The 72,089-nt window shown below is 37.8% G+C and overlaps 1 protein-coding gene across 1 annotated transcript; it reads right to left on the reverse strand.

Moving 5' to 3' along the window:
• Positions 1-41,968: 41,968 nt before the first annotated feature.
• Positions 41,969-56,979, reverse strand: LOC122437183 (protein SET-like). Its single transcript, XM_043461853.1, has 2 exons — positions 56,847-56,979; positions 41,969-42,708 (listed from the first exon to the last, which is right to left on the reverse strand). The coding sequence occupies exons 1-2, from the start codon at positions 56,977-56,979 to the stop codon at positions 41,969-41,971; spliced, it is 873 nt and encodes a 290-aa protein (XP_043317788.1).
• Between the last annotated feature and the right edge of the window lie 15,110 nt (positions 56,980-72,089).

Raw genomic sequence — 72,089 nt, forward strand, 5'->3', positions numbered from 1 at the left:
TAAGATGACATGCTGTGAAAAGTTTCCTAATGAATAATTTGTAATCTCAAGGGTCAATTACACCTTTAGAAAAGTTTCTATAGCTCAATCTGTGGAGTGAGGCAGAATTTTAGGAAATACCATACCAAGTTGTCAAAGGAAACAAAGTCTAAAAACTGGAGAGAAACAAGCCAGTCCGAAATGTGACTTGCCTAATGTTAAATTAATGTTAAGGATTAATTAGAAAGATAAATTGCTTAGCAGTATGTTGCTGTTTTTGCTGTTTAGTCACTAAGTTGTGTCCCACCCTTTGTGACCCCATGGACTGCACACCAAGCTTCCCTGCCCTTCACCATCTCCCAGAATTTGCTCAAACTCATGTCCACTGAGTCGGTGATGCCATCCAACCATCTCGTCTTTTGTTGACCCCTTCTCCTCTTGCTTTCAGTCTTTCCTAGCATCAGGGTCTCTTCTAATGACTCAGCTCTTTGCATCAGGTTGCCAAAATATTGGAGCTTCAGCATCAATTCTTGAGATGAATATTCAGAACTGACTTCCTTTAGGATGGCCTGGTTTGATCTCCCTGCTGTCCAAGGGACTCTCAAGAGTCTTCTCCAGCACCACAGTTTGAAAGCATCAGCCTTTTGGCACTCAGCATTCTTTATGGTCCATCTCACTTATCCTTGCATGACTACTGGAAAAACCATAGCTTTGACTATGAAAAGGCTTAATAGTTTGGACTTGTTTAAATTCAATTAACAAATGTGAGTTTTCTATATAAATTTGTATTTTTTTTTAAAACCAAATAACTCTCTTCACAAAGCTGATATACCCAAGTATCACACCATGGGGGCTTCCCTGGTGCCTCAGATGGTAAGGAATCTGCCTGCAATGCAGGAGACTCAGGTTCAGCCCCTGGATTGGGAGGATCCCCTGGAGAAGGGAGTGGCTACATGCGCCAGTATTCTTGCCTGGAGAATCCCATGGAGAGAGGACCCTGGTGGGCTGCAGTCCATGGTGTCACAAACAGTCAGGCACAATTGAAGGGACTAACACCTTACTTTGTTTTGTCACAAAATGATCACTCTCAAGGTCAGAACCACAATGTCTACATTTGTGGGACAGTAACATCTACAGAGAGTTTTTGGTAGCAATTCTGACAACGTGACTCACTGGGAAGATGTGGCTGATATATCCACGTCTATGTTTTGGTGCTCCAGAGAAATTTAGTAATAAAAGCATCCTAGAATTCCTTGTGCTACTGCTTTTAATTTATGCAGCAAAGCAGATTTTGTATTTTAAACAGCTTGAGCCAAAATTCCTCTTGAGGAGAGGACTGTCTTTGGCTATGAACACATCTTGGCTAGGTTTTGAAATTGTGAACACAATATTAACAAAAAACATGATCTAAAGAAAGATAGCACTAAAAGAAGTAACTAAATACTCTGCATAACAGGTTAAAAGAACAACATGGGGAGCAACATGTTGGAACAACATGGGGAACAGCATGGGGGAACGGGACATGTGAGCAGAGCAGAGTAGATGAAGGTAAGATGGTGAGAGAGGGAGGAGGAAATAAACTGCATGACAAAGGGTTAGAGCTGGCAAGGAAACAGAGTAAGGGAGAGAGCAGGAAAGTCTTCTTTTCTGGGAGACAACTTAATCCTTCTCTGCCGACCAAAATTTTTAGTGAAATTTGCTACATGTACACATTTTTGATTCAGAGTTATGTTAAGAGGATACTGTCAGAGCAGTTGCCGGGATGATTCAGAGATGAGAGGAGTGATTCATATACAAAAAGAAATTCATTTATACCTGCAGAAAATATTGAGTTATCTGTCAAGCACTTTTCTAAATTTTGAAGATGCAGTAGTGACTAAAATCAGTGAAAGTCTCTGCCCTTAAGAGGAGATTATATTCTAGTGCAAAGACAGAAAATAAATACATTGATCAATTAGTAAGTTATCTGCTAAGGCTATGAATAAAAATGAAATAGCATGTATAATTGGAGCTGGAAAAGAGGGGGATAGATGTTTAAATTATGTAGGAAGGTGAAGTTTGAGCAAAGGTTTAAAGATATAAGAGTAAGCCACACTAATGGTGAGTGAGAGCATTTTAGGCAAGGAGAACAACTGTGGTCTGTTAGGATGTATTTCTGGGGCAGCAAAAAATCAGTGTGGTTGGAGTGGAGGGAGTGAGATGAAGTCAGAGCAATAATGAGGCCAGATAATGCAACAGCGTTTCTAAGCTACTGTAAGAACTCGGGCTTTTACTCTGAGTGAAACAGGATGCTAGCAAAATGAAAACTACCCTTTTTAGTTGTCCCACTGTCTTTGGATATTCTGTTGTATTATGTTTGTTAGTTTTTTCTCTTTGCTGTTTTCTTTTCTGAGGATTGTATTGATACGGCCTCTAGCTCAGAGTTTCCTCAGCCATGTCCGGTTTGCTAATGAACCCACCAAAAGTATCCTTCATTTCTGTTACAGTATCTTTTTTATCTCTAGCTTTTTTTTTTTTTTATTCTTGAGATTTCCATCTCTCTGTTCACATTATTAATACAAATCTGATCCTGCATGCTGTCTACTTCATCCATTAGAGCCCTTACGAAATTAATCATAACTGTTTTAAATTCCCAGTCTAAGTCCATGTCTGGTTCTGATGCTTGCTCTGTCTCTTCAAACTGTATTTTTTGCCTTTCATATGCCTTGTAATTTTTTGTTGATAGTCGGACATGATGTACTGGCCCACTATAATTGATCTTCAGTAGTGTTGTGGTGAGGAGCAGGGGTAGGAGACCTATGATTAGGTATCAGTCTTTTAGTGAGCCTGTGCCTTTGGAATGTGAACTTCACGTGTTTCTCAGTTTTTTTCCCTCTTCCCCTCTTAGGTGTAGCAGAATGGCGAGAGTGGGCTGGAGCTGGATATTTTCCTTTTCCCATATGAAAGACTAGAATCAGCTGCAGTTGAGCATTTCCCTTGCCCAGTGTCAGTCCAACAGACTAATATAGTTAAAATGATATTATGGTTAACTAGTTCCCCTGAGGTCAAACCTTGTTAAGAAGAGTGTTCTGATGTGTTTTAAAATGGTTACTTTTCTTCTCCTCCTATTAGAAGCACAATGGAATTTTTCTATAATGTTTCTGTGGCATCTGGTCAAACTCCTGTAGGCAAATCTCACAATATTGTGGGGTTCCCCTCAAGACTGGGTCCCTCTGGAGTTTCAACTCTCAGTTTTGCCTACACTAAGCCTCCAGCAAATCATCAATTATAGTTCAGGCTTTTCTACTCAGGCACTAGCTTGCACTGTGGTTTCTATTGGCAAGCCTGTGTTCCTGTAAGCTAGGACTCTCTGTATTTGCTCCCATATAAACTATAGAATTTTTTTTCTATTTCTGTGAAAAATGTTATTGACATTTTGAAAGAAATTGCATTGCATCTTTGCTTTTGCTCATTTGTAGATTGCTTTTGGTAGAATGGACATTTTAACAATATTAATTTTTTCAATCCATAAACATGGAGCATCTTTTCATTTATTTGTGTCTTCTTCAATTTCTTTCATCAGTTTTATTGTTCTCATGTGCAGATCTCCAAAATCATCCCCAAGAAAAAGAATTGCAAAAGGCAAAGTGTTTGTCTGAGGAGGCCTTACAAATAGCTGAGAAATTAAAATGAGCTAAAGCAATAGAGAAAGGGAAACACATACTCAACTGAATGCAGAGTTCCAGAGAATAGCCAGGAGAGATAAGAAAACCTTCCTCAGTGAACAATGCAAAGACATAAAGGAAAACAATAGAATGGGAAAGACTAGAGATCTCTTTAAGAAAATTGGAGTTACCAAGGGAACAATTCATACAAAGATAGGCACAATAAAGGACAAAAAGAGCAAGGGCCTAACAGAAGCAGATGAAATTAAGAAAAGGTGTCAAGAATACACAGAAAAAATGCACCGAAAAGCTCTTAATGACTGAGTTAACCACGTTGATGTGGTCACTCACCTAGAGCCAGACATCTGCAGTGTGAAGTCAAGTGGGCCTTAGGAAGCATCACTATGAACAAAGCTAGTGGAGGTGATGGGATTCCAGTGGAGCTATTTCACATCTTAAAAGATGATGCCATTAAAGTGCTGCACTCATTATGACAGCAAATTTGGAAAACTCAGCAGTGGCCACAGGACCAGAAAAGGTCAGGTTTCATTACAATCCCAAAGAAAAGCAATGTCAAAGAATGCTCAAATTACTCTACAATTGCACTCATTTCACATGCCAGCAAGATTATGCTCAAAATCCTTCAAACAAGGCTTCAGCAGCACACGAACCAAGAACTTTCAGATGTACAAGCTAGATTTAGAAAAGGCAGAGGAACCAGAGATCAAATTGTCAACATCTGTTGGGTCATAGAAAAAGCAAGGGAATTCCAAAATATAAATCTACTTCTTTTTCACTGACTATGCTAAAGCCTTTGATTGTGTGCATCAAAACAAACTGTGGAATATTCTTAAAGAGATGGGGTTGCTAGACCACCTAACCTCCTCCAGAGAAACCTGTATGCAGGTCAAGAAGCAACAGTTAGAACTGGACATGGAACAATGGACTGGCTCAAAATTGGGAAAGGAGTATGTCAAGGCTGTATATTGTCACCCTGCTTATTTAATTTATATAACTTTTGTGTGGAGTACATCATGAAAAATACTGGGCTAGAAAGCATTTCCAGGCTAGAAAATGCCTTGGAAGAATAGCTATGTCAAATCTAGACAGCATTTTAAAAAGCAGAGACATCACTTTGCCAAGAAATGTCCTTAAAGTCAAAGCTATGGCTTTTTCCAGTAGTCATGTATAGATGTGAAAGTTGGACCATAAACAAGGCTGAGTGCTGAAAAATTGACACTTTTGAACTATGGTGCTGGAGAAGACTCTTGAGAGTCCCTTGGACAGCAAGATCAAATCAGTCAATTCTAAAGGAAATGAACCCTGACTATTGGAGGCGGTTGGATGGCATCACCAACTCAATGGACATGAGTTTGTGCAAACTCCAGGAGTTGGTGATGGACAAGGAGGCCTAGCATGCTGCAGTCCATGGGGTTGCAAAGAGTCAGATATAACTGAGTGACTGAATTAAACTGCTTCATTGGAAAGACTGATGCTGAAACTGAAGCTCCAATACTTTGGCCACCTGATGCGAAGAGCTGACTCATTAGAAAAATCCTGATGCTGGTAAAAATTAAGGGCAAGAGGAGAAGGGGGCGACAGAGGGTGAAATGCTTAGATGGCAACACTGACTCAACGGACATGAGTTTGAGCAAACTCAAGTAGATAGTGAAGAACAGGGAAGCCTGGTGTGCTGTATTCCATGAGGTCTCTAAGAATTGAACTCAACTTAGTGACTGAACAACAGATCTCTCACCTTTTGGTTTATTCCTAGGTATTTTATTCTTATGCTGTTATTGTAATGGTATTATCCACAATTATGATGTTTGTCTTAGATATATTTATAGAAGTGAGATCTGTGTATATACTTATAGAAGTGAGATCTGTGTATATTCTGAATTTATTGGATAAAGGTTTGAGAAAGAGAGGACTCAACATAACCATAACTCTCTCTAAGATTTGTACTTCTAGAAAGTAGGCAGTTTGAATTGTCATTAGGTGAGATGTGGAAGAAAGATATAAAGATGGAAGTTTGAGGGAGAAACTTATGAATAGAGTCTTGGGCATGTTAACTTTAATATAACTATTTGGTATTCAAGAGGAGATGTCAAGTACACATTGGATAAATGAGTCTGGAGTTCAGGGAGAGGAAAGAGATAAAGATATAATTTTGGGAACTTGGATATGCATATGATATTCAAAGTTTTGAGAATATGTAAGATCCCAAGGGAGTGTAAATACAGGAAAAAATGCAGGGTAATTCAAGGTTAAGAGATTACAAATTTTGTAAAATCAAAAAGAATGAGAAATAGATACAACAATTTATGACTCTGAGAAAGAAAAGCCTGACAAGAATATTGGAATTCAAGAAAATGAAAATGCGAGGATTGAGCCATTATGACTTTATTTTATCTCTTGACCCTATGAGAATACTACATGAATTAATTGCTAGAGTTTCTTTCTACCTTAACCATTTGAATTCAACCCCAGTGGGATAAATACAAGTTTGTTTGTTTGTTTTTTGCATTAGTTCAGTTCAGTTCAGCCGCTCAGTCATGTCCAACTCTTTCGCACCATGGACTGCAGCACACAGGCCTCCCTGTCCATCACCAGCTCCCGGAGTTTACTCAAACTCATGTCTATTGAGTCGCTGATGCCATCCAACCATCTCATCCTCTGCCATCCCCTTCTCCTCCCACTTTCAATCTTTCCCAGCATCAGGGTCTTTTCAAGTGAGTAAGCTCTTTGCATCAGGTGGCCAAAGTATGGGAGTTTCAGTTTCAGCATCAGTCCTTCCAATGAATATTCAGGACTGATTTCCTTTAGAGTGGACTGGTTGGATCTCCTTGCAGTCCAAGGGACTCTCAAGAGTCTTCTCCAACACCACAGTTCAAAAGCATCAATTCTTTGGCGCTCAGCTTTCTTTATAGTCGAACTCTCACATACATACATGACTACTGGAAAAACCATAGCTTTGACTAGACGGACCTTTGTTGGCAAAGTGATGTCTCTGCTTTTTAATATGCTGTTTAGGTTGGTCATAACTTTTCTTCCAAGGAGCAAGCATCTTTTAATTTCATTACTAATTTGCATTAGTAGTCCTGCCTAAAATACAGGGTCTTATGGATTTGTTGAAGGCAGCAGTGGTAAAATCCATAAATGCCAATTCCCTAGAATTTGTGAGCAAGTTTCTTATCTCATCAAAATAGCCAAATATGTAATTTACTCAGGAATCTAGAGAACATACCTTGCCCTTGATATGGATTAGAGATAGATAATTTCACTGACTTGTTGCTATATCAATTTCAGAGTCAAATGGCAAGGAATTAGGGGGTCCAGGCAAGTTATTTCATACAATAAATGAGCTCTACTAGATGCTGCAGTTCCATAGAGTGCTGAGGTATCACTGATTAAATTAAAGTTTATTGTCATTATTTTAGCATTTACTCAAAAGTTTACACTTTATGATTCTTAGGGGGGAAAGCAATACATGTGCTTTCTATAGCTTGAGTGGATTTATCAATAATACCACTATTATTTAGCTCTGACAATTATAGAATTTTAAGCAAATTTTTGTTTTATTTATTTTAATTTACCTATAGGACCGTGTTACTCTTTACTGTGAAAAAGATGAAATAGTATATTTTGGAATGAGACAAGTCTCTGGACAAAATATACAACATGAAAAAAAAAGGGGGCTTAGTGTTTAGGGATCAACATTCTTCTGTTAGGCAGAGAAATAAGTTAAAACTATCCTGAGGTGGTCATAACTTCATTGAATAAAATCAGTGCTTTTGTTAACCAGACATTCTCAACCTCAAAGCACTCAAATTTCCCTCTAATTGCCCAAAGGAAGCCTAGGAACATGACCAATATTATTTTCCAATATTGTGAAATTAAAAATAAACATTTTTTGCTGTTTTATATTTCCTTAGTGTGTTACATCTATTTGACTTGTAAAAACACTATCTTGTGTAGATTTTAGCTTGAAATAGTTTTCTACTTAACATACCTTGACATATTTTCAATATACATATTTTCTTTGATTGCTTAAATTTGTTCAAGAAACATGTCAAGAAGATTGGTCAGATGGAAATCTCATTGAAATATTCATTGGACTTTATTTAATTCATTTTCCCTTTGCAGGTTACTGGAATGATTGCATAAGATATGGATCAGAGGGATGAAGTTACGCTCTGATGAATTAAAATGTCCTTATAAAAATACTCAAATTGTGACAAATCAAGATAGTTGACTACAAGTCAGTGCTTTTAGAGAGAAATTAATGTCTCTTACAGGTCAGTTTGAAGACTACAAGAGGCTATGTCAATCTTTTAAAACTCTATTTCCAGTTATTTGGCACCTACTATACCGTCAGTAAGTAATTACAGATGAATGAACAAATAAAATACAATGACACCAAATCCAAGGAACAGTAAATGAAGACTCTATGGAATTTGGAGACAAGAATCAAAGCCATACATAAAATCAAATCAGAAAGTGTATTGGAGACAGCCATGAAAACCACAGGGAGAGCCATGGTTTGATTTAGTGGTCCATATATATTGTATCAGATGTGCTTAAAGGAAGAAGGCTGACATAAATAAATTGTGCTACTTGTTTTCTATACTCTTTTTCTCCTGTCATGCAAAGTCATTTCAATACAGAGATAATTTGAAGTAAGTGTTTGGTATGCTTATGAGATTACCAGATATATTAGCATTATAAGTTGACAACAAAATACTAAAGTATAAATGTCACTGTGAATTAAAAATATATACTCCTCTGAAGAATTACAAATTTTGTATGTTTTTTTAAAATTTTTATTATGAAATAATTTCAGCCTTACAGATAAGTTTGCAAAATTATTACAAAGAATTCTCATATACACTTCACCGAGATCACCCAAATATTTTACCATAGTTTCTTTCTATCTCAGATATACCATTCCCTTACCTGTAAATATGTAATACTCCAGTATATTTAACTTAACCATAGTACGATTATCAAAATCAGGAAATTAACAAAGACATAATACTGTTATCACAGACCTTATTTAAGTTTGACCAACTGCCTCCCTATTGTCCTTAATCGCAAAAGATTGTGTTTGTTTTTTTTTTTTTTTCCTGACATAGAATCTAATCTTGACCATACTTGGCATTTATTTGGCATACCTGGCATACTTGGCATAATATATTTGAAAACTATGGAAAAATCAGAATTACACAAGAATCTACACAGTCAAGGGAACAATGAGAAGACTGCCAGTGAGTCATGGGTCAGGGTTCTATTCATCATCTGACCCATTCCTCACACATTTCTATTCTAACTACAGCAGCATCAACTTAAGCCTGTATCGAACAACACTCAAAAGGTCAGGTTTCCCCTCCTTCTCCAGGGCTTGGCTACCGGAGGTTAAAGTCATAGGTCCTTTGGGGGAAATCACTACTGCCTGCTCTTGTTGTAGTTTTGTAGGGTCTTTTTTCACTGGGATGCCACCAGGTTTTCAACTGTTTGGTTCTGGGTTTAAGGACTTCTTAGTGCTGGGGATTAGACAGGGGTCTGTGGCTTTCTACAGGGAAGCTGACCTCAGCTTTCTGCCCAATTATTCTGAATTTCTTTTCATTCTATGTATTAAAAAGTGCCCATGTTGGCCCTTATCTATCTGTTGCTAAGAATGTCCTTTTCTATTAACTGTCTCCATACATCTCTGTGAGTAAGCCTTGCAGCTACCATGCTGGTCTTGACCATTATAATTACACCCACTTTGCTTCTGACATCTAAGTGTTGCCACCTGGCCTCTGTTTTCCTAGCATCTTATCATACCCACTGTTACTAGAGGGTGCAGTTTGTGATAGTTTCGCCCGTTGTTGGATCTGCTTACGTAGCTCAGCTACCCCAAGGCTCTAAATCACACTGGCAGCCCTCTCCTCAGCATTCCTTATCAGCTTTATAAATGGAACGGAATGTACCACCTGGGGCCTACTGAGAAATGAGTTAACTAATTCTTTTTGGCTTTTTTTTTTTTTTTTTGATCTTATACAGCAAATTTATTTTTAAAGGGATCACTTTCTGAGCCTGTTGATCTTTTTCTTCATAGTCTGCTATTGGCACTTCTGGCATCTGTACTTCTACTTGTTCTGAGCTTCCAAGCACCATTCCAACAGTGTACTAGAATCCTCTCCTGAAGCTCTTGCTAGAATATTAAATCCTGTGTCACAATGTAGGCAAAGCTCAGGGATATTGACAGTTTTGTTCCATATCACCACAATAAAGCAAAAATTGCAACAAAGTGAGTCACATGCATTTTTTTGGTTTCCTGGTGCGTATAAAAGTTATGTTTATAATATGATGCAGTCTATTAAGTGCAATACCATTATGTCTAAAGTTATTTTTTTACATATCTTTGTTAAAAAGTATTTTTCCTAAAAGATGCTAACCATCATTTGACAATGCAGGGTTGCCACAAACCTTCAATTTGTAAAAAAAAAAAAAATTCAATATTTGTAAGTGCAGTAAAATAAAGTGCAATAAAATGAGGCACACCTGTGGTGCTCCCATATTAACAAAAATCTTCCTTATCTAGGTATATATTTTAATTTCTATGAGCCAGGTCTCTCAGAATTCACTCTTTGATATACTACCTTGGGTCCTGCCAGTATATTAGCCAGGAATGGAAGTTCATGTACTTATATTCACTCTTATCCCTTAGTAGACCCAGGTAATGCTGAGATCTGACCTTTATTTTGGGTCTAGTAGCTAGGAGGGGAGATGGCAGCACCCTGAGAAAGGCAAGCATTGTGCTATATGGCAACTGTCTAATTGAGGCTTCTGTGTCATCTTTCAGCAAAAGGCAAGGGCTTTATTTTCCAACAAGGGGCAGTGGGAAGTGGGATCAAGATAACAGAATAGGAAGACCTTGAACTTGTCTCCTCCCACAAACACATTAAAACTGCAGCCACATATAGAGCAACTTTCTCTGAAAATGACCAAAAGACTTACAGAATGGCTCTTCTACAACAAAGAATACACCATCCAGATAGAAAAATCAATAAAGATACAGAAAATACAGAACATACAATAAGGAAGCAGTGTATAAAATGGTATATGATACCAGATGTACTTAAGAGATATCTATAGAATGTGCATGTGTGCATGCTAAGTTGCTTCAACTGTGTCTGACTCTGTGAGACCCTATGGACTGTAGCCTGCCAGCCTCCTCTGTCCATGGGATTCTCCAGGCAAGAATACTGAAGTGGGTTGCCATATCCTCCTCCAAGAGATCTTCCTGACCCAGGGATTGAACCTGCATCTCTTACATCTCTTGCATTGGGTTCTTCACCACTGGTGTCACCTGGGAAGCCCATCTATAGAACATTCCTTTCAAAAATAGCAGAATACATATTCTCTTCTACTGCACAAGAAACATTCTCCAGAACAGATCACATCCAAGACCACAAAACAAGTTTCAATAATTTTAAGATTGAAATCACATTGAGCATCTCTTCTAACTACATGGTATAAAATAGAAATTAAACACAGGAAATAAATGAAAAAAATCCAAACACCTGGAGACTAAACAACATGCTACCAAAAATCAACTAAACAAGGAAATCAAAGAGGAAGACAAAAATGACTTGAAGTGAATGGAAATAGACATATAACTTTGCAAAATCTATGAAACATATCAAAGGCAGTTTTAAGAGGGAAGGTTATAGTGATACAGGCCTACTTCAAGAACATGAAAAAAATCTCAAATAAAATTAACTTTCACCCTATAGGAACTAGAAAAAGAACAAACAAATCTCAAAATAAGAAGAAAGAGGAAAATAATAAAGATCAGATTAGAAATAAAAAATAGAAACCCCAATAGAATGGACAACCAAGAAAAAAAATGGACAAATTCTTAAAAATGTATACCCTGCAAAGACTGAAACAAAAACAAATACAAAATGTGAACAGACCAATTACCAGCATCAGACAAACAAAACAAAACAAAACTCCCAACAAACGAAATTTCAGGACCAGATGGCTGTGCAGAGGCATTCTATCAAAACTTTTAAAGAAGAGTTAATGCTTATCTTTCTCCAACTACTCCAGAAATATGAGGAGGAAGGGACACTCCCAAACTCATTTTACAAGGTCAGCCTGATGTTAATACCAAAGATTCTACAAAAACAAAACAACTAACAGGTCAGTATTACTGGTGTATGTAAATGCAAAACTCCTCAACAACTCCTCAATAATATTAGTAAAACAAATTCACTCACATATAAAAAGGACCATAATCATGATCAAATGGGATTTATTCCAGGTTTGCAGGAATGTCAATATTAGGAAATCAATGTGGTACACCACATTATGAAAATGAAGCATAAAACTCACCTTATCATTTCAATAGAGGCAGAAAAAGAATGACAAAATGACAAAATTTAAATGCATTCATGATAAAAACCCTTAACAAAATTGATGTAGTGGGAACATATAACATAGTAAATGCCATTTATGATAAACTCACAGCAAACATTATACTCAATGATGAAAAATGAATGCTTTTCCTCTAAGACAAGAAGCAAGACAAGGATGTGAACTCTCACTAATTTTATTTAACATGATATTGGGAGTCCTAGTCATAGTAAGCAGATGATTAAAATAAAAAAAAAAATTAAATGCATCCAAACTTGAAGAGAAAAAATAAAACAGTAACTATTTGCAGATGACACAATATTATTGAAAACCCTAAAGACACTAACAAAAACTATTAGAACTAATAAATGTGGTAAAGTTATAAAATATAAAATTAATATATAGACATAAGCTGCATTTCTATACACTAAAAATGAACTACCTGAAAGAAAAATCAAGAAAACAATTCAATTTGCAGTCAAACCAAAAATAATAAAATGCCTTGGAATAAATTTAACCAAGTAGGTAGAAGACGTATACTCCGAAAACTATAAGACTGAAGGAAGCTGAAGATGATACAAAGAGATTAAAATATATTCTATATTCAAGGATTTGATTAATTAATATTGCTAAAGTGTCCACACTACTCAAATAATCTACAAATTTAATGCAATCCCTATCAAAATACAGCATTTTTTCACAAAACTAGAACTAAAATTTGTATGGAAACACAAATTACCTTGAATAGACAAAGAAATTTTGAGAAAAAAAGAATAAAACCTAACATATTACAGTCCCTGACTTAAAACCGTATACAAAGTTACAGTAATAAAATATGTGGTACTGGCACATGTAATGGATGCTAGGTCAATGGAACAGAATAAAGAGCTGAGAAATAAACCCTCACACATATGGTCAATTAATCTAGGACAAAAGAGGCAAGAATATAAAGGAGGGAAAAGACAGTTTCCTCAATAAGTGGTACCTGGAAAACTGGACAGTTCAATTCAGTTGCTCAGTCGTGTCTGACCTTTTGTGACCTCATGGATTGCAGCATGCCAGGTTTCCCTGTTCATCACCAACTCCCAAAGCATGCTCAAACTCATGTCCATCGAGTTGGTGATGCCATCGAGCCATCTCATCCTCTGTTGTCCCCTTCTCCTCTTGCCATCAATCTTTCCCAGCATCAGGGTATTTTCCAAAGAGTCAGTTCTTCTCATCAGGTGGCCAAAGTATTGGAGTTTCAGCTTCAGCACAAGCCCTTCTAATGAATATTCAGGGTTGGTTTCCTTTAGAATTGACTGGTTTGATCTCCTTACAGTCCAAGGGACTCGCAAGAGTCTTATCTAACACCACAGTTCAAAAGCATCAATTCTTCAGTGCTCAGTTTTCTTTATGGTCCAGCTCTCACATCCATACATGACTACTGAAAACATAGCTTTGACTAGATGGACGTTTGTTGGCAAAGTAATGTCTCTGCTTTTGAATATGCTGTCGAGGTTTAGCATAGTTTTTTTCCCCCAAGGAGCAAGTGTCTTTTAATTTCATGGCTGCAATCATGAAAAACTGGACAGCTATATGAAAAAAAAGAAAGAAAAAGAAAGAAAGAAAGAAAAAAATTAGAACATATTTTCTCACCATAAAAATTAACCCAAAATGTATTAAAAATTTACATTTAAGACCTAAAGATGTGAAACTCTTAGAAGACAATATAGACAGTATCCTCTTTGGCAGTCTTAGCAATAATTTTTTGGATCTGTCTCCTCAGGCAAGGGAAACAACAATAAAAAGAAACAAATGGAACCTAATCAAACTAAAAAGCTTTTGTCCAGCAAAGAAAACCATCAATAAATGTAAAGACCACTTGCTGAATGGGAGAAGATACTTGCCAATGATATATATCATAAGGACTTAATATTCAAAATATATAAGGAGTCATACAACTCAACATCAAAAGAAACCAAACAATCCAATTAAAATGTGGGTAGAGAATTTGAATGGGCATTTTTCCAATGAAGATGTATGATGGTCAACAGACACGTGAAATGATGCTCAACATAATCATCAGAGAAATGAAAATGAAAGCCACAATAAGATACCATCTCACATCTATTAGAACATCTATTATCAAAAGATAAAAAATAACTCTTGTTGGTAAGGGTGTGGATAAAAAGGAACCCTAGTACACTGTTGCTGGAAATGCAGATTGGTGCAACCACTATGGAAAACAGTATGGAGTTTCCTCAAATAATTAAAAATAGAACTACTATATGATTCAGCAATCAGACACCTGGGTATTTATCTGAAGTAAATGAAAACACTAATTAGAAAAGATATATGTACCATACTGTTTACAACAGCATATTTACATTAGCCAATATATAGATGCAATCAAAGTCCATCAAAATATGCATCTATAAAGAAGACATGGTGTGTATGTGTGTGTGTGTACACATATACATATAAAACACATGCATATATATATATAATCATTTCAATTCAGTCACTCAGGAGTGTCTGACTTTTTGCAACCCCATGTACTGCAACACGCCAGACTTTCCTGTCCATCACCAACTCCTGGAGCTTACTCAAACTCTCATCTGCCGAGTCGGTGATGCCATTCAACCATCTCATTCTCTGTCATCCCCTTCACCTCCCGCCTTCAATCTTTCCCAGCATCAGGGTCTTTCCCAGTGAGTCAGTTCTTCGCATCAGGTGGCCAAAGTATTGGAGTTCCAGCTTCAGCATCAGTCCTTCCAATGAATATTCAGGACTGATTTCCTTTAAGATGGACTAGTTTGATCTCCTTTCAGTCCAAGGGACTCTCAAGAGTCATCTCCAACACCACAGTTCAAAAGCATCAATTCTCTGGTGCTCAGCTTTCTTTATACTCCAACAATCACATCCGTACATCCAACTACTGGAAAAACCATAGCTTTAGCAATATCTTTTTTTTTCCCCAGATACTTTGTAAAATCTATTGTAAAATCTTTTGCAATAGATTTATACATATATATATCACATATATGTTTTATATATGTATATGTGCTATATACATAATAATACCACAATATTTATATTTAATATATATTATTATACCAATATACATTAATAATACAATCAATAATTGTATCCTTATAATATATAACAAAATTAACATAATATATTAATATAGTATAATTATATTATTTTATATAATGCACATACATATATAAAACATATATACAAAATATATGTATAAAACTATTGCAATATTTCTCAACCATTAAAAATAATGAAATAGTGCCATTGGTGGCAACATGTATGTACATGGAGTGTATTACACTTGGTGAAACAAGTCACACGGAGAAATACAAACATGCTATGTTTACATTTGTATGTGGAATCTAAAAAACAAACAAAAACTGAACCAATATAAGAAAACAGAACCAGACTCACAGGTACAGAGCAAAAACTAGTGGTTACCAGAGGAAGAAGGGTGGAGGGAGTAGTGAAATAGGTGAAAGGGATTTAGAAGTACAAGTTACCAGTTATAAATCAACACTACAAGGATGCAATGTGCAGCAGAGGGGATGTAGCCATTAAAATAACTTCATATGGCATGCAATCTTTAAAAATTTTGAAAATTACTGTTGTATACCTGAAAGTATAAGGAAGTCGTGCAAGCATGCTAAGTCGCTCCAGTCAAGCATGACTGTTTTCGAACCCATGGACCATATCTCTCCAGGCTTCTCTAGCCATGGGATTCTCCAGGCAAGAATAGTAGAGTGGACTGCTATTTTCTTCTCCAGGGGAATCTTCCCAACCCAGGGATCGAAACAGCATCTTTTACGTCTTCTGCGTTGGCAGGCAGGTTCTTTACCACTACCACCACAACTAAGATAACGACATATGGTACAACTGAACAAAAGGTGGTGAGGGGGTGAGGAGTGGCTCATTTATGCAAACCTAGCAGTATCAGAGTAATCAGAGGACTTAACTTTAAGTGCATCTACCCATCCCATGTCAATACCCTAACTCTTCCCTATCCAGGCCCTGACTTTAGCACAGGAGGCTTACCGAGGCTGAAAGTTCAGCCTTCTCTGACATTGTTACTGTCATAATGGAGTCCTGTGCCTAATCTTTTTTTGCCTTTTCATACTGTTTGTGGGGTTCTCAAGGCAAGAATATTGAGGTGGTTTGCCATCACTTTCTCCAGCGGACCACATTTCCGGAGAACTCTCCACCATGACCCATCTGTCTTGGGTCATGGCCCCACATGTCATGGCTCACAGTTTCATTGAGTTAGACAAGGCTGTGGTCCATGCGATCAGTTTGATTAGTTTTCTGTGATTGTGGTTTTCATTCTCTCACCCTCTGACAGGTAAGGACAAGGGGCTTACAGAAGCTTCCTGATGGGAGTGACTGACTGGGTCTTTTTCTGATGGGCAGGCCATTCTCAGTAAATCTTTAATCCAATTTTCTGTTGATGGGTGGGGCTGTGTTCCCTCCCTGTTGCTTGACCTGAGATTGAACTATGGTGGAGGTAATGAAGATAATGACGACCTCCTTTAAAAGGTCTTGTGCTTACTGCTGCACTCAGTGCCCCTTACCTTGCAGCAGATCACTGCTGACCCACGCCTCTGCTGGAGACTCCTGGACACTCACAGGAAAGTCTGGGTCAGTCTCTTGTAGGGTCACTACTCCTTTCTCCTGGGTCCTGGTGCACACAAGATTTTGTTTGTGCCCTCCAAGAGTCTGTTTCCCCAGTCCTGTGGAAGTTCTGTGATCAAATCCCACTGGCTTCCAAAGTCAAATTCTCTGTGGGTTCTCAATCCCTTTGCCAGATCTCCAGGTTGGGACATCTGTTGTGGGTCCTAGAACTTTTCTAACAGTGCAATAATTTCTTTGGTATAATTGTTCTGCAGTTTGTGGATTGTCTGCTTGGTGGGGTTAATGGTGACCTCCTCCAAGAGGAAATCGGTCTTGATTTCCTCCTCCAAGGAAATAAGTCCTGAATATCCACTGGAAGAACTGATGTTGAAGCCGAAACTCCAATACTTTGGCCACCTGATGTGATGAACTGACTCATTTGAAAAGACCCTGATGCTGGGAAAGATTGAAGGTGGGAGAAGGGGGCAACAGAGGATGAGATGGTTGGATGGCATGACTGACTCAATGGACATATTTGAGCAAGCTCCAGAAGTTGGTAATGGACAGGGAAGCCTGATGTGCTGCAGTCCATGGGGTTGCAAAGAGTTGGACATGACTGAGTGACTGAACTGAATTGTGCCTAATCTTTACCCCTGATTGTCCACCAACTGCAGATGGGGATGTCTATAATGAAGCCAAAGAGGCCCTTCTAAACTTCACAAATTGCTTTATACTGCTGATTAGTATATCTGAGCTTATCATTTGCACTTTAAATGAATTAAAAATACTTAACAACACACATCCATTACCATCATCCTTATATTCTTTTCTCTATACTCCTCAAATGCAAGAGACATTCCCCAGATAATACATTCCCTCCACATTTTCCAGTCTCTTTTCACCAGCAATGACATCTTAAAAATTGTGAGCCACAGCGCATCAATACCTCACCTATCACCAGTGACGGGGTTCCCATTACAAGAGATCCAAGCTCATCTTTAGAATCTATTCTTTAAGATTTGTTCTTGTACCAATGGTATTATGTCAAATTCTTGAGTGTCTGAGACAGGTACTTTGGGGCAGTCAATTTATTGAGAGAGTGGTCTTAAGAGAAAGGTGAATGAGCAAAGCAGAAAAGAACAAGATAAAAGCTAAGCAACTGTGTGGCTATAGCTGGAAAGAAACTTCAGCCAGATTCTGCATGGAGCTCTGGAGCACTAATTACCCACAGAGCTGATTCTACATGGAAGGAAGGAGGGGTTAATAATTTTTTTTTTTTTATTCTGCTTCAGTCAATGATTGTCTTTTGGTTCTCCCTGGGGGCGCAGGCATAATTTCTTTAGTAAGGTGACTCCTGTTTGGTAAATGCTACAGCAAAGCCAATGCTGTAGACAACGGGTAGCGGTTTGCAACCAATATAACAACTGGGGGATGGACACACTATTTCAGTAAAGAGAATTCAGAACAGGTTTCATTACTCAGAGAGTCACATTCAATACACGGTAAGCAGGAGAAAGGCAACTGGGGACCAAATGACTTAATACTACTCCTACAATTCCATCTTCTACCGGTGCCTCCCATCAGCTCAAAGCAGTTGGTTGCAGAGGGAGACTGTGCCTGTTGATGCCTTCCATAAATGACATCAGCAGGGAGGTGGAGGGGGGAAAGTGATTCTGGAGGGGAAATGAAAACTCTACTACTCAACGTTTCAATCACTAATCACTCAAATATGTGTTTTTATCCTAGCAATCAAATGTATAAAAACTCAGTAAAATTTAAGTACCTCTATTCAGCCTTCAAACTCAACAGGATAAGTCCATGTTTGAGAATTCTTATACATTTTGATGGGAAGGTGAATTTAAAAAAAAAAATTCTGAATGAAAGTTTGGCAATCCATTTCAAATGTTTTAAAATTGCACATATCATTTAACCTGGAAACTATAAAAACATAAATTTACCATATGAAAATGTTATGGAATTTCATAAATATTTATAGGAATTCCATCTAAGAAAAATATCATAGAATTTGACAAAAATTTAAGTCTTAGAGGAGTCATTTCCTATGATTGTTTATAGTAGGAAAATACTTCACAGTAGATATTTAAGAGAAAAAGCATGTCTTAAACAGTCAGTATAGAATTGTCAAATTTCATTAATTTTGAATTTTCAGAAGTAACAAGATTTTTAAAAAGCTAATGTTTGCCTTACCTTTGCAAATGGAGAAGGCAAATTCGGCTTCAGTGTGCAAACTTAAGTTCAAATATTAGGGGGAAAAAAGATAAATAACCCTGACAGAAAATAAATCAAAACACATTTTTTTGAGGCAACCTGTGCTAAAAATTTGAACTCTTGATCAATTTTTTTGTCACAACCTGAGACTTACAAAGAAGCCCCAATCCATACCAAGCTTCATATATAGGAGTACCCTCATCAAGATAAGTGCAAAAAGTATTTTCTAATCTCAGAAGCCTGCAAAATGTCTTTAGCTCTTTCAGGTTTTCAAGACATCACAAGAGCAGTGACATTTGTATTTTACCCAGGACTATTTTCCCAGCTTTGCTCAGAAAGCAGTTACGCTTCTGTTCTGTGTCCCCGACCTCCTTGATGCTGCTATTTGTCTAGTGGAGTCTGCTTGACAACAGTGGTATGGCCTTTAATCAGAGCTGTTTTTAACCAGTGATATCCCAGCCAACAATTTGTTGTGAAAACTTGAGATCCACATAGTCTCTATTTATCTAATTTAATAAATTTCAGCTATACTTAAGTCCCTGTCAAAATATTATGAAAATTTGGAAGTGACAAAAGAGATTATTGGGTGTTCTTTCAATGCAGTGCTGAGTGTGTTCTTTTGATTGACTGTCTATTGACTGGTATATTTTTTAAATCCAAGGGAGCACAGATTAACTTGCAGATTTATGTAGGGTAGAGATGTAAGTGATTTTTCCACAAGAATAGATAGCCACAGAAGCAATGATTTAGTAAGCTATTGTTCATTAATCAGCCTTGTATCTCATTCAGCTATCTTATGCTAACATTTGTTTATAAAAAAAAATCTTTAAATTCTTGACTAAGCCAGCCTTAACATTGTTTCATTAATGAGTTAAATGATATCTTTGATGTGTTCATTTTATATTTTTATGAGAGATATAGTATTTCCTTTAGAAAATATACTTTTGCAAGGCTATCTTAGGTGCCATGTCTCTGGTTACTTATTGAAACAGAACAAATTAGAAATTCTTAGTGATAATAAAACAACCTATCATCATGTTGAAGATGATGACAGTGATGGTGGTGTTTGCATGTAAGAAGATAAAAGAGAGACACCAACATGATAATTGATACAAGTTTAAAGAAAATATGCAGGTTGGAAAAAGTAGTGTGTCTGTCTCTTTATCATTTTTGATGATTATTATTTTTATACTGCACATACGAACAGATTTTTCAGTTACCATTGAACTATGATAAATTCTACCTTATGTGTATTCTTACATATTTTCCTATTGCTGTTTTCCTCAAAACTTTAAAAAGATGTGGGAAGAGTAATTACATCTGCATATGGATGAGCAAATAATGCAGTGATATAAGGTAGTTCCCACCTGCATGGAGGAAAATGCTATAAAAGGATAATATTCCCTTTAAGTCAACACAATTCATGGTGACAACAAAAGTTTTCACAACGAAATTTCTGGATGGGAAGTTATTAAATTACTAGACACTTTTTAAAGCAATAAAGTTACAGTTCTAACCATTGAAATCAATTTTGTGAAATAAATGCATACATAGGCCTTTATCTAATGTGAGATAAGAAAATTATGCACCAAAAACTAATGAGGCTTGAATCTCCATCAGAGGTAACAGACTGAATTTAATGCAAAGGATTTTACTATGTCATCAGCCTGTCCTTTCTGTCAAGTGTTTAATACTGAAGAGTTTTCCACAGAATGATTACATCTGTGTTTCAAATTTAGATTTCTGTTTCTGGATAGTTAACTATCACAATTGCTTTTAATTTAATGATCTGCCAGTGTCTGGATATTGCATTTGTTATTCTCCTGGAGGAATAGGGTGCATCTATATTCACTCTTTTTTCATTTGAACAATTGTTTCAGCAGAAGAGGATATCTGCAAACATTGCCTGAAGATGTGCTCATTTAGACTATTTCAAAATTCTTATTTGGCAAAGGTCTTTTGGTTCTTTCTTCTTGCAACTGTTTCACCTCTTCCTGTTGAACAATTCTTTAAGTAATACCTTTTACATTTAAAGCATTGTAAATGGGATATGATTAACCAAGATATTTTGACATAAACATTTAGTAATTTTCTTTTGTGTATGTAGTTTAGGCTTCAGAGTCTTAACAATTCAGTTTTATGACTAATCTCACAAATTATAATATTATGCTTTTAAGAGAATACTGCCCTATTTTGTGAGATCTTTTCCCCTTACTTACCATTTCAGACATTTGATGAAGGTAGATGTTGACTAACTGACAATTACAATCGTGAAAAGAAAAATATCAGTAATGAGGGCATGATGTCTTCTAGAAAACAGAGGGTGAATAAGAGACATCTGAGAGACAAGTGTAATGATACACTTATCTGGTTATGAGAAAGGATGTCAGGGTAAAAACAAATGATTGTTTAGTTTTTCTTATTTAAACATTGTATTTCAGAACAATCATGAAAAAATGTCTGCTATTTGCAGAACATCTGGAATTGGCTACTTCTGTCCCCTGGTCATGTTAAATAATTAAACTTGAAAAGGTAGAAAAGAGGGATAAGTTATTGGAACCCTGTGTCTTTAAAAAAAAAAAAAGTATTTAGGATTTCTGACAGTCACCATCCAAATTGAAGTCTTTGATGGAATGTCATCATTTAAGCTTTTATGGAAGTTGAAAATATTCCAAGGATTTTGGATAATTCTAATGTAACATATGTAAAAATCAAATTTTCAAAGTCAAACTTAAAGATCCCACCCTATTAGATGTTTGGATATCAAGTAAAGCATCTCAAATAGTATTTTTTTTTTCAGAAAGTCATTCTTTTGAACCAAAATATATTTTCTTACTAATTCTCTTCTGCCTTTTCCATATCTGTACCAGAATAGAAGACAGCAAAACTAGCTGATGGCAAACTAATTATTAAGAAGATGCTGAAAGAGAGCAAAAAAGATAGAAGGACTAATGATAGTAATAATAGTAAAGCACAGACTGAAGGGCAATGAAACCACGTTCCAGTTTCTGAATTTCTCTTCTTGGATGATTTCCTGTCTACAATATTGATTGTTGTAATAACCACCATCCATAATTAACTCCAATTAGTTTTACAAAGACTCTATTCTTGTTAATAACAAAGACCTAGCTAAAACAACCTGAATACTACTATAATGTTGGACACTAGTTTTCATGTCCCCATGGGCTTTCTCTACCCTATGATAAATATTTCGGGACACTCTAAAGATTAAAGGCAAAAGAAGAAGGAGGCAGCAGAGGGTGAGATGGTTAAGTAGCATCACTGACTCAGTGGCCAAGAATTTGAGCAAACTCTAGAAGATAGTGGAGGACAGAAGAGCCTGTCACACTGCAAATCATGGGGTCACGAAGAATCGGACACAATTTACAGACTGAAAAGCAATTTGCTGCTCAGTCAGATCCAATTCTTTGTGACCTCATGGACTGCAGCATGCCAGGCTTCCCTGTCCTTCACCATCTCCTGGAGTTTGCTCAAACTCAGGTCCAAGCTTTGGACCTTAGACTACAGAAAAGGAAATGTCATCTTTTCTTGGGCTGAGGCAATTGGAGAGCTGGACTTTGTGCTGGGCAGATGTCTGGCGGGGTGGGGCTGGACTTCCCTATGGAGAGAGCTGGGCTGAGATATTGACTGCGAGCCTCAAGAATTGTTGCTCAGTTGCTCAGTCGTGTCCGACTGTTCGCAACCGTGTGACTGCAGTATGCCAGGCTTCTCTGTCTTCCTCCACTTCCCAGAGTTTACACAATCTCAAGTCCATTGAGTCGGCGATGCCACCCAACCATCTCATCCTCTGTCATCCCCTTCTCCTCTTGCCTTCAATCTTTCCCAACATCAGGGTCTTTCCCAACGATTCAGCTCTTCGCAACAAGTGAGCAAAATAAAATTATTCTGAATGTATGGAATATGGAATAAAGTGACCTGCTTACTAGACCGAGAAAACTCAATCTTAAAGCTAATCAATTATCAAATATCATTATTTTGGGTTCAAGGCAGAGAAATACAGACCAATTTATCCACCCATCTCAAGCAACCAAAATGTTGGACAAGATATGTAAAACATGGCTTTTCAGGCAACAGAGGACAGGGATAATGAATGACAGAGCAGAAATGAATAAGGTGAGTTATATGATAGCCCCAGATTACTTCTTGAGAGGCTTTCTAAGCAATAGCATGGGTTGTGGTGGGGGGCAGGTATGGGCAGAATACAGGATCTCCTTGAGTTCAGAATGGAGAGCATTTGGAATTCAGAAAGCCCAAGGCATTTCAAGCTCACAGAATACTGATTTGTAGAGAAGAGCACTGCGCAGAGAATTTCAGAGGTCCACGCAGGGTCCCGTTAGCGTCCTCACTGATGGAATAGTCCAAGATTTTGAGAAAGAAGTGGGAGCAGTTCTCAGAGCTCACATTGTGCCAGTGTTTGTATCTCATTTCTCCAGATTCTCTGACATCACCAAAGCAGCTCAAAAGCCAGCTCTGGAGTAATCAAATTGACTTCTTGTACCTTAACCATGTCTCAGATACAGATAAAGATATTTATAGGACATATAAATGAGCACACAAAAGGTGAAAATCACAACGTCTTTGTCATCTGGTCACAAATGTCTAGGCACAACAAGAAGCAGGAAAATATGACACATAATGAGAAAGTCCAATCAGTAGAAACATGCAGAAATGACAGATGACAAAATAAGTAGATCAAGACATTTAAGTAGTTATCATAATTTTAGTTATCAAAAAATTAAAAGATTGAACTTGTTAGAGGCATAGGAGACATAAGAAGACCCTACTAATTGTTCTAGAAATGAAAACTACAAAATTGAAGTTAAAAAAAAAATGCCTTGGAAGGTATTAATAGTATTTTTAAAATGTAGATGAAATCTTAATGAACTTGAAGAAGAATCAGTAGACACTATGTAAGATAAAGCACATAATTTTTTAAATAAATAATTTTTAAAAACTAAAATATGAACTCTTCACTTAACAAAACATAATATACATTATTTCAAGTGCGCATGGAACATTTACCAAGATTCAGAATCATAAAATGCTGCTGCTGCTTCTGGTAAATCACTTCAGTCATGTCCGACTCTGTGTGACCCCATAGACGGCAGCCCACCAGGCTCCCCCATCCCTGGGATTCTCCAGGCAGGAACACTGGAGTGGGTTGCCATTTCCTTCTCCAATGCAGGAAAGTGAAAAGTGAAAGTGAAGTCGCTCAGTCCTATCCGAGTCTTAGCGACCCCATGGACTGCAGCATGCCAGGCTCCTCTGTCCATGGAATTTTCCAGGCAAGAGTACTGGAGTGGGGGTGCCATTGCCTTCTCCATCATAAAATGAGCCTTATTCAATTTAAAAGAATTTAAATCATACGAAACATGCTCAATGATTGGAAAATCAACCAGATAATATATTTAGAAAACGCCCAAATGTTTGGAAACTAAATAACACATATCTAAATAACTCAAGTCAAAGAGAAATTGAAGGGAAAGTACAGAGTATGTTGAAATTAATGAAAATGAAAACAACACATCAAATTTTGTGAGATGATGATAAAGTAATGTCTGCAAAGAAATGTATAGCATTACGGGCCTCTTCTTTTATTTATATTTTTTAAAGACGATTTTAAATGACCTGAAATTCACCTAAAGAAGGAGCTTCCCTGTGTGGCACAGATGGTAAAGAATCTGCCTTCAGTGCAGGAGACCCAGGTTTGATCTTGGTCGGAAGATCCCCCGGAGAAGGGCATGGCAACCCACCTCAGTTTTCATGCCTGGAGAATGCCATGTACAGAGAAGCCTGGAGGGCTATAGTCCACAGTGTCACAAAAGAGCTAGACATGACTGAATGACTGACAGTTTCATCTTAAGAAACCAGAAAATACAGGAAAAACCTGACCTCAAAGTAAGTAGCAGAAAGTAAATTTGAACAGAAATCAATGCAGGCAAAAATAGGGAAGCAATAAAAAGCAAATAAACAAAAATCAATGAAATTTTAAAAGGATTTAAGAGAGCCAATAAAGTTTATAAATCCTAATCAGACAGATAGGGGAAAAAAATTAGAGAAAGCATAAGTTACCAAGTATTAGGAATGAGAAAGTTGCTATCCCTGTAGATTCTATAAATATTAGACGAATTCTAGGGAAATATTATAGAAAACTTTATATCAATAAATTTGAACATCTTAAATGAATGGGTAAATTCTTTGAAAGGTGAAACTAACCTGGATGACTTTATACTGAAAGATATAAGCCAGATAAAGAGAAATATTGTATGGTACCACTAGCTTTACAAATAGCTGAAGGAAGAAGAGAAGCAAAAAGCAAGGGAGAAAGGGAAGGGTACACCCAACTAAGCACAGAGTTCCAGAGAATAGAAAGGAGAGACAAGAAGGCCTTCTTCAATGAACAATGCAAAGAAACAGAGGAAAACAACAGAAGAGGAAAGACTAGAGAAATCTTCAAGAAAATTAGAAATATTAAAGGGAAATTTCATCCAAAGATGGACACAATAAAGGACAGTAATGGGAAAGGCATAATAGAAGCAGAAGAGATCAAGAAGAGATGGAAAGAATACACAGAAGAACAGTACAAAAAAAAAAAAAAAAAAAGATCTTAATGACCTTGATAACCATGATAATGTGGTCACTCACCCAGAGCCTGATAATCTGGAGTGTGAAATCAAGTGGGCCTTAGGAAGCACTTCTGTCAAAAAAGCTAGTGGAGGCAATGGAATTCCAGGAGAGCTATTTAAAATTTTAAAAAATGATGCTTTCAAAGTGCTGCCCTCCATATGTCAGCAAATTTGGAAAACCCAACAGTGACCACAGGACTGGAAAAGATCAATCCTCATCCCAGTTCCCAAGAAGGGCAGTACAAAAGAATGTTCAAACCACTGGGCAATTGCACTCATCTCCCATGCTAGTAAGGTTATTCTCAAAATTCTGCATTCTTGGCTTTAGCATTACGTGAACTGAGAACTTCCAGTTGTTCACACTGGGTTCAGAAAAGGCAGAGGAACTAGAAATCAAATTGCAAACAGTTTCTGTATCATACAGAAAGCAAGGGAATTCCAGAAAATATCTACTTTGTTTCACTGACTATGCTAATGCCTTTGACTGTGTGGATCAGAACAAACTGGAAAACTCTTAAGGAGATGGGAATATCAGCCTGTCTTACATATCTCATGAGAAACCTATATGCAGGTCAAGAAACAACAGCTAGAACCTTGTATGAAACAACTGATTGATTGGTTCAGGATTGGTAAAGGAATACGACAAGGCTGTTTATTGTCACGCTGCTGACTTAACTTATGCACAGAGTGCATCATGAGAAATGCCAGGCTGGGTGAGTTACAAGCTGGTATCAATATTGCTGGGAGAAATATCAACAACCTCAGATATGTGGAAGATACCATTCTAGTGACATAAAGGGAAGAGGAACTAAGAACCTGTTGATGAGGGTGAAGGAGGAGAGTGGAAAAGCCCGCTTAAAACTCAAGATTAAAAAAAAACTAAGATCATGGCATCTGGTATGATGGCAAATAGAAGGGGAAAATGTGGAAGCAGTGACAGATTTCCTCTTCTTGGACTCTACAATCACTGCAGATGGTGACTGCAGCCAAGAAAATAGAAGATTGCTTCATGTAAGGAAAGATTTAACAAACCTAGACAGTGTGTTAAAAAGCAAAGATATTACTTTACTGACAAAGCTTCATGTAGTCAAGGCTATAATCTTTCCAGTAGTCACCTACAGTTGTGAGAGCTGGACATAAAGAATGCAGAGCACCAAAGAATTGATGCTTTTGAACTGTGGTGCTGAGAAGACTCTTGAGAGTTTCCAGGACAGGAAGGCAATCAAATTAGTCAATCTTAAAGGAAATCAACCTTGAATATTCATTGGAAAAACTAATGCTGAAGCTGAAACTCCAATACTTGAGACACCTGATACAAACAACTAACTCATTGGAAAAGATCCTGATGCTGGAAAAGATTGATGGCAGAAGGAGAAAGAAGGCAACAGAAGATGAGATGGTTAAATGGCATTACTGATGCAATGCATATGAACTTGGGCAAACTCCAGGAGATGGTAAGGGACAGGGAAGCCTGGTGTGCTGCAGCCCATGGGGTCACAAATAGACATGACTTGGACACTGATAAACCACTTATATGTGGAACCTTTAAAAAAGCAGGGCAGTGGGAATAAAGGAAAAAAAAAAAAGTGAAGTTGAATTCAGAAGCAGGATAATGATGGCTGCCAGAGGCTGAGGAATGGGGGAAATGAGTAGATGGTCAAAGGGTATAAGGTGAATAAATTCTGATGATGCCTTGTGCAGCATGGCCATAAAGTTAATAATACTCTATTTCAAATTTGTTGAGAGTAAATCTTAAGCATTCTGACTAAAAACAGTAATAAATAAGTAAAAGTTAACTGTGTATAGCAACAGGTGTGTTAATTAACTTGATTGTAGGAATCATTTCACAATGTATATGTATATCAAATCATTACATTGTATGTTTAACATATATTACAATTTTGTCAATTGCACCTTAAGAAAAACTGGGAGAAAAACTAATAGATAGCTTAAATATACATGTTTGAAGGGGAATTTGTACTTACAAACCTTCACAGCACTATTCCAGATCCAGAAGCATACGTAGTGAATTCTTGCTTGTAATGTTTGTTTCAGGGAGATAGACATATGTCAAACTTCTAATATTGTATGCATTAAATTTATACAGGTTTTGTGTGCTAATTGTACTTCAGAAAAGTTGCAAAAAGAATCAACCATTTCTAAAAACAGAAAATTAAAGATTATACTCAGGTTCATGTAATTATTTTTACTTTTGACACTTAAGAGAGCAGCTTTTCCTTTTTAGTTTTCTCAGTCTGGCTTTTTCCTGAAGCTATCCATTCTCACATTTTGCAAAGTACTTAAATCTTCAATACCACCATATTTTCTGTAGTAGTCACTCAATAAAATATTTGTTGAATGAATGGTTGTTTGAATGAATGCGTGGTAAACTGAAGTAAAAAAATATTCATTATGTATCTTTATTTCAAATATTGCCTTTTTTTCTTCAGTATTCTCTCACTAGGATTTTAAAATTTTATTCCGTAACACCTTTTCTTATTTGTCAAATATGGGTACATCTCCAGGGCTTACCCTTAACACAAATATTCTATTCCACTGGTTTTGGGTTACCAGACAATCTTGCATAGGATTGTGTCTCAGCTGCTATAGAGAAGCAAATGTCCACTTGGATTTTTCTTCATAAATAATTTATGTCTCATTCTTGTGTAAACCCTAGAGAACTAAACGAATTTTAAAAGCAGTTTTTTCTTGCTTTCTGAATTATTTCTCTTGTGGCTTGGCATAGGGAACATGACTTTTAGAAGTTTCAGTCTGTCTGAAAATGACATGAGTATTGTTTGAGAAAAATGTGAAATATATTTAAGTGACAATGGAATAGCAAGAAATAGTTGTTTTTCCAATTTCAGATATAATATTTCCATAAAAAACTGTGGCTGTATAGGGAGACCCAAGATGAACAGGTCATGGTGGAGAGTTCTGACAAAACATGGTCCACTGGAGAAGGGAGTGGCAAACCACTTCAGTATTCTTGCCTTGAGAACCATTAACAGTATGAAAAGGAAAAAAGATAGGACACTAAAAGATGAACTCCCCAGGTCAGTAGGTGCCCAATATGCTACTGGAGAAGAGTGGAGAAATAACTCCAGAAAGAATAAAGAGATGGAGCCAAAGCAAAAACAACACCCAGTTGTGGATGTGACTGGTGATAGAAGTAAAGTATGATGCTGTAAAGAACAGTATTGCATAGGAAACTGGAATGTTAAGCCCATGAATCAAGACAAATAGGAAGTGGTCAAATGGGAGATGGCAAGAGTGAACATTGACATTTTAGGAACCAGTGATTTAAATTGAGAACTTCCCTGGTAGCTCAGACGGTAAAGCTTCTGCCGACAATGCGGGAGACTCAGGTTCAATCCCTGAGTGGGGAAGATTTCCTGGAGAAGGGAATGGCAACCCACTCCAGTATTCTTACCTGGAATACCATAGATGGAGGAGCCTGGTATGTCCATGGGGCCACAAGAGTCGGACATGACTAAGCGGAATTAAAATAGACTGGAATGGGCAAATTTAACTCAGATGACCATTATGTCTACTACTGTGGGCAAGAATCGCTTAGAAGAAATGGCGTAGCCCTCGCAGTCAACAAAATGCAGTACTTGGGTGCAATCTAAAAAAATGACGGAATGATTTCTGTTTGTTTCCAAGGCAAACCTTTCAGTATCACAGTAATACAAGTCTATGCCCCAACCAGTAACACTGAAGAAGCTGAAGTTGAACGAGTCTATGAAGACCTACAAGACCCTGTAGAACTAACCCCCCCAAAAAGATATTCTTTTCATTATAGGTGACTGGAATGCAAAAGTAGCAAGTTAAGAAATACCTGGAGTAACAGGAAAGTTTGGCCTTGGAGTGCAGAATGAAGTAGGGCAAAGGCTAACAGAGTTTTGCCAAGAGAATGCTCTGGTCACAGCAAACACGCTCTTCCAACAACACAAGAGGTGACTGCGCATGGACATCACCAGATGGTCAATACCGAAAACATATTGATTATATTCTTGGCAGCCAAAGATGGAGAAGCTCTATACAGTCAGCAAAAATAAGACCTGGAGCTGACTATGGCTCAGATCATGAACTCCTTATTGCCAAATTCAGACTTAAATTGAAGAAAGTAGGGAAAACCAGGAGACAATTCAGGTATGATCTAAAGCAAATACCTTGCAAATATACAGTGGAAGTGACAAATAGATTCAAGGGATTAGATCTGATGGACAGAATACCTGAAGAACTATGGACAGAGGTTTGTGACCTTGTACAAGAGGCAGTCATCAAGACAATCCCCAGGAAAAAGAAATCCAAAAAGGCAAAATGGTTCTCTAAGGAGGCCTTACAAACAGCTGAAAAAAGAAGAGAGGCTAAAGACAAAGGAAAAAAGAAAAGATATATCCATTTGAATGCAGGGTTCCAAAGAATTGCAAGTAGAGATAAGAAAGTCTTCCTCAGTGGTCAAATGCAAAGAAATAGAGGAAAGCAATAGAATGGGAAAGACTAGAGATCTCTTCAAGAAATTTAGAGATACCAAAGGAACATTTCATGCAAAGATGGGCTCAATAAAGGACAGAAATGGTATGGACCTAACAGAAGCAGAAGATATTAAGAAGAGGTGTCAAGAATACATAGGACAGCTATACAGAAAAGATCTTCATGACCCAGATAACCATGATGGTGTGATAACTCACCTAGAGCCAGACATCCTGGAGTCTAAAGTCAGGTAGGTGTTAAGAAGCATCACTATGAACAAAGCTAGCAGAAGTGATGGAATTCCAGCTGAACTCTGTCAAGCCTTAAAAGATGATGCTGTGAAAGTGCTGCACTCAATATATCAGCAAATTTGAAAAATTCAGCAGTGGCCACTGGACTGGGAAAGGTCAGTTTTCATTCCAATCCCAAAGAAAGGCAATGTCTAAGAATGCTCAAACTGCTGCACAATTGCACTCATCTAACACACTAGCAAAGTAATACTTACAATTCTCCAAGAGAGGCTTCAACAGTACATGAACCATGAAATCCCAGATGTTCAAGCTGGATTTATAAAAGGCATCGGAACCAGAGATCAAATTGGCAACATCTGTTGGATCACTGATAAAACAAGAGAGTTCCAAAAAAACATCTACTTCTACTTTAGTGACTCTGCCAAAGCCTTTGCCTGTGTGGATCACAACAGACTGTGGAAAATTCTTCGAGATAGGAATACCAGATCACCTTACCTGACTCTTGAGAAATCTCTATGCAGGTTAAACCAGATGTGGAACAGACCAGTTTCAAATCGGGAAAGGAGTACTTCAAGCCTGTATATTGTCACCCTGCTTATTTAACTTATATGCAGAGTACATCATACAAACTGCCAGGCTGGATGAAGCACAAGATGGAATCAAAATTGCCAGAAGAAATATCAATAACCTCAGATGTGCAGAGGACACTACCCTTATGGCAGAAAGCAAAGAAGAACTAAAGAGCCTCTTGATGAAAGTGAAAGAGGAGAGTAAAAAAGTTGGCTTCACACTCAGCATTCAAGAAACGAAAATCATGGCAACCAGTCTCATCACTTCATGGGAAATATATGGGGAAACAATGGAAACAGTGAGAGTCTTTATTTTGGGGGGCTCCAAAATCACTGCAGATGGTGACTGCAGCCCTGAAATTAAAAGATACTTGCTCCTTGGAGGAAAAGCTATGACCAACCTGGACAGAATATTAAAAAGCAGAGATGTTACTTTGCTGCCAAAGGTCCTTCTAGTCAAAGCTATGGTTTTTTTCCAGTAGTCATGTATGGATGTGAAAGTTGCACCATAAAGGAAGCTGTGTGCCAAAGAACTGATGGTTTTGAACTGTGGTTTTGGAGAAGACTACTGAGAGTACCTTTACTGCAGGGAGATCAAAGCAGTCAGTCTTAAAGGAAGTCAGTCCTGAACATTTGTTGAAAAGGCTGATGCTGAAGCTGAAACTCCAGTATTTTGTCCACCTGATGGGAAGAACTGACTCACTGGAAAAGACCCTGATGCTGGGAAAGATTGAAGGCATGAGAAGTAGGGGACGACAGAGGATGAGATGGTGGGATGGCATCACTGACTCTATGTCATCGAGTCACTCGACTTGATGTCCCTCGACTTGAGCAAGCTTCCGGAGTTGGTTGTTGATAGGGAAGCCTGGTGTGCTGTAATCCATGGGGTCGCGAAGAGTCAGACATGACTGAGCAACTGAACTGAACTGAAGATGACAAATTTGTTTTCTATATCTGTCGAGCTGTTTTTCTGTTTTATATATAAATTTTATTATTTTTGATTCCAAATATAAGTGATATCATACACTATTTTGATTATTCTTTATATGATGCTAAGTACAGTTATGTACAATGTAACATTCTAAAAGTCAAAAAGTGTTGATACTCATGAATTGGCCTCTCTTGTGTGGGTTTCTGATAAACATCATTTCAGCTATGATTAACATAGCTAGAAACGTTATAAACAGCTGTGAAACTATTACAACTCCCAATTAAATTGTGGCTCCAGATGTTCCGTACTCAGAACTACAGCTCTACAAGGTGGTTGGTGCATGAAACTGATTACATCAAAGCTGTCAGTTTTGAGACATCTTGTGAGTGTTTACACTAGGCTACCATTAGTTCTCACATACTTACAATGTAAGGTTCAATATAATTGTCATCATAGCTCAGATAACCCAGGAAAAAAGCAAAAGAAACATTTTAAAGGGATCTACCCTACACTGAGGCTCGCAAGGATTTTCAATAGAATGGGACGTGGTTGGAAGCAGCCTTTCAAGTCACCAGATATGTTTCCTGCACATTGCACCTTCCTTCCTGGTCAGCTGCTATCACGATTTCAGAAAATAAGCAAACCACTCATCAGAAAAAAGTTTGTCAGCATTCTGTTTTTATCTAAAAGAATATTCACCAGGATGTCCCTGGTGATCCAGGGGCTAAGCATCCAAGCTCCCAGTGCAGGAGTTCAGTCCCTGCTGAGGAATGAGCTCCCACATGCCGCAGCTAGAAGATCCTGTGTGCAGAAAGTAAGACCTGGCACAGCAAATAAATAAATAAAAATGAATATAAAAAAAGAACATTCACTTACGGAATCTGTGAGGATATAGAAAACAATCTCACATATACCTTCCTTCAATGTCAGATGAGTGTGGGGTTGTTGACCAGAAATTTATATGACCTAAGAAGAGAACAATATTAATTGGCAAAGTTTTGACCAATATTTTTGTAAATATCAGTGGCTACACATTCTGACACTGATAGGTCCCAAAGTCCAGCCTCAAATTCAGAAAATTAATAAAGAGATCCAGATAAGAAGGTGTGTGCTTATTGGTGTTCACAGGGCATAGAGGGTTCTCTGCCTCATACTGTTAACGATGATTCCTCTTGTAAACAGAAGTCGAGTATGTATGGCATTTGTAAAGATCATTATTTTCCTGGATTCAGATTGCACAGTCACTAAAAATTGATATTTGCTATATAAGAGCTATTTTTATGTTTCATGTTTTAATATTTATCTATTGGAAAAGCAAGACGAATCCTCATCATGAATTTCGATGATGTCAGAGTCTTGTTAACATCCACTGTTCTGCTAAAGGCTTGGATCCCCTTCCCTCTCCTCCCTCCTCTCCTCTCACTCCTCTGTGGTGTGAAAACTGGCCAGTAATTTAGGCTTCCTTCACTTTGGGCCTCATCTGTGCTCTGCGGCGGGGGTGGGTGTTGGAGATATTGGGGTGAGAGAGTAACTGGAGTACAGTAGGTATTTATCCTGTGTTTGAAAAGGAGAAATGTGCTGCCCTTCTAGAGATAAGTAATATAAGACTAGGAGTTGGGGTTTGTTAATAAAGGGACTTAGAAAACAACAGTTTTCTTGTTTTCAGTTTTTTCTTATAGCCCCAAGAAGGACATATTAAACAGGTTTAAATATGTCTTTTGTTTCTACTTCACAGAGAAATCTGACATCCTGACATATCCTCTATGCTGTGAGAAAAAAAAAAAAAATCTGAACCATTAAAAAAAAAGAGAGAGAGATGACTTCCTCCATACATCATGGTCCCTGTCCCACTGATGCCCATCTGGAATAAGCAATAACCTATTAAGGGGGCAGATTCATAGCAGATCGAGGCAGTGACCCGAAGTAAATTGAGAAATGACACTCAGTGGAGCTGAGACAAAAGGGAGGTAGACTTGCTGTCATGATTTCTCTATCCAGTGAAACCAGAGAAAGCTCTGCTTCTCCTTCTGCACCCTGGACCAACATCACTGCTGGGACATGGACACAGCCCTGGGTGGAGGCTATGAGGTATAGAAAAGCTGGGTGTTTCTAGAAATTAGAGCATTGTTTCTGGAAAGGAGAAGGTTGCAATTTTCTGTTATTTTCTATCTATATTCTTTTAGTAGTTAGTTAACTTAAAATGATCAATTTCTCCTTGCCAAGGTGGAATTCTTTATCTCACAGATCCATGCAGATGACTTTGGGGAAGAATGAGGAGCTTGGAATGGATTAATACAATTTTGATGACTCCTTTTTTGCTGGAAATGAAGTAATTTGTACTCTCCTAAGTTTCTGAAAGTCCCTTGGACTGCAAGGAGATCCAACCAGTCCATTCTAAAGGAGATCAGTCCTGGGTGTTCATTGGAAGGACTGATGTAGAAGCTGAAACTCCAATACTTTGGCCACCTGATGCGAAGAGCTGACTCATTGGAAAAGACCCTGATGCTGGGAGGGATTTGGGGCAGGAGGAGAATGGGATGATGGAAGATGAGATGGCTGGATGGCATCACCAACTCAATGGACATGGGTTTGAGTAAACTCCAGGAGTTGGTGATGGACAGGGAGGCCTGGTGTGCTGCAGTTCACGGGATGGCAAAGGGTCAGACACGACTGAGCGGCTGAACTAAACTGAACTGAACTGAACTGAAGTTTTCAATAACCAGTCATAGAAAAAGAAATTTGCAGACTCATGCTAAGGGCTTTCCATTGCTCCTGCTTTCTTGACAGGCTGACCACATGTGTTTCACAGGTCACTTTCAGGAAGAACTCACACTATTTCTGATCATTTTCTCCATCCTGAGCTTTCCAAAATCACTTTGTATCAGTTCTCTGTTGCCACTGTAAAAGTTACCACAGGCTTAATGGTTTAGAAGAAACACATTTATCACCTTACAATTTCTATAGATTAAATGTCTGATCTGGGCCTTATTGTTGTTGGCAGCCATGTTCCTTTCTGAAGGCACTAAAGGGTAAGTCCTTTTCTTTGCCCTTTCCAGAGTCTAGAAAACCCACATTCCTTGGCTTGAGATCCCCTTTCTTGTCTTCAAAGCCTGCAATGGCTAGTTGAGTTCTTTTCACATTATGTAACTCCAACAATCTCTTCTGCCTTCCTTTATCATTACCTTTGTGATTATAGGGAACCCACCCAGGTGATCCAGGATAATCTCCCTGTTTAAAGTTCAGATGATTATCAACCTTGATTACACCTCCTTCCAAATTTAATTTCTTTTTGCTGTATAATCTAACATATTCACTGGTTTTGAGCATTAGGATATGAATATCATTAAGAGCAGAGACATTACTTTGTCAACAAAGGTCCATCTGGTCAAGGCTATGGCTTTTCCAGTGGTCATGTATGGATGTGAGAGTTGGACTGTGAAGAAAGCTGAGCGCCAAAAAATTGATGCTTTTGAACTGTGGTGTTGGAGAAGACTCTTGAGAGTCCCTTGGACTGCAAGGAGATTCAACCAGTCCATCCTAAAGGAGATCAGTCCTGGGTGTTCATTGGAAGAACTGATGCTGAAGCTGAAACTCCAGTACTTTGGTCACCTCATGTGAAGAGTTGACTCATTGGAAAAGACCCTGATGCTGGGAGGGGTTGGGGTCAGGAGGAGAAGGGGATGACAGAGGATGAGATGGCTGGATGGCATCACCGATTCGATGGACATGAGTTTGAGTAAACTTCAGGAGCTGGTGATGGACAGGGAGGCCTGGCGTGCTGCGATTCACGGGGTCACAAAGAGTTGGACACGACTGAGCGACTGAACTGAACTGAAGATTTGACTCTTCTGTCTGCCACATGTCCTATTGTCCTTACCTCTTTCCCTGGCCACAAATGCACATATTCAGTGCTTGCAGGGTAACTTAACCAAGAGGTCTCACCAGTTGCTTGAATTTAACTCATGTTCTTTCTCAGGAAAAACTTTTCTTCATCAAGATTTTCTTTTGTTAATAATTGCTGTCTTACTTGGCACTATCCTGGTGGATCAGATAGTAAAGAATTCTGCCTGCAGTGCAGGAGACCTGGGTTTGACCCCTGGGTCAGGAAGATCCCCGGGAGAAGGGTAATGGCTCAGTTCAGTTCAGTCCCTCAGTTGTGTCTAACTCTTTGCAACCCCATGAACAGCAGCACACCAGGCCTCCCTGTCCATCACCAACTCCTGGAGTTTACTCAAACTCATGCCCATCGAGTCAGTGATGCCATCCAGCCATCTCATCCTCTGTTGTCCCCTTCTCCTCCTGCCCTCAATCTTTCCCAGAATCAGGGTCTTTTCAAATAAGTCAGCTCTTCGCATCATGTGGCCAAATTATTTGGAATTCACCTTCAATATCAGTCCTTCCAATGAACACCCAGGACTGATCTCCTTTAGGATGGACTGGTTGGATCTCCTTGCAGTCCAAGGGACTCTCAAGAGTCTTCTCTAACACCACAGTTCAAAAGCATCAATTCTTTGGCGCTCAGGTTTCTTTATAGTCCAACTCTCACATCCATACATGACCACTGGAAAAACCATAGACTTGACTAGACAGACCTTTGTTGACAAAGTAATATCTCTGGTTTTTAATATGCTGTCTAGGTTGGCCATAACTTTCCTTCCAAGGAGTATGTGTCTTTTAATTTCATGGCTGCAGTCACCATCTGCAGTGATTTTGGAGCCCAGAAAAATAAAGTCAGCCACTGCTTCCAGTTTCCCCATCTATTTGCCATGAAGTGATTGGACTGGATGTCATCATAGTTTTCTGAATGTTGAGCTTTAATCCCACTTTTTCACTCTCCTCTTTCACTTTCTTTTTTTTTTTTAAAAGAGCTATACCTTTTAAAAGTTTTATTTGAAAATGATCCTAACTTAAAAATCTCCTGGATTCATCATTGTGGTTCATAATGTAATAGTTATAGTACTAGGTCCTAAAATCTCTGATCATAAGTCTATTCCTACAGAGACAGAGTTTTCTTTTATAGCTTTTTTTTTTTTTTGGTTCTATTAATTTTTTTTTTGTCATACATTGATATGAATCAGCCATAGATTTACACGTATTCCCCATCCCGATCCCCCCTCCCACCTCCCTCTCCACCCGATTCCTCTGGGTCTTCCCAGTGCACCAGGCCCGAGCACTTGTCTCTTTCACTTTCATCAAGAGGCTCTTGATGATCTCCAGGAAGATCCCCTGGAGAAGGGTAATGACTACCCACTCCAATATTCTTGTTTAGAGAATTCCATGGACAGAGGAGCCAGATGGCTACAGTTTATGGGGTCTCAAAGCATCAGACATGGCTGAGCAACTAACACATTCTCTTATTCACTTGGTCTGAAATTTCAGAATTATGGTAGAGTACTTTTTTTTTTCTCCATTTCCATCAAAATCAAGTGTAAAATCAGTTTTGTATAATTCTGTAATGTTTCTGAAGTCTCTGTTTATTTCAAGCCCAATTGTTAGTACTAGAGTTTGGATCCTCATTATATCTCAACCAAATTTAATTAACTGTTAACACATTTCCCAGTCTTTAACCCTGCTCTCCACATTCCAGTTTAACCTATACCTGCTTCTGGAGTGGGCTCTAGGCAATTCTGGTCATGCCACTCTCTAATTATCTTTCTTAGAAGTCTTTAGTGGCATCCATTCCATATGATAGTCACATATTTCTGCAATATGGTCACAGGTCACAATCAACATTCTGCAACATTTGGATTCTCATTTAATCCTCAAAACAACAGTGTTAGGTGGGACTTTACAAAACCACTTAAAGCCAAGAGAGATTATTGATCTTGATCAAGGTCATCCAGTATGTAAATAGCATAATTGAGACTTGACTGTCTTCTCCCAGGTTCATTGCTGTTTGCATAACCATCTTGATAACTTTATTTCCTGCTACTCCTCTAACATGCAGACTATGATGGGCTTTCAGTCTTCCCCAATCTTTAACAAGTTCTCAGTTTTTTGTTGTTGCTTAAGATATCTAGTCTTTGTAAATTCATGTGTCCTCAAACCATCCCTGCTTACAAAAATTAAATCCAACCTTAAGGCCTATTTTAAAAGTTGTGATCTTCCTAAAGCCTTTGCCATCGCTCATTACTTTGATCTTTCTTGCCATATTGTTTTGCCAAAACTTATTGAGACTTGTATTAAAGCTATTTGGCCCCTTGACTTAAACCATAATCTGCTTGTTGGCATGCAGTCTAGAGGTTAGTACATGTGTTACCAAGCCCAGGCTTGCACTGCTCACTGCACGCAGATCAATATACAGAGAGATGAAACGATCGGGCAAAGAATAGAGACTTTATTCAGAAAGCCAGCAGAAATAGAAGATGATGGACTAGTGTCCCAAAGAACCATTTTACCAGAGTTAGAATTCAAGCTTCTTTTGTACCAAAAGGAAAGGGGCTCCAGTTGCTCGTTGCAGACCTCCTGGTGCTGACCAGCCCCCAGAAGGAATGTGATAATCCTTTGTTCTTGCGGCTTTCCTGTTAGGTCTGGTCACTGTGTTCCTGCAAACTCTCACCAAGGCAAGTGTTATTTTCTGTCCTCCAGATTTTTATCTATATGTGAATGAAAAGTGTTATGGCTTAAAGGTCAAGCCTGGGAGGCAGAGCCTTGAGAAAAGGCTATTATGTGTATCTTAAGCTATAGGGAACATTCCTTTACTGTTTGACTAGACGAAGCTGCAGACCCAGCATGACTAAGCACAGGCAAAGGAGCACTGAGGTTAGAGCTGGTCAAGTTTGTTCTTTTCCATTAGACATGGACTTTGGAGCCAGACTTCCTGGATTTAAATTCTGACTTTGCTCTTATTCATTGTGTGACCTTCAAAACATTAATCAGTATTTCTGTGCCTATCAGTAAAATGGGGTCAATTATTGGTGCGTATTCTATAGACTGGTATGAGGATCGAGTGAATTTATATTCATAAGCCTAATAGAATTATCTGTCTCAAAGTAAGCACTTAATAATTTAGCTTAATATCGTGGTTATTACCTTCTTAAGTTTTGTATTATATGCTTCTTCAACACATAGATGCAGATACAATGTAAATAAAAATTACATAATTAGATCCTTTATCTTGATTTCTCTACAGCAAACTTTTGTACTCCAATATTCTCAAAACAATCACTGCCTGCCTTTCGGATCAGCTCCCTTTTCTGTGACACAACTACAATTGAGTTTTATGATGCTGATGGAGATACAAAAGCACATGTCAGAGAGGGTGTGGAGAAAAGGGAACCCTCTTACACTGTTGGTGGGAATGCAAACTAGTACAGCCACTATGGAAAACAGTGTGGAGATTTCTTAAAAAACTGGAAATAGAACTGCCATATGACCCAGCAATCCCACTTCTGGGCATACACACTGAGGAAACCAGATCTGAAAGAGACACGTGCACCCCAATGTTCATTGCAGCACTGTTTATAATAGCCAGGACATGGAAGCAACCTACATGCCCATCAGCAGATGAATGGATAAGGAAGCTGTGGTACATATACACCATGGAATTTTACTCAGCCGTCAAAAAGAATTCATTTGAACCAGTCCTAATGAGATGGATGAAACTGGAGCCCCTTATACAGAGTGAAGTAAGCCAGAAAGATAAAGAACATTACAGCATACTAACACATATATATGGAATTTAGAAAGATGGTAACGATAACCCTATATGCAAAACAGAAAAAAGAGACACAGAAATACAGAACAGACTTTTGAACTCTGTGGGAGAAGGTGAGGGTGGGATGTTTCAAAAGAACAGCATGTATACTATCTATGGTGAAACAGATCACCAGCCCAGGTGGGATGCATGAGACAAGTGCTCCGGCCTGGTGCACTGGGAAAACCCAGAGGAATCGGGTGGAGAGGGAGGTGGGAGTGGGGATCGGGATTGGGAATACATGTAAATCCATGGCTGATTCAAAGAATAAAAAAAAAAATAAAAATAAAAATAAAAAAATGTAAAAAAAAAAAAAATGAGAAACAAATAAATGTTTGCATTAATGTTTTTAGAGTAGAGAAAATGGACTTGACCCTTTTGGTTATAGGACCCATGATATATTTAGTACCGAGGAAGGAAGTGATGACTTTTCCTGCTAAATGGATGGGGAGGGAAGGGGGAGGGGGGTTCAGGATGGGGAGCACATGTACACCCATGACTGATTCATGTCAATGTATGGCAAAAACCACTACAATATTGTAAAGTAATTAGCCTCCAATTAAAATAAATAAATAAATTTTAAAAAATGGAAGCTGTGAAGAAAAAACAAGATAACTTAACTCCATTTGGGCAACATAAATCTGGAAACAGCATATAATGGTTCAGCTTTTCAATGTTTGACACAAAAGCCATTCATTCAGCCTGGAAATGTCTGGTTATTTCACCCAGAACTCACTGTTAAGATCATGCCATTACAATTAGTCATCTTTGGGGAGGAAATCTCACCAGATGATACAGTTAGACCCAATTTGTACAAGTACCAAACACTTGGAACATATTAAAAATGACATTTCCACTTATTTTATAACATAAATGTTTGTCTTCTGGCATTTCTCAAATGTGAGCATTTGAAGGGAGTGTTGAAACAACTTTTCAGGATGGAAGGTTAATGATAAAGAAATGACACAGGTTACACAGTGTATGAAAGCCACATTTTAACAATTACTTTTTGACATCTCAAACAGTGACTTGCCCCTTACTGCAGTCATTTCCAAATACCAATCTTTCTACCTGAATGAGGCAGAAAGAAAGAAATCAAAGTCTACAGTATCTTGACTAATCTTTAAAGGTATGTAATTACTGCTACCAAATTTAAAAAACTCAACAAAAGTGAGTTCAGTCAAAAGGTCCAGGAAGTGTCTACTCAGGGCCAGGTTTTAGGGAAACCATGTTGAACTAGACACATGGCTATAGTGACTTACAGTTTAATTGTAATTTCTCACACTAAGATGTGCTAATTAACAAGATAAAGGTAATAAATAACTTAAAGTTACACAGGAGAGGAATATTAAAGGACTATCTGTGATTAGATTTGGTTTCCAATATGTGTTCCCAGTGCATGCTGATGATCTACTTCTAACACCTGCCATGCTCTATTTTAGAGGTTTCTCAAGCCCACCCTATCTGTCCACAGTCGGGTTGGAGAAATGATCCCTCAGGAAATGTTCTCAGTCAAAGAGGGAGAAAACATGGAAAATGAGTAGCCCAGCTAATTTGCTTTGTGTGTGTGTGTGTGTGCCTGCACACGTGTGTGCATGCATACACATTTTGTTTTATTGTAACAAAGCAACTTGTACACTTTTAATGTTTAAAACTGAGCATCATCTTTCTTTTCCAGTGAAACAAAAAGAAAACTTTATAAACAAACAGGATCAAAATTACAGTAGAGAATGTCAACTGCAAATAAGATCCTACAGGCTCTGCTGATTCTCCCATTGAGTGGCAGGGCTCAAGTCATCATTAGGAAAGAATTTTATTTTAAAAGTATCATCTTAAACTGCAGGGATGTCCATTAAACACCACAATCAAACATGCCAAATGAGAAGCCATGTTGTCAAAATGCCCACTTAACCCACTCAAACGTCTCAAACCGACCATTTGCTGACCTTCTATAACCCCAGTTTCGTTGTTTTTTTTTTTTTTTTTTTTCTCTTTTTAAACAAGAGAAAGTAGACAGATACATGTTGGTAAATGCTAACTGTCCAGATTCACATAGAGACACAGTATCTTAAGACACAGATAACACCGTGTCTTATCTCTGAGCACAATATATAGAGAAAGGAGGGGAAAAGCTAGAATTTCACACATTACTGCATAGGGCCTAACACCCTCCCGTTTCCAGCAGGGCTAAAGGAGCAGGAGGTTTCTCTCTTTTTTCCCCCCACAGAGCATGGTGGTGTTGATCCCATAAATTTTTGTTGAGACAGGAAGGGATAAAAATGAATTTGGAAAAGGAAGGGGTAGAGATTCTTTTCCCACTGAATTCTGCTGAAGATATTTCCCCCCAAAATAAGTTGTGAACCATGGTATAAAGGAGAAAAGAGACATCAAAAACATGGCAACTGAGCACAAGAGAAGGGGAGGGGGGAGACTGCAACTTGCTCCCAGGGACTGGAGAGAATTTTAAAAGGTTGGAATCCATCAATGTTCCATCAGTCATCTTCTTCACCCTTCCTCATCCTCATCCCCTTCTTCATCAATATCTTCCAATCCTTCTTCCTCTTCATTGGCATCATCATCTTCTTCTCCTTCCCCTTCCTCATTATCCATGTCAGGAACCAAGCAGTACTGTAACAGATTTGGCCAAATATCATCTTTGATGATCTTTCCTAACTCATCTGCAGCTGCATCAGAATGATCAGTAAACCAGGTGAAGAAGCTTTCTGGTTCCTCATGCTGTCTCTTCCTGCTGGCTTGATTCTGTGTTTGACTTGATCGTTTCATCAAATCCTTTCCAAGTTTCCATTTGATTTCAGTGGACTTTGAAGATAGATCACCACTCTTATTCAGATGAAATTCTTTGGAGAGAAGTTTATTTTTGAAGTAAGGGTTTTCATCAAAATAAAAATCAATTCTGTAACCTGATTTAATGTCTTCAAATTCTGTCTCTTCAACTCTTGTCAAATAATGCAGCACCTCTTCATCCTCTTCCCCAAGCAGTGCAGACACTTGTGGATGTTTAACATATGTTGTTACCCCCAAATTTGGGATTTTGACAGTCAATTTCGACCTCTTCTGAAAAAATGGTTGGCAGAGTTTGTTATATTTCTGTTCTACTTTAAAAATCTCTTCACTGGCTTGTTCATTAAGTCTGTCTATTTCATTTTGTACTTTATCAATATGTTCGATTGCTTCTTGCTGTTCTTTTTCTTCCTTTGGCAAGTTTGAAGAAGCAGATGCCTCACCTGGCCTGGAGGCAAGAGTCAGCTACATTGTTTGCAGTTTCTTAGCTTGGAGTGGAAGTGAAAACTGGTGTTTGGGGGCCATGCTGGGAAAAAAGCCAAGAGCCCTCCCAGGGGAAGAGAAAGTTACTGCAAGCTCAGAGAACTCTAATTTGCTTTTTATATGGGACTGTTCTCAGATGTACTCTATGTTATATCCCAAAAGTTCCCAGTGGAATTGAGTTCCCACTGCCTATAGTGGTAACATGTTCACTAAGATACTGTTTCACCTTTCTTTCCTTCTGTTTCACCCACTTTTCTACCATTTCTTTTGAGATTATCTCCAAGATAAACCTCTTGAAATCAAGTCCTTGTCTAGAGTCTACATTATGGAAGACTAAACTAAGCCTTCTTAGGGAAAAGAATAAGTAGATTATTCCAAAGAAAGTGAAAAGCATGCCTAGAAGCCTAGAGGTAAGAGAATGCACAGCATGGTTGAGAAACTTGCAGTACATCTTGATTGTTGTGTACTAAGGAAGAGTAGCTAGAGTTGAAGCCAGAATGGTAAAGTAGGACAGTACCTGAAAATTCTAAATTGTGTGAAGTTTGGGCTTCATATTAAAAGAATCAGGAGATGTCTAGGAGGAGGAGTTGCACGGAAATTGGGAGGAGGATGGGACTATGAGAGAATTAGTAATTGGAGTTGACAGTGCTTGACAGGGTGTCATGGAGAGCAGAATCCAACATAACATATGGGATTTTAACTCAGATATAGGATAGATTACCATATTATACAAATCTTGGGGGAGCACCTTTAAGTTGAATTTTATATTAACTGTCCTCCTTGCTTACTGCAAAATGAATAATGGCCTCTGGAGTTCTTCAGTGGCCATGCTATGTAAGGTTGAACTAAAGAATATGCGATCAGCTTAGGGAGGCCAGAGATGAGTTAATTTTTATATGTGCTGAATGTAAGATTCCTGTGGAGATTTTAGTAGCTGAATTGATCTGGTACTCAGGAGACAGGCTTCAGCTGAAGACCAAGATTCATAAATAATCAGCAAATGTATTGAGGGCATACGGATAGTAAGATCAGGGAGACTTAGAGGAGAATTCTGAGGAACCTGACATTTAAGATTTTTTAAAACACTGAAATTTTCAAAAAAAATGCAAACTATAGTAAGAAGGAATATCCAACATGTAGAAGAAAACCCAGCGTGTGACTGCACTGAAATAAAAAGAAAGGAATGCTATAGGAGGTACAAATGATCAGCAATGTCAAATACTGCCTAAAGTCAGGAAAGATACAGACAGAAATACCTGTTCAATTGAGTAAATGGCTCAGCAAGAACATTTTGCCAAACATTTGACATGGCTGCCAGATCGCTGAGACTTGAGTGCTGAGACAGAGATAAAAAAGTAAACGTAGCTTGTATTCAGTCTTCTCAGGAAGTTTGGCTTAACTAATAATATTTAGAATTATAATATCCAAGACTTATTAAGTAGCTTATCTTCCAGGCATTTACAAATGTATATATATATTCAGTCTATCTTATGTGGTATTACAGAGGAGGAAATCACAGTCAGTTAAATGAGTTGCTAAAAACATTACATTAATTGTAACTAACTAATAAGTGGCAGATCTGGGATACACACAGAGATAATCTGTCTCTAGAGTCTCTCTATGAGCAAGAGGAAAGAAATAATATAGTATCACTGACTCAAGGGACATGAATTGAGCAAACTCTGGGAGATAGCAGAGGACAGAGAAGCTTGGCATGCTACAGTCCATGGGGTGTCAAATAGCTAGACACAACTCAAGACTGAACCAAAACAGCAAAGAGGGACCTGGGATTAAAAGGGACTTCTGAGAAGAGAGGCTTGAATATATTTAGATTCTAACAAAAAAAGCCACTAGAGGGAGAATCTTTGAAGAGACAGAGATAGTGAGAATACATTTCACAAACTTGGGCAGAAGGGACACATTTCTTTGTTGCAGGAGAGATGGGCAGGATGAGTGCTATTATTGGTCTGTTTGGTGGTAGGAATTGAAAAATATCAGTTGATGACTGTCATTCAAAGAAGGATGTTGATTAAGAATGAGATAGTGAATGAAAGAGTCAGTTATAAGAAGAAAGTGAATATATTTGACATAGTTTCTGTGGTAAATGGGAAAGGAACAAAACATAAGAAATGCTGGTGTGATGTGGTAAATTGAAGTCTCATGGGAAGCTGTGAATCATAAATTTCAGTGTCACTAATCTGAGTAAGGTGCTATTTCTGTCCAATGCTTAGCAGCCTACAACAGAGAAGATGAATAGATGGAAGCTAAGTGTCATGTTTTGTTTTGTTTTGTTTTGGTACAGTAGGGTGCAAGGAGTCAAGTAAATGTGATTGCTGAGGGTTTTGGCAAGAATGTTGTTGAAATGGAATCTGATGCACAGTAAAAGAAATTAACTCAGAAGGAAATGATAGGGAGACAGTTGATATAAATATGTACACATTAGAGGTCCTACAGAAGTCAAATGACTGAAGATCTGGGAGCAACTGAGTAAAAGAATACAGTCTATTTTGAAGACATAGTTGTCTGAATTTATCATTGAAGGCGTAAAATATATTTCAAGTGATGACAAAATCCAGAGGGTAACTATAAAAAAGAGTCATAGACCTGAAGAAGAATAAAAAGCTTTTAAAGAGAAACATATTAAAGAACTGAGGATGTTTTATGTCACTAGATGGATGTTGATATCTTTAAAGATATTGATAACACAGGAGATAAACCAGAAGTCTATAAACTAGGAGTTAAATCTTTCAATAAGTGAACATTTAAGACTAGGAAAACATTTATTGACTATTATAAGGAGGTGCTATGTGTAATAAAATGGCTCAAACATAAAAGGAACAGGGGATTTTATATTTTACAAAGATCCTGAGATAAATAAGGTGAAAGAGTAGCTTTAGGACTTCTCTAATCCATGACCAAGTTCCTAGTTTCAGATAAGTTCTCCCACTATAAAAAAAAAAAGAAAGAAAAAGAAATCTGGGAAAACTATATGAAGCAACTGGTTTCAGACACTGAGCAATAGACAGTATACATCTGTGATTCCAGACACAAGAAAAACACATGGGATTAGGCCTACAATTGCATTGATTTTTCTGCTTGGAGGAGCTTCTGAACCTCAGTGCAGGGAAGTGGAGCCTATATTAAGCAGAATATTTTGCTAAGCTAAGAAGATAGAGATGAGAATTTGGAGTTACTAAGAAGATATCTAGCTTTCAGGCAGAAAGGAGGAAGCTGCACAGAGAAGGGGATCCAGAAATCTCCATAGGAATTGTCTTGATTATTCCATGAAATGTTAAGCAATTAATGTTCAGGATGATTCTCTATCTATAGATTTTGCAAATAATAGATAAGGGGGAGCTATGAGATGAACTAAGATTCTAAGTTGAACTGAGAGTCCAACTAAGACATTGGAGTTCTAAGAAACCCGAAAAATAAAACCAAAAAATGGAGTTGATGTGCTAATAAAGTAATTCTCTAACAAATCAAAACAAGGCAACAAAGTCTATATTATCAACAATATAGCATATGCAATGTGCATCAAATGATAAAATATTACCAGACATGTGAAGAAGCAAGGAGATATGATTCAAAATCAGAACAAAAAATTGATGGGAACATACAGCAAGGTGACAGAGATCTTGCAATTATGACAAAGACTTCAGATAGATCATAGATATGTTCTTAAATTTTATAGAAATATATGAACATAGTACAGAGATGAGAGGATATCAGTAAAGAACTGGAAATCCTTAACCTGAAAACTATAAAATCTAAAATGAAAAGTTTAGTGGGTGAGTTTAACAAGTGGAAAACCCAGGAAGTAAAGATTGTTAAGCTTCAAAAACTTGAAGACAGAATAATGTTAATAGAAACTATCCAAACTGAAGCATAGAAAGAGAAAAGGTTGAAAAATCGTTAGTGAATTATGAGACAATATCAGGTAATATAATATATACACAGTATAATTGGGATTACAGATTACAGAATAAAAGAGAGAGGTTGGAACAGAAAGCTATTTTAGGAAATAATGGCAAAAAATTTTTATAATTATTACAAAAAATGTCAACTCTCAAAACTGCGAGTCTGATCATGCCATCTTGGCTAATTTTCTCTTTCCCCACAAGAACCAAAAAAAAAAGAGAAAATTTGAAAGCAACAGAGCAAAAAAGATTATTAACATTCCTGGGGGAGTGGTTTCTCATCAAAATATAAGCCATGAGACAATGGGCCATGGCTTTTTCTTCAATGTTGAAAGGAAAAAAAAAAAATCTCAGACTAGAATTTTAAGCACAGGATTGTTATTGTTTAAAAATAGAAGTCAAATAAAGGCATTTTCAGATGAAAGTTATGAGAATTCATTACCAGCATACTTGTACTGTGTGTGTGTATGTGTGTGTTAGTTGCTCAGTCGTGTCCAAATCTTTGTAACCCCGTGAACTGTAGCCCGCCAGGCTCTTCTGTCCATGGAATTCTCCAGGCAAGAATACTGGAGTGGGTTACCATTCCCTTCCCTGGGGATCTTCCCAACCCAGGGATCAAACCTAGGTCTCCAGAATTGCAGGCAGACTCTTTACCATTTGAGCCAGCGGGAAAGCCCAGCTGTATTGTAAGAAATGGTAAAGGGTGCCCTTGGTGTTGGTGAAACATGATTTGCACAAAGGAAAGAAGAAAGGCAGACTGGTAAATACATAATAGATTATAAAAGGCTTTTTTTTTTTTTTTTTTTTACTTTTTAAATTACTTAAATAAGGGATACTTATTTAAAGTGAAAATAATAATGTGAGGTTTGATTTAAAACACATGTGTAGGTTGAATGCATTTCAAAGTAGCACAAAATATGGTGTGGGAGTATTAAATTTAATTATCAATATATTGCTGCAATATTCAAAAATTTCAAGTGAAATGCCATTAGTTTGTAGTGGACAATAATAATTCAAAATAACATGTTGTCATCTTCAGAGCAAACAGGGACAAAACTGTAAGTCAGAGTAATAAAATGGAAACTAAAATAAAGGTATACATTCAAAAAGAAGGCAGGAAAAGAGGAAGCATGGAACAAAAAATAGAAATAGCTCAAACATAAAACAGTTGGCAAAACAGTAGTCTTATGGTCAACCACAAACTATATTCATTGTAATTAGATAAAGCTGCCTAATTAAAACACAGAGATTATCAGATTGTATAACAAAGCAAGATCCAACTAATTACACGCTGTTTACAAAAGATGGCCATTACATACAATACCACAGATAGTTTAAAAAGATAGGAAAATATCATAAAAATGCTAATCATAAACATAGTGTCTATTGACATTGAGAATATAGACTTCAAGCATGAAGTATTGTCAGAAGTAAACATTAGCATTTCATAGCACTGAAACTTTATGCTGTCAATTCACCAGGAAGACAAAATAATTATAAATGTGTATATATCTAAAAATACACCTTCACTATATATGAAGTAAAAACTAACATGAGCAAAGAAAGGGAGAAACATTAATAAATATATAGTTGGAAATGTTAGCACTCCCAATAAATGATAAAACAGATGAAAAAATCTGATAAGGATATAGACTATTCAAACATTTTCAGCCAACTAAATTTTTTTAACATTTATAGAATACAATAATAACCAACAGCTGCAGAATACCAGTGTACATGGTACATGAAACAAAATAAGACCATATGTTGAACTAGACAAGGCAGCTTTGGCTTGAGAGGTTTCAGTCTAAGTGACAAGCTTTATGGAGCGCCAAGTTTCACATACAACAAACAGTGTGAATGTGCTATTATTCTGGGAACACATTGTTTTGTTGTGCTTTTTTGCTACAATATGAAGTTTCCAGATACCACTAGATGTATTAACATGAAGCAGAATAGTATGGGGTTGAATCTGGGAAGGAGAAACTCAAAATAATACCATAGCAGAGGGTATAAATGATAATAAAATATCAGAGGAGATGTTGCCTTAAGCACCGACCAAGAATATCTGGGATGCAGCGTATGGTAAAATATACTCCATAGCAGGCATTAGAAGCAAGGCTGACTAACTCGTACACTGTGGCCTTAAAACCCAGAGCACTTTCACCTCTCCAGAGGCCTGGAAAAGCCTAGAAAGAGGTCCTCTCTTCTTTCCCCTCTCCCTCTGCCTTCAGATGCCTGTGCGAAGTCCAGGCAGTGAATCATGGTGCATGCTGGTGGGCCAGCCCTTTTGCGGGATGGCAGCATGGTGGGAGAGCATGCCTGCCCACTGGGTGGTCTACTCTCCAACCCTGGAGGGCAGCATTGCGGGGTCTTCCCTTGCAGTGACAGCTTGAGAGCAGAGTATGACCTGTGACAGTTGGTGTCCTGGAGGACAGGCATTTAAAAAGTTTCTTCCCTCTTTGATGCAGTATTAGTTGAAACAAATGCAGCCACAACTATAAACAAAGGAGGCGTTATGCTTCCAGAAAAATCAAAAGGGAAAGTATTGCAAGACCTCAGCACTTTGTGAATGGAGAAATTCCAGACATTCAAGCTGGGTTTAGAAAAGGCAAACCAACCAGACCTCAAATTAGCAGCATATGTTGGATCATGGAGAAAGCAAGGGAATTCCAGAAAGACATCTACTTCTGCTTCATTGACTACACTAAAGCCTTTGATTGTGTGGATCACAACAAACTGTGAAAAATTCTTAAAGAGACAGAAGAACCAGAACACCTTAACCTGTCTTCTGAGAAACCTGCATGCAGGTCAGGAATCAACAGTTAGAACCAGACATGGAACAACTGACTGGTTTAAGATTGGAAAGGGAGTATGACAAAGCTGTATATTGTCATCCTGTTTAACTTTTATGCAGAGCACATTATGCAAAATGTCAGGATGGATAAATCAAAAGCTGGAATCAACATTGCCAGGAGAAATATTAACAACCTCAGATACACAGGTGATACCACTCTGATGGCAGAAAATGAAGAGGAACTAAAGAGTCTCTGATGAGGGTCAAAGAAGAGAGTAAAAAGCTGGCTTGAAACTCATCATTCAAAAAACTAAGATCATGGCACCTGGTCCCATCACTTCATGGCAAATAGAAGGGGATAAAGTGGAAACAGTGACAAATTTTCTTCTCTTGGGCTCCAAAATAATTGCCAATGGTGACTGCAGCCATGAAATTAAAAGATGCTTAATTGATGCTTTTGAATTGTGGTGCTGGAGACTCTTTGGACTGCAAGGTGGTCAAAACAGTCAACTCAAAAGGAAATCAACCCTGAACATTCATTAGAAGCACTGCTGCTGAAGCTGAAGCTCCAATACTTTTTGGCCACCTGATGCAGAGAGCTGACTCACTGGAAAAGACTCTGACGCAAAGTGTGAAAGCAAAAAGAGAAGGGGTTGTGTCGGTTGGAGAGCATCACTGATTCAGTGGACAAGAATGTGAGCAAACTTTGGGAGATGGTGGAGGACAGAGGAGCCTGATGCGCTGCAGCCCATGTTGCAGAGTCAGACACGACTTAGCTTCTGAACAAAAACAACAAATGATATCCAAATGACATTCAGTGTCTCTAAAATTTAGTTTCACTGTGCTCATATAAACATTTCAAAAAAATATAAGAATGAAAAAAAATGTCCAGACTCAGAAGCATCAGGGGACCACTGCCCCTCCCATGCCACTGGATGATCTCATCTTGGTGCTGAAGTTTTGCAGCATTCTCTGATTTTCATCAGCCCTATGGCAACCCCTAGGTTTACCTCAAAACTCAAACTTACTTTCTGATGCCGGAATCTTTGTTCTGATGCCTGTTTGTTTTCAAAATTATTGTACACATCAAGCTTTTGTGAATATATTGCATACACTGTTGCTTGTTTTCAACACTATGTCAATTTTAACCCAGTCCTGGGAGATTAGCCCACATTCTCACAAGGGTGAGAATGAATGGCTTCCAAAAAAATTAAATAAATCTATGTAGTTGCTGGGAGTGTTGACTTCTTGGGTCAGAATATTTTTTTACTTTCTACACATCAGGGCTGAGGAGTAGTGTATATCATTCAGTAATATAAAAAAATATATAAATACCTCCCAATTCAAGATGGTATCTTGAACATACAAGCTTAATCTGTCTTCTTATTATCCTTAGGAAGAAACTGCCAAAATTGAAATGTCAGAAAAAAGATAGTTGGGAAAGAATAATTTCATAACAGTGCTGAAACACAGGGAAGGGAAGGGGGGACAGGAAATTTTGAAACAAACGTGATAAATAGAGGGCAGCTTTGATCTGACTAAAGCAATACCAATCATAATGATAATAATATATTTTAACATTAATAGATGCTAACACTAATGTAGCAGATACTATATGTCAAGAAACGTTCTAAATCCCTGTTATACATTAATATGAAACTAGTAACAACTTCATGAAGTAAGAAAAGTTTCCTCATTTTAAAGTTGAAACAAAGGCACAGAGAGGTTATACTACTTTAGAAAGAGCAATAATAGAGATCAAGGAGCAGGTTATAGTTCAGTGATGTTTGACTTTTTCTTTTCCTTATCACTGACAGTTAGTCTGTCAGGAAGTCCTGTTTGTTGTATCCAAATAATATACCTAAGCCTGCTCTATTTCTTGCCCTCCACAATGCCTCTCTTCTTGACTTGCATTGCTTGAATAAGCTAATGGAAGGGCACCCTACCTTATCTGTTTGCTTCATTCTTATTCCCCTAAAACTCAACCTCCATGAAGCAACAAAGATGTATTTTTAAAAACAGAATTCAGGTCATAATGTACTCCCTCTCCCTTTAAAAAATCCCCTGATAGCTTCTTCTTGCAGTTAGAATAAAATCATCTCATTATCGTAGCTTGATGGATCCTCTGTTACTTTGCGCTTGTGTTTCACAAGCCTTCTATGCTTTCAAGAGCATGCCAAGTCTTTGTGACTTTGTAGGGACTTGCATCTGCTGTACCCTAGTTACGAAAAGGGTCTCTCCTCAACTATTTGCATAGCTGATTCCATCCTATTTTTCGGATCTCAATTCAAAATTTACCTCCTCTTCTGACAACCCTATCTAGAGTATGCTCTCCTGATGTCGTTATCACAATCTCCAATTGGTCACATAATTAATAAAAATCTGTTAATATTTTGTTTTCTTGATTCTAATCTGTTTCCTCTACAATAATTTAATCTCTCCAAGGACAAAGACTTGATCTCATTTTCTCTCTCTACAGCCCTTTGCACAATATAGTGTGTTTAGTGAATATACAATAAATATTTATTAAATGGAAAAATACATTGGAAGAGGGGAAAAATACTCTCCAGAAATGTTCTGGAGAAATTAGCATATTAAAAAGGGCCATCTCTCATACTGTGGTGGGAAGCTTTGTAATTAGAAGTAGTTCTGGTAAAGTGACATTCATTAGCAGGTAATATAAGATGTTTTGCAAAGTAATTCAGTACTAGGAGGAGGGAAAAATCTCTCTTATAAAAAAGGCCAAGGAAATTAGTACATGAGAAAAAGGATCCAAATAACTTTAATTAGAGGGGTAGAAATTTTTGTTGTAGAGCAGATGTGAATTTTCTGAAGGACATTTTCTTCCTTTTGGCAAGACACCTGACTTTAGAAACTCTGAGACTGGCCACAGAGCTGTGTGAAGCTTCTCCCCCAAGGTTCCTAGTAATGAGCTCCATCCTTTGCTGCACACTCTAATGGGTGTGCTTATGTGTGTAAGAGGATGGTTGTGTGAGTCACAAACAGGAAGAGTGCATTCACTATTTTCCATTGCAATGCACAACGCCCTCCTCCATGTAGAACACCTTGTTCTCCAAGAACTAGGTGAGAGAAAGTCATTGGTATTCATGACAGTCAGTGGACCCTTTGATCCGTGAAGTCTTCAAGAATCAGCAAGAGATTAGGTGAAGAGTAAAAAAAAAAAAAAAAAAAAACAAACCCAGAAAGTAAAGAGAAAGGAGGACTTGAAAAACCCAAGGTAGGAATGAATGGCAGATAGGAGTGTGTCCCTGAGGTAGGAATGAATGGCAGATCAGAGCATGTCCCATGAGATGCCAGGTCAGAGGGATTTCCGAGAGAGGCGCCACCTGGGGGCTTCTACCCTGGTCTTAGGTACTGAGCCTTGTGCTGCCTTGGGCACGGAGCAGGCAGACCAGTCACAGGACCTGGTTCCTTTTTGTTCCAGCTCTCACACATCCCTTGTACTTTGAAATATGCATCAAGATCTCCAGAGATGAGCTAATTAAACTTTTACAGACATCCAGACGGCATTCAGTTTGGAGAGAGGCAGCCCAGAAAGATCCAGAATAGTTAAGAATTCACTCCTGAGCCTTGAAAGAACCTCAACAAAGACAACTGACCTCAGACAATGCTCAGCTTTAAAAGCAAGGTGATCGATCCCCCCTGCCCATGTATTTTCTTCTTCCTCCAGCTATTAGTGACACACATGAGGAAGTAAGGAGAAACATACTTTCATGAGTTCAAGGACCACCTGCCACATAGCCAGTGAACCATGCCCCACCCCTTCCTGGGTATATAGAATACAAGTTCTGCCCTGAGATTAAGACAATGAGAGTTTCCTAAATAAATAAAAAATTCTCTCTGGAAGAGTCTGTAGCATTATACTGAAAGACTAAGCAAAAATAAAACAGCCACCAGGGAAGCAAAGTAAAGCAAGCAAATACCAAAATACATATTAGAATTCAAATAAGTTAACTCTGCTGAGTAAATACCTTGAAGTATTTTACCCCTGAATTTGCTGTTTAGTTGCTGAGTCGTGTCTGACTCGTTTGCAACCCCATGGACTGTAGCTCACCATGGGATTTCCCAGGTAAGAATACTGGCGTGGGTTGCCATTTCCTTCTCCAGGGGATCTTCCTGACCCAGGAGTTGAACCTGCATCTCCTGCATTGGCAGGCAGATCCTTTACCACTGAGCCACCGGGGAAGCCCTGTCGCCTTTGTGCGTGCGTGCTCTGTCGCTTCTGTCACGTCTGACTCTCTGTGACCCTATTCACTTTAGCCTATCAGGTTCCTCTGTCCATGGGATTCTCCGGCAAGAACTGGAGTGGGTTGCCATGACCTCCTCCGGGGGATCTTCCCAACCCAGGGATCAAACCTGTGTCTCCTGTAGCTCCTTCATTGCAGGCAGATTCTGTACCACTGAGCCCAAGTCACCTTTAGGACTGGATTATTGCTTTCCAGTTTTTAGACCTTGTTTCCTTTGACAACTTGGTATGGTATTTCCTACAATTCTGCCTGAGCCATGGCTCAATCCACAGATCGAAATATAGAAGCATTTCTAAAGGTGTAATTGACACTTGAGATTACAAATTATTCATTGTGAAACTTCACAGCATCTTATTTGAACCATGATGTGGAATTGTTCTGTTCAGGAAAAACAGAGCTTTGGACATATATCAAAAAGTAATGTTTGAGAAAAAAAACAAAAAAACAAAAAACATAGCTTTTAAAGTTGTATCTGGAATAGAAAGTTCCAAAACTGACAAGGGAAAGAAACTGACAGCAAAGAATCTGCCTGCCAATACAGGAGACATGGGTTCTATCCCTGAGTTGAGATGATCTCCTGGGGAAGAAAATGGCACCCCACTCCAGTATTCTTGCCTGGGAAATCTCATGGACAGAGGATCCCGACGGGATTGCAAAGAGTCAGACCCGAATTGGCACCTAAACAACAACCCAACAAATTGACAATAAAATTGAACTCTGTGTTTCCTACTTACTCTCCACCAATGCTGCTTAAAAGGAGAACTGCCTGCCTGAATATGTCTGGGTCATTTACAAAGAGTTCACAACACTCCAATTTAAGGAGGCCTGCTGTGGAAACCGGTGTTACAACTGTCAAGGCAACACAGACCTATAATAATGAACCTGACACTTCATTTATAAATACGATCAGAGAAATTCAGGACTGTGATACAACTTAGAGAAAACAACTCGAATGAACAAAAGAAGAGAAAAGAAATATTAAAGAATATTTCTTAGCATCACCTTTAAAAGTGTGTGTGTGTTAGTCAGTTAGTCATGTCTGACTCTTCGTGACCCCATAAACTATAGCCCTGCCAGCTTCCTCTGCCCATGGGATTCGCCAGGCAAGAATACTGTACTGGGTTGCCATTCCCTTCTCCAGGGGATCTTCCCGACCCAAAGGTCAAACCCAGCCCTCCTATGTTGAAGGCAGATTCTTTACTATCTGAGCCACCAAGGAAGCCCTAAAAGTAAATACCTTAATTACAAATCATCTTTACTATTTTGAGTGGTAACCATGAGGATTAACTTAGAAATGGACAACTGATTCAAGCCAGGCCAGGGGAAAAACCCTCTTGACACTTTTCCTGGAACTATTGGGGAAAAAAATGTCAATTATGCATTAACAAGTTGTAAGGTTATGCTAGAATCTGAAAAAATAAAGATTGAAAAAACTAGCCTGTGAGAGAGGAAAAAGCAGGAGAAAGTGAAGTCTAGCAATGGGGAGAGAGAAAGGGAGCATCTTGATGTCATGGTTGGAACAGATGAGTATAATGCTTCTGAGCAACAGGGCCGCACTCCTGGGAATTTTCCCACTTTTATTACGTGGCAATGGCACTTGAAAACTAGTTTTAATCAGCTTTCTGCAATTAAAAAAAAAATAGACTTTAATGTCCAAACATCCCTTACTGCAGAGGCTATTCCCAATCATCCTTGATAATCAAACTTCCTTACTCCCACATTTATTCATGACCCTTAATCTGTGATGTTTCTCGGTAGAAGGAATCTCCACTGGATGGATTCTGATTGGATGGATTCTGATTGTTATTGACTGTGTTCACTCACTAGAATGTGAGCCCCATAAGGAAGCTAATCACATCTGCTCTGTCCCTGCTGTGTCCCTCATGCCTACAGCAGTGCTTTTTGTTCATGCAGGGAGTATGAAGAATACCTATTGAATGAACTATTTGGTTTACACAACTGTCTTATTCTATAAGAATCACAGTACAGATTTTACAGGACAAAAAGCAAATTTTAGAAAAGTCTCATAATGTGTGCAAGGTTACACATTAGCTCATTGTACTTTTAAAATTAGAATCTAGATTTGCAGATGCCAAGTGCAACATATTTCTGTTATTCCATACCCATGAAATATGGACAAAATAGACTTCTGAGTTGAGACAAAATTATGAATTAAAGAAATGAGTTTCTTGAGTGAAAAGATTTCTAATGTTCAAGTCTTCATGCAATTTTGCTTTAGATTCAATTACATTTTAGCTGAAGATAAAAATTATTTCTTAATGAGTTATGACCCAGCTCCACCCTTTCTATGTTGCTCCACAACCTGCAGTGGTGCCCTTACATCTATAGTCCTTACCAAGCCTCCCAAATCAAAAAGAAATAGATTAATTTAAATTGCTTTTATTGGTGATGAATGAGTGAAGAATAAGGTTATATGGCTTTTAAATCAGCACTAAAAGTTGAAAATGAAGTGTGAAATGAAAAACAGGAGGAGACAGAAAATAACCTGTATTACAAGGTTAAGCCTGACTGCTTGTGCTATTTTTTGAGCCAGTGGCTGTGTGCCTCATTGTTAGGCAACCCATAAGCTGGTGCTTGGCCCTCCAGATTGCACTTTTAAATAAACAAAAATAGAATTTATATTTTGAAAATACAGGATTATTTTCTCACTTTTTCCTGAACTCTGGCAGAATTTTAAATTTTACCTTAACATACTTCTCCCACCTCAAATATTAATTACCATCACTTTTTAATTGTCAAAAAAAAGTATTCATATTTTAATCTTACCATCTAAATTCTGTGTGCTTGTTATTTCCATGAGCAATGATATCTACTAAGCATATAATGCAGCATATGTCATTTTAAAAAGATTTGAAAACCATTGATCTGGTCGCATGTCTTCAACTTAAACGTGAGGACAACTGTGTGTGTGCTCAATCGTGTGTGACTATTTGCGACTCCATGGACTGTAACCCGCCAGGCTCCTCTGTCCATAGAATTTTCAAGACAAGAATACTGGAGTGGGTTGCCATTTCCTGCTCCAGGGCGTCTTCCTGACGCAGGGGTCTAACCCGTGTCTCTACTTCCCCCTCATTGGCAGGCGGGCTCTTTACCCCTGAGCCGCCTGGGGAGCCCCAGCTGAGACGAGGACCATGAGCACAGGAACCATGGCCTGTCCCCAGTCACACATCTGGTTTGTGCAAGTGGCTCTCCGCCTGTGCTCCCCAGCCTCAGGCGCAGTTGCATTCTTACCCAGTCACACTATATTCCTAGTCTCTCACTTCTTGAGGTTGAAAGAAAATACTTGAGTCGTGACCACTTGGTAAGGTTCAGAGCAATGAATACCCATTCATGTTCTCAAGAATATCTCTTATTGTTGAATTGAAAAGTACTCCCTTGAACTGAGAAAGAAAGTAGTAACCAGGCGCAATCTGAGAACCAAACGCCTTCATAGACTCACCTTGTCTTTTAAAATAAAGTGAAAGGGATTTGAATCTGAATATCCCTTATAGTAGAAACTTGACATTACTCCATGTAACTCCAGGGACAAATGGAAGACTTCTTACCTCAAAAACTTACATTCTGATTATTTGGTTTGTGCTTCTACTACATTTTTGTTCTTTCTTAAGTCTCTCCTTTCAATGGATCACTGTTCTCTGGCTCAGCACACACCCCACCTGAACCCACTATAGCAAGAAAGTGTCCTGGCCTCCTGCAAGGTGTGGAGCATCTCTCTCCCTCTGTCCTCCTCCTCTGTGTTTCACCAAACAGCTGTTCCAAGCCTCCCAAATCATTTGCAAAACTTAACCCAACATAAATCATCAATCCATTTCCCTGAACATTGTGCTATCAACCTTACATTAATATATTATTTTCCTAGCAGATAGTTTTTCCACAGTCAATTTAAGAGTTGTTTTATCCCTTCTCCACATTAATAAATTTTTCAAAGTTCCATTTCTTCTGTCTGATTTTTGTGACCATCTTTCTATTTTGACCCTCCTGCACTTGAAAGAATTCTCCTCCCACGAGATATTCATTTTGCAATTTGGATCAAGGGTTTTACTTTCAAAGGATAAATCTTGATGAGTAGAGTTCCAGAGAATAGCACAGAGAGAGAAAAAAACCTTCCTCAGTGATCAACACAAAGAAATAGAGGAAAACAATAGAATGGGGAAGACTAGAGGGCTCTTCAAGAATATTATAGATACCAAGGGAACATTTTATGCAAAGATGGGCACAATAAAGGACAGAAATGGTATGGACCTAACCGAAGCAGAAGATATTAAGAAGAGGTGGCAAGAATACACAGAAAAACTATATGAAAAATATCTTCACGACCCAGATAACCACAATGGTGTGAACACTCACCTAGAGTCAGATATCCTGGAATGCGAATCAGGTGGGCCTTTGGAAGCCTTGTTACAAACAAAGAGAGTGGAGGTGATAGAATTCCAGTTGAGCTATTTCAAATCCTAAAAAATGATGCTGTGAAAGTGCTGCACTCAATATGCCCACAAATTTGGAAAACTCAACAATGGCCACAGGACTGGAAAAGGTCAGTTTTTTTCCAATCCCAAAGAAAGGCAATGCCAAAGAATGCTCAAAGTACTGCACAATTGCACTCATCTCACACACTAGTGAAGTAATGCTCAAAATTCTCCAAGCCAGGCTTCAATAATATGTGAACTATGAACTTCCTGACATTCAGCTGGTTTTAGCAAAGGCAGAGGAACCAGAGATCAATTTGCCAACATCCTTTGGATCGTTTAAAAAGCAAGACAGTTCCAGAAAAACATTTACTTCTGCTTCATTGACTATGCTAAAGCCTTTGACTGTATGGATCACAATAAACTGTGGGAAATTCTGAAAGAGATGGGAATACCAGGCTACCTGACCTGCCTCCTGAGAAATCTCTATGCAGGTCAGGAAGCAACAGTTAGAACTGGACGTGGAACAGGAAAGTGAAAGGAGTATGTCAAGGTTGCATATTTTCACACTGTTTATTTAACTTATATGCAGAGTATATCATGTGAAATGCCAGGCTGGATGAAGCACAAGCTGGAATCAAGATTGCCAGGAGAAATATCAATAACCTCAGATATGCAGATGACACCACCTTTATGGCAGAAAGCCAAGAAGAACTAAAGAGCCTCTTGATGAAAGTGAAAGAGGAGAGTGAAAAAGTTAGCTTAAAACTCAACATTCAGAAAACTAAGATCATGGCACCCGGTCCCATCACTTCATGGCAAATAGATGGGAAAACAGTGGAAACAGTGACAGACTTTATTTTCCTGGGCTCCAAAATCACTGCAGATGGTGACTGCAGCCATGAATTAAAAGACACTTGCTTCTTGGAAGGAAAGCTATGACTAATCTAGATAGCATATTAAAAAGCAGATATATTACCTTGCCAACAAAGTGTCATCTAGGCAAAGCTATAGTTTTTCTAGTAGTCATGTATGGATATAAGAATTGGACCATAAAGAAAGCTGAGCGCCAGAGAATTGGTGCTTTTGAACTGTGATGTTGGAGAAGACTCTTGAGAGTCCCTTGGACTGCAAGGAGATCCAACCAGTCCATCCTAAAGGAGATTAGTCCTGATTATCCACTGGAAGAACTGATGCTGAAGCTGAAGCTCCAATACTTTGGCCACCTGATGTGAAGAACTGATTCATTGGAAAGGACTCTGATGCTGGGAAAGATTGAAGGCAGGAGGAAAAGGGGAAAACAGAGGATGAGATGGTTGGATGGCATTGGTCGATGGACATGAATTTGAGCAAGCTTCGGGAATTGGTGATGGACAGGGAAGCTTGGTGTGCTCCAGTCCATGGGGTCTCAAAGAGTCAGACATGACTGAGTGACTGAACTGAATTGAGAGGTAGATGTGGTGGTGGTAGAGGCTACTTACTATTTCCTTTAAAGATTTGAGCTCTTCTATGATCCTGCACTCATAATAGATATATAAAACTATTGTATGTATAGCTTCACAATACATGACTCCTAAATGGCAACTTCCCTGTCTCAGTGATCTGTCTACTTTACCAGAAGGACTCCCATACAAGTTCGATCATGTCCACCATCATATTAATAAAAAACATGAAATAATTTTTTTCTCAGAATTGGAATCTTCTCTGAAACGTAAATCTGTTTTTAAAATTGTAAAGAAACCAGACAATGAAAACAATTTTTTAATCTTGATTTTCAAGATTTATCCCATTTTGTTTAACATAATCTTTTTTAACTGTTTCCTTTGGCCATGCTAAATTCTGCTTTTAATGCTGCTAATTCCTGTGACATTATGCAGTCCTTTTAAACCAGTTATTTCCACAGTTTCCTCATCTGTAAAGTTAAATTGTTGAATGAAATTACCTCTATGGGTTTTTCCAGGTTTATAAAGATTATAATTATAATTTATCCTTTTTTTTTCTCTTTTTTGGATGGGATTTACACTACTACTAATAATAATCTTAAGATTTTATACTTGAAAGTCCATTAGGTATATTTCACATGCTTGCCACTTTATACCTTATCTACAGACATTATTAAAACCTGCAGTAAATGTAAAGCATAAAATAATACTGTAAAGTTTCAAATAAAAATTTGTTTCTGAAACTTTGATTAACTTACAAGAGCTTATACAACAAGCTAGTAAGTTTTAAAGCTGAAACTCAAAGTTTGATCTGCTGATGCATCCAGTACCCCTTCTGAAACCTCATGCTTCATTCTCCAACCTAAGTAGACAACCGTAAAACACGCACTATAAAACACTGCTGCCACAGTCCAGTGAGGAGAGAGATGAGCAAACAAGTCACACTGCAAGGTGTTGGGGTAGAGATTATTTCAAGTATACCTGGTAGATACTATGGGGTAGAGAGGAGAGAAGTTATTTTTGGAACTGACAAAGACTTCAGGGAGACCAAGAGGTTTGAATAAGAAATCAAAATAGAGAAGGGCATGTTTGGCCCAGAGATCCACAGACACCAGGGAAATAAGGGCTACATCCTGGGAAATCATGTGCTTTACTACGTCTACATGTGGCACAGTTGTTTGGTACAAATTGGGAGGCACCTTTTGGAATTTCATGATAAATGTCCACCGATGTCATGCTAAGAGTTTAAACTTCACTGAATGCATTCTGAAAATTTTCAGCATAATGGTGACAGTGATAAGTTTACACTTCAGAAAGATCATCTTCCATGGTGAAAGGTAACTCCATGGTGGAGTGAATGAAGGCTTGTACTGGGTCAAACACTTGCACACAGGTATATTCATTAAACAATCATCATAGCAACTTAGAACCATATAACATGGCACACAAAAATCTGCATGCAAATATCTACATAAGCTTTATTTATAGTCTTAAAACACTTAGAAGTAATCAAAATGTCCCTGAATAGGTGAATGAATAGACAGACCTTATTACATCCATGTGAGCTTCCCCAGTGGCTCAGGGAACCTACCTTCAAAGAAGGAGACTGCCTGCAATGCAAGCGATGTGGGTTTGATCCCTGGGCTGGGAAGATCCCCTGGAGAAGGAAATGGCAACCCACTCTGATATTCTTGCTTGGGAAATCTGTGAATAGAGAAGCCTGGTGGGCTAGAGTCTATGGGGTTGCAAGTTGGGCATGACTTAGCAACTAAACCACCACCACCAGTACATCCATGCAATGGAACATTATTCACAAATGAAATGAGCTATTAAGCTAAAAAAAAAAAAAAAAAAAAAAAAGGAAGGAAGGAATGTTAAATGTATATTGATAAGTGAAAGAAGCCAGAATGAAAAGGCTACATACTGTATCATTATAACTATATGATATTTGGGAAAAGAGAAAGCTATAGTAACAATAGGATCAGTAGTTGCTAGGTTACATGGGCTAAATATAGAGGAACAGTAATATAAGGAAGAACTGGACTTTGGTAGACAAAGAAAGGGGATTATTCATATAATGGGAAGATTCTCAGTTTATTATTCATATCATCAATTATAACTATACAAAAAATAAATGAAAGTCATAGACAGATCTGCATGGAAGTGAGGTGAGACACAGTGGAAATCTATTTCTTAGTTACACTTTTCCTATCTAAGGTGATTTATCCTAATTTGATATAAAAACTGTTGCAATTTCTGTTAAGAATCCATGATATAGCATTTTTTAAATTACAATATAATGTCTTATCCTATTATTTTATGAGGAAATTGTCATATGTATAGAGAAAGTATTACCCTTGAAACAATGTCCATAGTATAGTTGCTTTGGAATAATTTGAATTTCATGTTAGAAATTCAGAGGTATTAGTCCTATTATAGACTTCTGATACTATTTTTTGGTGTTGGACTTAAGAATATACATTTAAGACTTTAGGAAAAATGTTTCCTGTGCACATTATATTCACTATTCACTTTAAATGTCTTAGGAGCTGCACATATACCTGTGAACAAGAGAGCAAAAACTTTCTGCTTCCTTGGTGAATATTGTAGGAGTAAGATGAAAAATAAGTGCACAGATAGATATATAAGACAATTTTAGACAATGGAAGCACTAGTGAAACTGTGTAGGGAGGTTGCTTTCTGCAAGGTGATTTGGGGAAAATGTCTCTTAAGGGGAGCCATTTAATTGAGCCATCAAAGATTCTAAGTATTGATAGACAGCCATGCATAGGTATAGAGCTGTATAAGAAAGGGTTCTGAGCAAAGGGCACAGCAAGAATAAAGGTCCCCAGATAGGAAAACCCTTTTGTAGTACAGGTGCCAAAGGAAGTCATGGTACCTGGAGCATGACAACTGAGAGAAGGTCGAAGAGGTAGACCGATCTGGTTACTTATGGCTGTTTAACAATGCAGCCCGAAGCAGGTGGTGTAAAACCTGTGATGTAAAAGAATTTTGTTATGCTCACAAGTTGGCAGGTCAAGGTTTTGGCCAGGAAATAGCAAAGATGTCTTTTCTCTGCTCCACCATGTCTGGGGCTTCATTTTAGAGACATCTGGATGCTTCTTTATTCTCATGTCTGGAACCTGGACTGAAGAGAATTGAGCCTTGGTGGGACTGTTGACCAAAGTATAGGCATATGCCCTCTCCATGTGGCTTGGGCATCCCACAGTATGGAGGCTGATTTCTAAGGAGGGTCCCAAAAGGAAACATCCAGAGAGTAAGCATTTTGAATGATCTGAACAGAAGTGGTATGGACTTTGATGGCCCAGCCTTTGAGGTGAGGTAGCATCATTTCAGTATTCTCTTGTTTGAAGAAATCATTTGGGTTCAAGGGAAGAGGATATAGACCCTGACTCTCAAAGGAAGAAGCATCAAATAATTTGCAGGCATCTTTAAAAACTTAAAATAGCCAAGAGCCAGATAATAAAGGACATTTTAGGCCACTATAAGAAGTTGGATTATAATATAATCACTAATCTAATTGCCTTATGTAGTTAATCACTTGATCAAAGATGAAGTAATTAACCTAATTAATCAAAATTGTAAATATGATCAAATCCATAAATATAACTTTGCAAACAGGCATCAGTTAAATGAGAAGAAGCTTACATTATTTCTTAATTTTTTCAAACAGCATTCCATAATAGATTGTTTAACTTGTTTTATCACAGAATTTTAAAGGATAGAAAAGATCTTCATATCATCTAGTAAAGCACCCTCATTTACAGGATGAGAAAACTGTGATGAAGTGACTGGCTTGCTAAAGGTTACATAGCCAATTATTGGGTTATCTAGAATGACACATTTTAGTAGGGAATGGGGAACAATATCTTGGTATTAATATTATGCTGTAGTACTGTAATAATGCAATTTCCCCCTACCATTTTCCAGTTATAAAGAATTTTCATGTAGGTTATTTGATTGTGTTCTCATTATTTCATACAATGGTAAAGACTGGTATTAATGTCTCCATTATATAGATCAGGTCACAGAGCCTATATAAAAAAGGTTGGACCAGACATGCAGGCTGCCTGCTGTTCAGTTCAGGATTTTTTAGTCAAATGGAGAGGAAAGTGATATTTTTATCCAAATAAAAGAAAGTAGATATAAAGTTTCTATCTACTCAGTGCCTAACAGGCTGATGCTAAAGCAATTTTCAAGGATTCAAATATTTCAAAGCATTCATAGGCTTGGTATTTTATATGCTAAGTATGGAGAAAATTAGCTGCTTTTTCCCTTTCAATCAGATTTTCTGGCATATTATTAACACATTTATGCCAATATGCAACAAAATGTTAGAAACATTGATATCCACACGGGGCGGGGAGGGGAGGAAGTTCATACTTCTTTGCAGAGTGTTATTACTTTACCTTTAGACCTGCTTTAGATACTTGGTATCTGCTTTTGTGAATACACAGGATCTGCTGTGTCCTAGATTCTCAGCAGATGTCATAAATGAATGAAGCAAAAATTTTTCAAAGAAGAAAATGGTATAACCATTAAGAATATTTGCTGAAAGTGTCTTAATGGCTATTGATTCCTTATCTGTAACATTCGGCCAACTCCCAGGTTTTATCAATTTTTATTCTCTACTCTTTTAAGCCATGTAAGTTACTAAACTGATTAACTTGGGTTCCTTAGCTGAAAATCAAAATATCTGGGGGAAAGTAACTTATTTTGAGGTAAATGAAAATGTAATAGATATCGCATCTTGCATATTTTTATAATAAATGATGAAATATCATATCTAGTGTTTTATGGAAGCATACTTTAAAACCATTTAAAAGACTCAAGAAAAACCACTGATAAAGCATAAAATAAAGAGTTCTAGTCTTCAAGGGATTTGCTTCTAATTATGGAGAAAAGATAAACTTTAAAGAAGTGGTTAAATAAGATCCTAGTGAGTTTAAGATTGAGAGCAACAGTATGAGCTGCAGTGAATAGGTACTGTCTGAAGTGAGGAAATTCAGTAGCAGATAACCCTTTCAAAAACAGCTGTATACAAGTGATTTGGCCTTGAGCCACGTTCATTTTCCTTCAGAGTAACAAAAGTCCATATACTCAAAGCTATGGTCTCTCCAGTAGTCATGTACAAATATGAGAGTTGGACCATACAGAAAGCTGAGTGTTAAAGAATTGATGTTTTTGAACTGTGGTGTTGGACGAGACTCTTGAGAGTCCCTTGGACAGCAAGGAGATCAAACCAATCCATCTTAAAGGAAATCAACCCTGAATATTCATCGGAAGGACTGATGCTTAAGCTGAAGCTCCAATACTTTGGCCACCTGGTGAGAAGAGCCAATTCACTGCAAAAGACTCTGATGCTGGGAAAGATTCACTATCTGGGAGGTAATGAAAGACCATGAAACCTAGTGTGCTGCAGTCCACGGGGTTGCAAAGAGTTGGACATAACTTAGCGACTGAACAGCAACAACAGTAAGAAAAAACTGAATATAAAGTAGAGCTTATGCTAAACATTGAAGGATGAGCAAATCTCACTTGCAGAGAGATTTTAAAGGAATTTTATGTGAGTCTCTGTCTGAAGTTTTAATACTAGGGGGTAGTGGAAAACAAAGTTGAGTGGCACAGACTGGGGAAAAATATTTTGAGTCAATTTTAATCATTTAAACTTCATCCTAAATTAGTGGAGAGTCTAAAAGCTTTATCAAGAAAACAGTGTCCTGATTGCAGTTATTTCCTCTTTTAACAAAGTGCAATTAAGAATATTTTGCAGATATAGCTATCAACTGAAAAAGTCTGATTCTTTATCCTTTGAATCTGGGCTTGTCCATGGGGCTTGTTTGACAACGTGGGGTATCAGTAAATTTCATATAGGTAGAGGCTTAAATAGTTCCTACAAACTTGGCCTCACTCCCTCTTGATTTTGCTGTCACATGAACAAACCTAAGCTAGCCTATTAGATCAGAGACCAGTCATTCTCGATGCTCCAGCAAGCCTAGCTGAAGATGCTGGCATGTTAATATGGCCGCTACAGAGTGTCTAGCCCCAGACAAGTTGACTGCGGACAGCAGTTGAGATAAGCTGCCTGAGAACAGAAGAGCCACCTGGTTGGCCCACAGAATTGTGAGCAAATAAATGGTTGCTCTTTCAAGTCCCTTAATCTTAAGGTGGCATGCTGCACAGCAAAAGCTTACTGACATGCAAATAATCATGGAAATGGTACATATGTTACACTTGACCTTAACACTGTCAATGTACTGTGAGCAGGACTTTTGACCAGATGCCCTCCATCCCTAAGACTAGGTAAGGCACCAATCTTGTTGCACTTTTTATTCTATGTTGTATTTTTTTTTCCCTTTGTTCTTCCCCAACTATAAACTTACCATATAAATGACACCACCCTTATGGCAGAAAGTGAAGAAGAACTAAAGAGCCTCTTGATGAAAGTGAAAGAGGAGAGTGAAAAAGTTAGCTTAAAGCTCAACATTCAGAAAACTAAGATCATGCCATCCAGTCCCATCACTTCACAGCAAATAGATGGGGAAACAGTGGAAAGAGTGGCAGACTTTATTTTTTTGAGCTCCAAAATCACAGCAGATGGTGATTGCAGCCATGAAATTAAAAAAAAAAAAAGACGTTTACTCTTTGAAAGGAAAGTTATGACCAACCTAGATAGCATATTAAAAAGCAGAGACATTACTTTGTCAACAAAGGTCCATCTGGTCAAGGCTATGGTTTTTCCAGTGGTCATGTATGGATGTGAGAGTTGGACTGTGACAAAAGCTGAGCACTGAAGAATTGATGCTTTTGAACTGTGGTGTTGGAAAACTCTTGAGAGTCCCTTGGACTGCAAGGAGATCCAACCAGTCCATCCTAAAGGAGATCAGTCCTGGGTGTTCATTGGAAGGACTGATGTTGAAACTGAAACTCCAGTACTTTGGCCATCTGATGTGAAGAGCTGACTCATTGGAAAAGACCCTGATGCTGGGAAAGATTGAGGGCAAGAGGAGAAGGGGACGACAGAGGATGAGATGATTGGATGGCATCACTGACTCAATGGACATGAATTTGGGTAAACTCTGGGAGTTGGTGATGGACAGGGAGGCCTGGTGTGCTGCAGCCCATGCAGTCTCAAAGAGTCAGACACGACTGAGCAACTGAACTGAACTATAAACTCTGAGGAGCCAAGATCATTTTTACCTTGATTCCTGCTATATCACATTATTTTTCACAATATCTGCCAATAGCAAGCATTCAATAAATGTTTACTAGATGAAACAACTTAGATAACTGCCATGATCTAAGACAAAAAAGACATACATAGGTTTTGCAGGTATCTTAACATTAACTCAGAATCCTAACTGTATAGATGACTGCCATAGGACCATCAAGTAGGACCTGCATCCCACTGCCTTGTAATAATCTGACTCCTGCCATTGTCTTTCCAGCCACTGTCTTAAATTCTCAGCTGAGATGAATCCAGTGCTCTGTTTTGTTTAAACCATCTTCTAGGCTTGATCTGTCTCAGGTTTGACCCACATGGACACTAATAGTTGTCAATGACTCATAGACAAAAACTGGATATTAATTTCTGTGCAATGTAAAAATTGCAGTAAAATGGATATTAATGTCCTCAACTATTTCCTGAATTTATATCTTTGCTCCATAATCAAACAGTTTTCATTATATCTAAAATACTGTGTAAATTGCATGCTGAACTTAATTTAATGTCAATTATAATTAACATCTTTTCAATGCAAGCTAGAAAATGTTTTATTCCATCCAGTAGCAGCATAATACTAAACAGAAGTCTACTCAGTTTAATTTTGCTAAAATCTGATTTCTACTACTTTGCTTTTTTCAGTGAGGGATTCATTTTTGACTTTCATTTATGTAACTTCCTTAAGGAAAAGTCAGTAAATACACTTAACACTGTGTTTCTTCTTGGATAACATGAAGAAAATGCTATGTCAGACCCACATTTTTTATTTTAGGTTAAAGAAAAATCTTTAGTCAGTCAATGATAATAAACATGAAATTAGAAAACACATTTCTTCAGTTCTGTAGCCTGGAATGTCATTTGTTCTCTGTGATTTCAGTTCTCTTATTGTTATACTTTGAACTGATGTCATATGTGTTCCAAATGTAATTGCCCTGCGTTGCTTCCTGCTAGATGAGGATGAACTTCAACAGTTTTCCAAAAACAACTCCATATCATCATCTTTTCTGCTCAGGGGCAGACCATTCCCTGAAGACAGTGTGGATGCCGCCTTCTCATTTGTATGCACAGCTTTTATAGGGAAGCAGAAATATAGGAGCTTATCCAAATGCTGTACTGCTTTCTTTTTTTATAGCTATAGTACATTTGATTTATAGCTACTTCAGCAAACTGTCACACTCATTATCATTGTAAGTTAAGGCACTTATATCCTTTTGATTTTTCACATGCCTTATATTATTGCAACTTTTAAGAGACTCTAGTTATATATCATAGACAAAATCAGAATTACATTAAATTTTTCAGTCCGTAATGATTCCAAACTGGATATAAAAGATGTTATATCTTAGTGCTGCCAATTATATCAGATTATACTGATAAAATTCTAAAGAATTAATTTAAACAAGAGTTAGGCAACTGTTATTCTAAAAAATATAATGCCAAATGCACACTGTCTAAAATAGTTCATGTACTAATACTAGGAGTAAAACTTTATATGGAATGCCTGCCTACAAAAGCATTGATCTTAAATTTAGAGAAATATCTATATCCACAAGAGAAATGGCTTCATTAATTCGATGGCATGCTTATTTGCATTTCATTAGCTGAAAGGGTCAAAGTTAAGCAACTTGAAAACCCAGAAATGAATTAATTCACATACCAAATGATCTATGAGTAAATCTTAGAAAATATTGATTGACTATTTTAAATTATCTCAGCTTGCCTACTCAATTTATAAGCCAAATCACAAATCCACTGAATAAACGGATTCATTCAGAGAGCTAAGTCTTTTATCATGTGTTCAGACAAAAGAATATCCACACTTCAACAAGTTCCAGAGATCTATTGTGCAGCATAATGACTATACTTAACAATACTATATTGTGTACTTGAAAGTTGCTGTGATAGTAGAAATTTTTCTCACCATGACAATAAGAACAACAAATTGGTAATTATATGAAGTAAAGGATGTTGCAACTAACATTATTATGGTAGATATTTCACACCATATACATGAATCAAATTATCACAATGTGTGCCTTAAACTTCAATAATGTTATATGTCAATTGTATCTCAATAAACCTGGGGAAAAGATCATCTTGTACATCCAGTCTGCGTGCTTCTGAATTTAGAATATGTCTAGCAGTTAAATTGGTAAATACTCCAATTTAATATTTTAATTTCATTAATTAAACAATTTATTGATATATAATTGACATACAATGCATTAGTTTAAGGTAAAATATAATGAGTAAATATAATATTTACTTATATTACAAAACTATTAACACAATAAGTTTAGAGTTAACATCTACCACCCCACATAGTTATAATTTTCTTTCCTTTGATGAAAAATTTTAAGATCCACTCTCAACATTAACTTAATTTGGCCACATTTTATCACATTCTCACTCTGTTATTACATTTTCAGTGAATATTATGTGAAGAGTTGATGGAAGGTGCTTTTATTTTGGGACCTGACTACAGAGTTCTTTTGTGGGGTAGAAATATTCACGTATACATGTTAGAGGGGTTCTTTGGTCATGATAAAGGAGCACTCTGTGATAGCCACAATGGGTTTGCATTTGAAATACTGGTATGATTGGTGTTTAGTCCTTAACTCCTGTCCAACACTTGTGTGGCCTCATAGACTATAGTGCCCCAGGCTCCTCTGTCCATGGGCCTTCCTAGGCAATAATGCTGAAACTGGTTGCCGTTTCCTTCTCCGGAGGATCGTTCTGACCCAGGGATCAAAGCCGTGTCTTCTGCATCAGCAGGAGTATTCTTTACCACTGAGCCACCAAGGAAGCCCGTACTGGAATGGAGATCTACATAAAGACATGCACATATTAGGAGGATGTGTGCCAGAGAAAAAAGTAGTGCAAGGAGAACCTGGTGATTTGAGATTCAGAGGACTCTTAGCCAGCAGAATTCAGAAGAAAATTTTGCCAATAGGAACTGTTTCCAAAGTTACAATGTCCATTTGATCTAAACTTGAGTTAGGCCATATCATGGTTCAGTGAAATCATGCCTTCTCCAGCCTAGTGCTGTCTACCTCAGATTTTACTTAAAAGTTGTGCACACCTGAATGCCTGTGGAAATGGGGAGGGGAGGTTAAAGAAGATGGTCTGGGACCACCTGTCAACTCAAGAGACAGGAAAAAGGAGCACCTGGAAATGTTTCTTTTAAAAATTATTTTTCTTAAGCCTGAAAAATATCAAACATTCAGAAACATTGTATATATAAGGAAGACTTTATTTCTGAAACAATTTGTGCATAAGTTGCATATTACTTAATTGCACTGGAATATTTAGTGCATATTTTCTATAAACAGAGGTATTCTCTCCCATTACCCAGTAAAAACATCAAAGGCAGGACATTAACACTGGTGTACTGTCACTAAATACTCCTTAGATCTCATTCAAGTTTTGTTAATTTTCACAGTGTCTTTTTTAACGCAAAGATCTAGTTAAGCATCACATTTTGCATTTTGTTGCTATGTTTCTTTAATCTCCTTCAATCTGGAACAATTTTTCAGTCTTGATTTTTTTCTATTAATCCCCAAAACTTTTGAAGAATAGAAGCTATTTTATAGAATATGCTTCAGTTTGGTTTGTCTGATGTTGTTTCACAATTATATTTAGATTATACACCTCTGGCAGGAATAGCTCTATAGTGATGCTGTGTTTTGTTTTGTTTTGATCCTATTATGTGTCACACAATTTAAGTGTGTTCTCTTATTGGTGATATTGACTTTAATTATTAATCTAAGATAGAGTCAACCCATCTTATCTCTTATAAAACTATTCATTTTCCATTTGAAATTATAAGCATTTTTGTGAAATACATTGTAAATATGTAGACATCTTGTTTCTCACCAAAATTTTAGTATGTAAATATGTTTAAGTCTGTAAAGAGCCATGGATTCCTATTCATTTCAATGGGTTATACTTGTTATTTACTTTGATGCCAAAATGTTTTAGATTTGTTAGTAGGAGGTCCTTCATCCTGGTTCCTGTGTCTTTAGGCATCTCATGCTCACAACAATATTTGAGAACTTTATTTTCTGGCACAATAAATGTTTTAGGATTATGCTCTGTTTTATATATACCAGACATAGAATCAGTTATTTCTACAAAAGCTTTTCTTCCTTTTAGGTCGATCATAATATTGAGAAAATATCTGGTACAGGCTATGATTATTGAAATTGGGATATCACCACATGTGGGCTCTGTTTGTGTACAAGGTCAGGGTGTCTATGTATATACATATATACTCACTTACAGCCAGAAATCCTGGAATGTGAAGGCAAGTGGGCCTTAGGAAACACTACTACAAAAAAAGATAGTGGAGGTGATGGAATTCCAGCTGAACTATTTAAAATTCTAAAAGATGATGCTGTTAAAGTGCTGTCCTCAATATGTCAGCAAATTTGAAAAATTCACCAGTGGCCACAGGATTGGAAAAAGTCATTTTTTTTTTTTCATTCAAATCCCCAAGAAGGGGAATGTCAAAAAATGCTTAAACTACTGTACAATTGTGCTCATTTCACATGCTAGCAAGGTAATGCTCAGAATCCTTCAATTTAGGCTTCAATGGTACATGAACTGAGAATTTCCAGATGTACAAGCTGTATTTGGAAATGGCAGAGGAACCACAGATCAAATTGCCAACATCCATTGGATCATAGGAAAAGCAAGGAGATCACAGAAAAACATCTGTGTCATTGACTATGCTAAAGCCTTTGACTGTATGGATCACAACAAACTGTGGAAAATTCTTAAAGAGAAGGGAATACCAGACCACCTTATCAGTCTCCTGAGAAACCGGTACGCAGGTGAAGGAACAATGATTAAAACCGGACATGGAACAACTGACTGTTTCAAAATTTGGAAAGGAGTATGTCAAGGTTGTGTATTGTCACCCTGCTTATTTAATTTATATGCAGAGTACATTATGCAAATGCCGGGTTGGATGGCTCACAAGCTGGTATCAAGATACTGGAAGAAATATCAACAACCTCAAATATCCAGATGATACCACCCTAATGGTAGAAAGTGAAGAGGAACTAAAGAACCCCTTGATGAAGATGAAAAAGTAGTGTGAAAAAGTAGACTTAAAACTCAACATTCAAAAAACTAAGATCACGGCATCCAGTCCCATCATTTCATGGCAAATAGATGGTGAAACAATGGAAATAGTGACAGACTTTCTTTTCTAGGGCTCCAAAATCACTGTTAACGGTG

This window comes from Cervus canadensis, chromosome 1 (genome assembly GCF_019320065.1).
Source record: "Cervus canadensis isolate Bull #8, Minnesota chromosome 1, ASM1932006v1, whole genome shotgun sequence".
NCBI lineage: Eukaryota > Metazoa > Chordata > Mammalia > Artiodactyla > Cervidae > Cervus > Cervus canadensis.

Bases quoted from the DNA above. Each gene is read 5' to 3' on its own strand.
- LOC122437183 (XM_043461853.1), bottom strand. From the start codon at position 56,979: ATGCAACTGCGCCTGAGGCTGGGGAGCACAGGCGGAGAGCCACTTGCA. The intron at 42,709-56,846 runs GTAAAGAGCCCG...CCTCCAGGCCAG, and splicing joins GCTCCCCAGGCGGCTCAGGG to GTGAGGCATCTGCTTCTTCA.